Source organism: Chlamydotis macqueenii, chromosome 3 (assembly GCF_036417535.1).
Source record: "Chlamydotis macqueenii isolate bChlMac1 chromosome 3, bChlMac1.mat, whole genome shotgun sequence".
Classification (NCBI taxonomy): Eukaryota; Metazoa; Chordata; class Aves; order Otidiformes; family Otididae; genus Chlamydotis; species Chlamydotis macqueenii.
In genome coordinates this window covers 77,451,124-77,514,331 of record NC_141558.1, presented here as the reverse complement: position 1 = coordinate 77,514,331, position 63,208 = coordinate 77,451,124, and the positions used below count along the sequence as shown (strand labels likewise).

Here is a 63,208-nt window from a genome sequence, read left to right as displayed (position 1 = left end):
TCCTGAAGGGTGGTGCAAGTATTATTACTAAAACACCCAGCTGTGGGGAGGTTATCTGGGGAGAAAGGGTAGAATAACTTCTTAAGCTAGATTGAGGCATTACATCAGTTATGGCCCAACTTTTGCTTCTAAAACCAGACTTGTCTTCCGTGGGAGCACAGTAGGACAATTGTGAACGCGCTGCAAGGGTTCTGATGCTTATCTTCACATGTTTAGTGTTGATCTCCAGCACATCAGCTGTGAGCCAGGTAAGTTTGAGGAACCTGCTTCAAAGAAAGTAGAGACACTGTAAGAAAAAGTTCTGGGTTTTCTCCACAAAACTGGGATTACCTCTGAGCTATTTTTGTATGACATTCTTCAGAGGAGGCTGCAGGTGCTATAGAGCACAGGAAGCACAAGCCTTCTGTTGTAAAACAACACTAGCAGCCAGTTCAACAGTGGGATGACTCTTCAGATGAGCTCTTCATTTCCGTGTCTCTACTAAAGCTGCAGGCTATATTCTCATTTAGCATTGCAATTTAAACATTACCACAGTTGGACAGGAAGAATCACAGCAAATTATTATTGCCTTGAAGTTTATTTTTTTGGCAGATACTCATTCTTTCTTGAAAGAAGACACAGGAAACCTCATCAAGTAAGTGGGAGATGCGAAGCTGTCTTGACTGTGATTAGTTAAAGCCATTCTTGAAGGAAAATCCTTTTTTATTGTTTTTTGTTGTTGTTGTGTCTGTTTGTTTCTGTAGTTGGGAAGAGGCTTTATTATCCAAAGCTAACAAGTGTTACCCCTTCCAGAAAGTGATGCAGTTTGTGCATGGCTAGAATATGCATGTGCCTAACAGTCCAGCTGCTTCCTAAGCTGGACAAGTTTCTTAGAAGCCTGCTGGATTTCCTTCTGACTGTGCTTCACAATGAGCTGTCCTTATCTGACCATGTTCTAAGTCGATATTTATATCTTCAATTAAATAATGTCTTTCAGAAGACATAACAATAATCTCTTGAACTTTGTAGAAAGGATTTCAGCAGATATGTTGCAGTTTAAAAAAGAAAAGGCTAAGTACTGGCAGTGCTTAGGCATAGTTACTGATTTGTGAGGCTGGCTAATACCTGCTTCATATCAGGTGTTCTCAAAATTCGGTCTCTAGGATGCTGATTTCCAGTCTTTTCTCCATAAACTGCTTCTGCCTGTAACAATGCTTAGGCCATTAAAGGCCATGAATGATGCCTCACACGAGCCCAGAAGTGCTGGGCCGTAGCTCTGCAGGTTGGAGTTTATCAGCTTTGTAGAAGAGGCAGTGAATGTGTGTCCTAGTGAGCTGATTTTGGAAAACGGGAAGGTGTAATTAGAAGCCACCTTTTTCTGTGCCCAGGTGACTTTGGGTTTTCATGTCTGTTTTATCACTGTAATAGCAATTTCTTACTGTTTCGACTCACTTTGTATTCTATCTGTACTTGTGTGGGCATCCTGAAAAAAAATATCTTGTAAAAGCCATGTGAAAAAGAGTCTCAGATGAGACTGACTCAATTGAGTAAAATATTGTTGGCATTATTGGACGTAGAAACTGGAAAAGAAATGCTTTGCCCAAGTAAGAAGAGTAAACCTACTGAGAGAGAATGGGATCTCTGGGTGATAGTTCTCCAGAGAATTAGTTCTCCATCTAGGTGTTCCTTAATGGAGAAATTGACTTTTACTCTAGGAAATTATTTTGCAAGTTTTTTCTTCAACTGACTTATAGGAGTAAAATTGAACTTTAGCTTCATAATCCTGCTTTCAAAAGTTATGTAGCATGTACTAAACCCAGCTTCTTGGTGAGCAGCATGGCTTAGGGACGTCAGGGGCTAACCCTGATTCTTAGAGCACTGGGAAAATTGCTGAGAAAAATCACAGGGAAGTATTCAAGGCTTCAGAAGTTTTCTGTGCTGGGCTGAACCAGAAACTTCCCAATTTCTTTTTTTCAGAATCCGGCAATCCTAAGGTTTCTCAGATGCTGATCACTAGTTTGGGTAAGGTGGAAGAGGGACTGCAAATGACTGCAAAGTTACTTAGTCTTTTGGAAATTAATTTGTCCAGCTGCTGCCAAAGGAAACAAATTAAAATATAACAGTGCAGTTTCTAAGCCTGTACATACTGTTTTCTCCATTAATTCCTGGAAGGTAACTTGATTTCTTCAGAATAATTCATCAGCTAATTCTGAACATCCCTACAGGCGTTAGCCAAAACCTACATCCTGTGCTGAATGAAGAGGCATTGTCCCGCTAGGGTGATAATGACTCACCCTTGGATGATTAACTGGCTCCAGGGGACTTGAATTTGTGTATCTTGTGCTCCCGGAGAACAAGTGAAATTCACTTAGGGACCTAATGCTAAAAGTCTAAAACTCACTTAGAAGCTAATGACTAAAACCTAAAAATCCCATGCTTTCTCATCTTGTCACTGCTCCACAGATGCATCAAAAGGGTAGAGGAGCCCTGGGAAACTCAGAAGCTCGGCAAAGTTACCCAAACCAAAGTCTTGCTAGGGGAGATATGGAGGTCCATCGGGTTTTAGGGAGCAGAGAGAGCCCTGTGCGCAGTGTAGTTTTCCTCTGACCTACTCCATCTGCTCAGCCTTGACCTGTGAGACTCACGAGGGTTGAAATGTCCATGTACATGAAGAGGACACAGAGCATTATGGAGCCTTCTTGAAGTCTGCAGCTTGGTTAATTGCACTTAGGACATTCCTAGTTTTGATTCCAAAGTCAGAAAATGCTGTGTAGGCTTCTTGAGTTTGCTAGTTACCTCTGAAAATTAATATCATTAATGTGATGGCAAATAATGAAGATGATGGAAAAAAAATTTGCTCCAGATAACTAATGCCTTTAAGAGCTTTAATTTTTTTAAATGACCACAATATTTGAACTTCGCTCTTGCCTTCAGGTGCTTCTGCAGTGTTTTGCCTACTGTCCAGTTATTGTTCTCTAGACAGAGGGAATCTTAATCTGCAGAGTGCTGCCTTCCAGGAATGCTTGAAGGGATGCTGCAGATCAAAATCTGTTTGATTAAATCATCAGTGTTGTGATGATATCTTGTACCATGGCATTGAGAATAGTGTATTGTGCATTTCTCTCTTTGCAGGTTTCACGCAGCACCTAAATTCAAGGGCTTGTGGTTTCTGGGCTTGTGACATGTTCCATTGTCAAACTTAATAACTTTTTCAGTCCACTTTCAAGTAGTGCCTGGAAAGAATGCATTTGAGGAGCTTTAATACATAAGGACGACATTTGTTCAGAGCATTTCCTAACCAGCATCATACTATTGCTAGAGGGCACAGAACTATGTTGCTTAATCAATTTCTAAACAGCACCATAAATTGTGCTTCTAATCTTAAGCAGGCAGGGGTTTTATTGCAGTACACTCCTCTCTCCATGCAGGTGGGCATGATTCAGGTGCTCACTTGGCAGTGGAGGTAAGTCTGAACTCTCACCTTTGGTGCCACCACTGGCAGCTCCCATGACAAGGGCTGCAGGTGACGATGGCTGAAAAGAGATCTTGTTTCTAGTAAGCAGATCTTTTTTAGCAACTATCTTTCTTTACTACCTAGACTTTTATTATGCAGTTCACCTGAAGAAAAAAGTGATTGCACTGGGTAGTTTACCCTCTGACTAAAGGTTAAAGAAGAAGTAATTAGTCAAAAAAAAAAAGATGAGTTGCTGAGATTTATGGAAGGTTATTAGTGTTTCCTTGTTTTTATTAGCAGAGCTTGCTGTGAAGACCAAATCATGTGATCTGCCACCAAGTAAGAGCTTCACAGCAAACTGTATTGACGTAATAATTTTCCCAAGCTACAGTTAATATTTGAGCCTGAAACTTTGGAACAAGACAGAAGGAGTAAGGCAGGCTAATAGGGATGCTGATGTACCACTCAGAAACAACAGTTTCATCTGTTGTCTGATGCTATCAGTTGTAGATTGGAGTGAGGTGACTACAATAAACACGGAAGAGGAAGGGCTATTTCACTGTCGGCAAAGGCTCAGGCCAAGTAGGACATGCTGACCTGCAATGGGGGTGGAAAGAGAAAACTTGCAAACCAGTTTTGGGGAAGGCCTGATTGATATTATTTTTTTATATTTATTTTTCCTGCCACTTCGATTTCTTTAAAGTTGGAAATCTTGCCTGTTGAATTAGGCTGAGATCCACTGGAGCCCAGTTAAACAAACTCATGTAAAATAAACACTGTAATGATTTGCTGCCGTAGAATTGCTGCAGGGGTCCTGGACTTGCTCGGGCAGAAATTAAAAGATATTGCTGATGTTCTTCACTGGTAAAGCCAAAGCAGCTGCTGGCTGTTTTTTTCTGCTAGACCTTTGCAAAATAAATAGTGTGTTAAGAGTTTCCAGAACAGGCTACCTTGGGGAAAGCTCCGAGGAAGCACACTCTCAAGCATTCCTTTTATAGTTTTCTCTTTTTTAAAAGTCTGCTTTACATATTTATTTTCCCAGTGATCACATTGATGAATACATAAAGTTGTCATTCTTAGAGGTTATGCAAATCACTCCTGCAAACTTGGATCAACAGCCATTCCCATATTACCATGGTTACATCCTTATCACAGTTTAACCTTGCATTTCTTTACTAAACAAATCCCATTCCAGCATAACTTCTAGTTTAGGAAAACAAACAAGTTTTATTTTCCTTTTCAAGGATCAAACGAGGTTACTATGGTCTTTTCAGGAAACAGGCCAATGTTTGCATAGCAATAATGCAATTCATTTATGGCAGGCAAACTTTTTCGATCTGTGTTTTCCTTCTTCCCTTCTGCAAAGCTGAAGCACCTTTGTGGGATTAACCTAGCTCCTAGCACCTGCACCGAGCCAGCACGAAGGGTTGCTTGGAAATAACAAGCAATAGAGGAAGTGTTTTCCCAAATAAGCCCAAATAAATACATAAATTACCCCTGCACATGTGGAATATCACAGGGCAGCGAGGGTTTGCTACGCGGCAGGACTGAATTTGTTGCTGTGTGCAAGAAGGTACTTGCTGGGGAAGGGGCTAGTGGGACTCCTTTGGGGGGTATGGAAGTGACACATTTGGAGAAGAAATCTTCTTGGAAAAAGTGCTGATGCTGGTATCACCTTACTGCCATGGTACAATTACAAGCTATTAATTTTCCCCGCAGTCGGTTGCATAATTGCGCTGCAGGGCCTTTTGAATGCTGCATTTAAATTAGTCTGCAATTGGAAATAATGAAGGTTAAAACCCTCTCACATCATTTTATGATCAAATTAGTTCCTTTGACCCAGAAAGCAGCTGTGGTAGCAACAAGCGCTGCCTTAGGAACAAGACGGCAGGTTTGAGGTATTATCCAGAGCTGGCTTTAGAAAGGGACCTCCAAAATCAAAAGGGTCTGGCACCCTGGGGCAGAGGCTGGGCAGCAGCCTGGGTGCAAGCGGAAGGGCAGCACCGGCAGGGCAGAGGAAGAGCTACGAACACAGTGGGGAGCAAGGCAACTCTGCTGAGAGTTGCAATACCAAAATTAGGCGGTCTCACGAGGGGAAAGCCATCGGATGCTGGGGGTATGCAGGGGGACACACTGCGTATCCCACCCTGCTCTTACTCACCTTGAATGTCTGTTCATAACTAATACTGGGGAGGCCTTGGGCTAAACCAAGGCAGCATTCTTCTATGTTTACTCTTAATTCGTAGCTGAGAAGAGGATAATTAGAGCTTTCCCTTAGCTGTGGGCACTTGGGGGACTCTGCTTTTATACCCCTAGGCTGTTTCAAAGTTGTCGTCAGCTTCAGGACCTCAGCTAACTTCTGCCCTCCCTGTCCAGCCCACAGCTGGCCTTGGACGCACTGGCTGACCTCTGGGGAGTTCAGCTTGTGCCTCTTCAGCCTGAGCATCAAGAAGGAGCTGGTAGGATTTTTTTTTTTTTAAATTTCGTTCCTTATTGGCAGGGATCTAGGTGCTGCAAAGGGCTGTTACGGACAGGGCTGTGGTGTCCCAACCTTGCCATGCCACTTACCTGTCTGGTCAGGGAGGGTCCTTCCCTCTGGCACAGAGCATGCCCTGGCATAGTGAATACAGAAGGCTTTGAACTGCAAAGCACATAGCATTACTCTGGTCTTCACCCTTCCAGGGTGGCTAAGAAAAGGGTGGGTGTAGGGAAGCATGATCTGAGGGCTCCTGGCTGCCCTGCACAGTGGAGCAGCACTGAGCGAGGCTGTGGCAGCCTCACCATGGTTGCCTGTTCTGACAGCGAACACGGCTGTGTGACATACGTGACTGCCAGCTTGTATATCCGCTTCCTTGATGATGACTTTCTCCTGCACAATCCCAGCACTCCGGGCTCTGTCACATGCAGTGTGCCCTGGGCTGCTCACACAGAGCTGCCACCACCTGCACAGTCCCATTGGTCCTAAGATCCAGGTCTGAATGATTTTCAAGCTTTCCCCTGGCTCTGCTCCAGCAAACTTGCGGACTTTCTCAGCCTCTCTTTCCTCATGCTGCCTTGCCCTGAGCCTCCCTCTGCTCCTCAAGAGCCCTCTCCTCTATGGCTGCAGCCATCTGCAGCCTCTCCGGGTCTCCGTGCTTCATCAGCTCCCATGTGGAGCTCATCTCAGTGCTCTCAGATCTTGCTAACGTGCAGCCTCATCTGTGCTCCAGAAGGAGAGAAGGGACTGTGCTTCCCCTGGGATCCTGCTCCAAAACCCAGTGAGGGGGTGCAGATCACCTCTGGCCAGCATGGGGACACATTTGCCCTCCAGTTGCAGCATTTGCCTGATCATTAGGGAAGTGCAGGACATAGCGGAGAGGGTGAAGACTTGCAGCTCTAAACCCACTCTGACCTTTTCTCCTCTTCCCCAGACTGCATCACCATTCACACACTGAGCCCCCACATTCAGCTTGGGGGGCTCCCTAGACCAAAGTCTCCTGGGCTGAAAGCTGACACTGGGGCAAGCTGTGCAAGCTAAAGCCCTTGTTTTGCTTTAGCTGATGGAACACCCTTTCTCCAGCCTCCCTTACGTTGAATGATGGGATTCAGGCGTACCATGTGTCCAGGATGCAGCAGGGAAGACTACTGGTAGGACTCACAGAGACATCAGCTCCTGCAGAGGGTGACCAGCAATTCAACATACACCCATGGCTCCTGAGAGCCTTCAGGAAGCTGATCAGGGCACTGGAGAGATGTATTTATGGTGGGAGATTAAAATCAGTACTTGCAGCTGCCAATGAGATGCTCAGGTGTGCGCCCAGCCTGGCAGGGAGCAGGGGAGATCAGAGTGGTGCTGGTACCCAAGTGCATAGGCAGGAGATAGGAACAACTTTTTTCAGACTATTATTTATTTCTGATGGGGTGTCACCTTGAGCTCTAGGAGCTGTATTAGGTTCACAATGTTGTGCTTGATATAAAGAGCTAAAAAAAAACCTCTCCAAGCATGGAAATAAACATCAGGGAACTGAGTCGAGGGGTGGAGATGGCAGCAGTGGCCAGGGAGTCCTCTGGCCAGGAGGTGCTGCAAGGCCACTAACATGGCTGGGCAAAGCCATGGGGGAGTGGCAGCCACGGGATGGCGGCGGCCATCCTTGTTGCTGTCCTCTACAGCTCCATCACACCAGGCACAGCAGAGGAAGCCTTGACACCGTTGTTTCTGTGGTGTCAGCAGTGCGCGCAGACGTGTGGGGCAGGCCCCTCTGACCGCTGCAGGGGACTGAGGCAGGGCATCGCCGCTGTACCTTCCTCTGAGTAGTGGGGCCGTGCTCTGAGTCATGGACCACTCACCCAGCCTGCTGCCAGTCTGTGTGGCAGCAAAACACTCGGAGAAAGGCTGCACTGCAACCACGCTCCCTCCTCCGAGTAGAGCCAGAAATATTCCCTTGGAGGACCAGCACGACCTCGGGAGCCGCCTGTGGCAAAGGGAGACCACGGGCTGTGATGAGAACGCAGCCACTCATCCCTGGAGTGGGACTCCCCCAGGTCCGGGGTGCTCCTTTGCCCACCGGACAGAAGCACCCTGTAGCCTTTGTCATCAGCCCTCGCCGTCCAGCTGCGATCTCGCTGCCATTGGCCTAACACCCAACGGTTAACGATGAATTTTCCAGCTCTGTTAGGAACAACGGAACAGCCCAGCTCTCTTCCACGAAGACTTCGATCTTCAGGCGCCTCTCATGCAGCGGGGGATGGGAGGCACGGCACGGCACGGCACGGCACGGCACGGCACGGCGGCCCGTTAGCCGCAGCCCCACGCCGGACGGCTGCGAACGAAAGGGCTCGGGCGCGCCGCCTGGCTCCGGTGACCCGGACCGCCCGGCAGGGGGCGCCTCCGGCCAGCGCCTCCGCCAGTCACGGCTCGTCCCTCCCATCTGAGCCCCGCCCCTCTTTGTTGCGGCCGCCAATGGGAGCGCGCCGAGGGCGGGCGGGCCGCTGGTAGCGTGGTAACGCGGCGGCATGGAGTGTGGAGCGGGGCGCCCCCCCAGCGCGGCTGGGGCCGGGCCGGGGCCCCCGGGAGGAGCGGGCGCTCGCCGCTAGGAAGGGGGCCGTCCTCGCGCACAGCCTCCGCCGCCCGCACGTAACGCACACATACACATATATATTATATATATATTTATTTATATATAGAAAGGGCCCGGGCGGCAGCGAGACCGCGGGGCGCTTCCCGGCAGCGGTCCCCGCGGAGCCCCCCGGGCTCGGGCATGGCCGCGGGGCTATGACGGGCACGGCGGCGGCGGGCGGCGGCCCCGGGAGCAGCCGCCGGGCGACGGCGGGGGGCCGGTCGCGGAGCGCCCAGCCGCGGGCGGCGGGCGGCGGCGGGAGCGGCGGCAGCGGCGGCGGCTCGGAGGAGGAGGAGCAGCAGCGGGACGGCGGGTCCCTCTTCCTGGTGAACAAGAGCGGCTTCCCGATGGACGGGCAGACCTGGGAGCGGATGTGGGGCCACGTGGAGCGGGTGCACCCCGACGGCGGTGCCGTGGCGGCGGCCATCCGGAGCGCCGCCCGCCTGGCCCGGGTAAGGCGAAGCCCTCCCCTCCCCTTAAAAAGCCGAGAGGATGCCACAAAGCCCGAAGCCGGACCACGGGCGGCTGCCGTGTTTTCTGGGCGTCGAGGGGATGGGGAGGCACAAGGACTGGGCAGAAGGGGGGTTCGGGCCTCGGCCCCGAGGATGCTCTCGGACTCTGCCCCCCTGCCAGCGGCAGCGAGGGGCAAGCGGGAGCGTCTGCCGTGTGAAAATGCACAAAACGGGGCGTGGGGGCGTGTGCCGCGGGGTGCTCGGGAGCTGGAGTTGCTGTCTTGGGAAAGAAGTAGGAATAACATTTTTTTTTTTTAATCTTTGGGAGGAAAAAGCAGAAAACAAGAAATTAAAAGAAATCTTCAGGGACTGAATTGAAGTGCTTTGTGCAGTTTAAAGCACATTTTGCTGAGCTCTTTGGAACACAGGCATTTCCTAAAACACAGCCTTGCTCCTGAAATGTAACAAGGGATTTAAAACTCAGACATTTCATTTCCAGTACATGGAACGATTCCAAATGCTTTTGTCTTGGACATTCCTTGGTACAAGCTCCGAACAGCTCTGCCTGACCCGAATCTTTTCTTTTTCCTCCAGCCAGCAAATAAAATGTTTTTGTCTGCTGATGTTCCAAGGCTTCTTGCCACTGCGCTGCATTACTGATCACAATGTCTTTAACACTGTCGGCTTTGGCAGACTTTGAGCTTGATTCCCTCCTCCCATCAAGCAGCATTAATCTGAGCTGACCGCTGAAGTTGGCGTTGATTTGTACCCCTCTGCACACTGGGGTGAGATGGTTGGGCTGGTGTCGTCACGGTCGTGGTTGTCAGTGATATGTACACTCATTCTTTACCTGAGGTAGATAGGAAAAATTCAGTGCATGGATAAGTTGAAAGCATATGGAGTAGGGCTGTCTTGCGAGGGTGCTTGTCAAGTAAGATGCAAACTGAAAAGGACTTCTGTCTGTCTTCTGTGATGTTTAGTTCAGCGTAAGTGCAAAAGGAGCAATCTCTGTTCTCTCCATTCCCCTGCTTGCCTTGTGCTGGCACTAGCCTTTGTTTGGATGGGGGAGCAGATCCAGCTAAAGAATAATCTGTTTTTCCTGGGCTTGTTTGCGGTTCATCTCATACTTGCACAAGCGCTTGAGGTGGAAATGAAGGGGCGGGGCAGGGAGAGGACAAAACTTCTAGTTTTAGCAGCATGCCCAGCTTACACTAGTCTAAATGGCCTGCAGATCTGTTTGGTGTTATGAGATGGCAAAGCACATGCTGGACTTTATTTCCTCCCCTTGCTTCCCAGCTCCAAAGCATGTGACTTTTACTGGTGATACCCATAGTGACTGACACAGATCTGGTGAGAGACATGCCAGTGGCTCCAAGGTGCCAGCATGCTGCCTTGCTGGAGTACCCTGGAGAGCACAGAATCATAGAAGAGTTTGGGTTGGAAGGGACCTTCAAAGGTCATCTTGTCCAACAACCCTGCAAGGAGCAGGGACATCTTCAACCAGATCAGGTTCCTCAGAGCCAGCATCACCCCTGGCTTCTTCATTGATGCCAAAGCATGAGGCTGACTCAGTGCGGCATGTGCTGAAGCTGGGTAGGAGGAAAAATGTTCTGAAATCTGCTTGGATAAATAATTTAATGTCAGTTATTTGGTTCCTGATCAGTGGAGGGTGCTGTAGAAGAGTTGTATTGAGTTCCTCCAGCACTATCGGGCAGCAAACTCCCTACTATAGTGATTCATTTCCTCAAGGGCAAGAGGGCCTAGTGTCCCCTGTGACTAATTAGCTCTTGCTGGCTAAGCCTGAGACCTCTGGAGTGAGAGGGTAGTTTAAGGACCACCTGGTCCTTATTAAGGCCAACGAACCTCAGGTGAGCAAATGAAGGGTAGGAGTAGGTTTCTTTGCTACAAGGTGGTACTGTGTTGCTAAAGTGATGGTAAGTTCTGGGCCAGAGTAGAAATGTGAGGGGAGAGTTGTTCCTTAAGTGATAGTACAGCTTTTTTAGTTGGCTTGTGCTACTGGGTATGTGGCACCCTGTAAAAGACTAGGTAGTGTTGACTGGGAGTGATGAGAGAAACTTGTGCCTCTGAGATGATTATTTGTAATCTGCTTGCATTGATAGCTGGTGGAGGCTGAGCAAGTGGTGTGAGCAGCTGCTCCATTTTTGCATCTGATCTGTTCTTAATCCCTAGTGATGGGAGAGAGTTTTCATCCCCTCCCCAAGAAGCTCCACTTGATTGCTCTAATCATCTTGGTATTAGTCTCAGCGATCATACATGGAGGGTGGTGAGTAGTTTCTTGCTGTATCAGCAAGGTGGTCCTTACTGGAAAGAATGCAAACTGCAGGGGTGCAGGGCTGCATCTCTCCCAGGAGGAGGAGTCCTCATGAAAAGCCAGCTTGTCTGCAAGGGGGGCAATTTCAGAACCTGAGGGGTCCCTTGGTTGCACGCCCTCCTGCCCTGGCTTTTGGCTTGAGCTCTGGGAAGGGTGTGGGCTCCCGGTTTGGAAGGTCTGTGCAATCCTTTATGTTGTGATCTTGGAGATACTTGCAGATCTTAATGAATTAAACCCCTCAACAACTTGGGGAGGGCTCTAGCCTTGCAGCTGCATCTGTGCTAAGTAACAGCATCCTTGCAAGGTGAGTTAGCAGAAAATGACTTTCTGGTCACAGTGGAGTCAGGCAAGACAAGTTTCACACAGGATGTCTGCGGTGAATTGAGACTACAGCGTTTTCAGCCACAGGATGACGGACTCCAGCTCTGCCACAAGGTTTTGCACTGCAGCAGCTCTGCTGTCTCTGGAACTGCTGCTGCTTGAAGATACTGGTACTAGGTCAAGGCCCTTTCTTCTGCCTGGTCTCTGAATCTCACTCGCTTTATAAATTCATGGTCTGCAGTGCTGTGTCCGCATTTTCCCTCAGCGGCTCTGGCCTCCTGCTGCAAACCCTCGCTGGCTCCTGGCTGCTGCACTGGGATGTGCACTGGTAGCTGGAGGGCTGCAGCCTCAACCACAACAATGTCATGCTTTCCTTTACTTGTGGTATTGTGCAACCCTGGCTTCTGCTCTGTGCTGGCTGGACACCCAGGATCAGTGCTTCTGCAGCTGGGGCAGGAATTTAGGGGGAAAAAATGAGTTTTGTTTGGAGGGAGTGGGAGCCGTGGGTGGCTCTCTGCTGCCTGGCCTGGCTGGTGGCATGGTGCCGTGGACTGTCCACCCAACACTGGGAAGAGGTGAGCAGTGCACTGTTTTTGTGCAGGGGAAGACCAATGGCCGCTTCTCCCTTGTTGCCTGAGATCTGGAGGGACTTGTGCCTTCTGGCTCGGCAACCCTGCCAAGGTAACTTTGACAGGTAATGGGATAGGTGTCAGCCCTTGGGAAAATCTTGGTTCTCTTTACCCAAGCATGCTGTGGTGGCTGACGCGCTTGTCCTCCACCTTGGAGACAGGAAAGCACCTCGCCTGGAGGTCCAAACTTGGCCGCTGTGGTGAGGGTGGCCACTGTGGGTTACAGCAAGAGCTGCGTCCCTCTGCTCTGGTGTGGTCCCTGTGGGATTCTGTCCCACCCCACAGCTGGGCAAGGGCAGGGACTTCAGTTTTATAGAGGGCTGGGCAAGGGGTGCTGTCCCCTTGGCAGCTCTGCAGCAGCCAGGCCTCTCGCTGGCTGGGCCTCCCCTTGCCTTGACATCTCGTGTTGCGTGTGTGCAATGTGTGCACCTAGGGTTTCTTTACCTTTGAAGAAAAGGAATACTTATATTGGAGCAGGAATGACTATGCCTGGAAAGGTTTGACAGGCCTGCCTTAATTCCCTCTTTCAGCCGCTTGCTGCTCCTGAAACTCGAACCCTATCAGGTGCGTTGAGTGCAGGCCTGCCATAGGGAGGGACAGGTGAATAATTCATCCAGACCAAAGGGGCTGGGGATGGAAGTAACTTGTGAAACCGAAAAATTACCTCTAATGAAGAGGTTAGGTGTTGAAATTGTGATTAAGAAGTGTTAATGAACCTTGCTCATAACTCTGATTTATTCCGAGAGAAAACTCGTGTATGCGTGGTTGTCTCCTGTGTGGTGCTGGGGATGGCAGCGGTGTGCTGGAGGTCTGGCCATCTGTCTCCTTGCCCCTTAAAATACGTTTCTATCTGTCAGTAATGTAGGAGTCTCTATTTTGGGTTTTTTCCCTTCTCTGAGGTGTATTTATATTGTACTGTACTAACTAGATTCGTGGAGTAAATGCTGGGTTTTGGTTGTCTTGGGATTATCGATGCTCGCTCTCTGAAAGCAAACATGCAATCCCTTCATTGGAAGTGGGAACTGGAGAGGGAAGTCTGTGTGGCAGAGATGGCCCCATACCACCTGAAATTGCTTCACTTATCTGTAATTGCTGACTTGAAGTGTCTTTAAAGCAGTGATATTTCATTTTATAATCTTCAAACTATTGTAATGATACTACAGGCCCGCAGACGCCTCATGCTTTCCTTTGCACCTTGTGTCATGGCTGCCCAAGTTGTTCGTTCCTGAACTTGGGTTCATTGCATTTATATTTAAATAAACTGTTTCCTTGATTATGTTTGTGAGAATTGTACTCACTTGTTTTTTTTTTTTTTTTTAGACACACTGCCCATTTTAACACATGGTGACCCTGTATTTTACAGTCTCACCCCTAAATAAGGCAGCTTGGGATAGTGCCCTGCCCCCTTTCCTGTGTGGTTACAGGCTCAGGAGCCACGTAGCTGTGGGGATTAAATATGGATTGAGGGCCCAGTTTCTTAAAGTGCTTAGGCACAAGCAGATGTCTTATGGGATTTTGAAAAATCCCATTATGGTGCCAGTCTATATCTTTAAGTGTCTTAATATCATTAAATATCTGGGTCCCAGGTGGTCTTCTAGGTATCCCGTGCTCCCTGCCCAGCACGTGTGCTGCTGATACGCAGCAGATGGGAAATTACGCAGCACGAGATCCTTGTCTCCTTTTATCTTTCTTTTGTGGTAGAGGAAACCAAAAATGATACTCGGAAGTTGCTTCTCATGGGAGGTAGGACAGCAGGGGAAGTGCTGGGACTCTTCTCATCCAAACTACCCTGTGCTAGAGGGGAAAAATGGGAAGTGTTGGCATTCTATGCTGGACTACTTGACCACATAGGGCAGTGTTTGAGGGATGGTGGTGGCCGTGATGAGCAGCCTGCCATAGCGGAGGCCTGCCCTGGCATCTCCATGCTGGCAGGGATGGGGCCAGCTCCAGTGCATGGGCAGCCCCCGTTGTCAGCAGGATGACTTTACCTGATGCTTGAGTTCACATGGAGTTTGAGCCATCTGTGCTGCCATGTTGTGTTGCACTAAGCACATGCCACTGCCCAAGTAAATCACTTATCTGCTCTGCAGGGAGTGGTAACTGTCTAACCTCTTTATGTGTTTTTTTTTTTTTTGTGTCCAGCCCTCAGTGCCACCGGTGCCAAACTACAAGCTCTCGATGTCGATCCCAGAATGGCTCCAGGCAATACAGACCTACATGAAGATGCTGCAGTATCCTTCTCCAGCACACAGTCTTCAGAGAGAAGGCTGGCTTGTGCCTGTCATGAGTTAACAGGGCCTTTAGCGAAGCACTAGCTAGTTGTGAGTGCTTGGAATTATTCAGGGGTGAAAGGATGCCTCTGAGGATTTGTGATAGCACCTGCAGCACTGAACTTGTCACAGCAATCCTCTGGGAGATATAATTAACTTTAAATGATACTGAAGAATTTAACTGAAGTGACATTGATGGGAGTAGAAATGCTTATTTTTGAAGTCGGTTTATGAGGATATTATGATCAGATCATGATGCCTGGAGAAATCTGGATGCATCTCATTGTAAAGTGACTAATGGAGAGCGGTGGTGTTGTGAACCCTTTCTCCCTCTGCCCTGATATCCCCTGTGGACTCCCTGAGCACCACCTATGTGCTCAGCTTGCAGGGGATGCTTGTCATTGGCATGGGGGGCACAAGCAACTGTCCTGACTCTGAGGTGGGCAAGCTTGCCTGTGGCACAGGAACTGACCAAAGAAATTCCCCCTTCCAGATGTCCCTCGCTTAGGGGGGGCTCATCAGAGATGTACGCATCTGTCCAGCCTCCCTGTCGCTACCCCATGTCTAATACCTGACCATTTCCATTGCTGACAGATAATGTTGGAGGAGATGGTTGCTGGCCCACATGCTGCTCTTTTCTCTGTTTTTCTTTTTTTTAACCTCTCCCTTTTTGTGTGTGTACATTGTGTAGGGGAAAGCAGTGGGGATGAGAAGTGAATGTAAAGTCCTGGTAAGGATTAAGAAAGGATACGGGTGGCAGCTGGAAGAGCATCTAAAAATAGCAGGCGTGGTTAGCATGCTGGGGAGTAGTGGCTGGGATCAAGGTGGCAGCAGGGGTTGGAGCTGCAGCAGCTGTTGTGAGGAGGGAGGCTGAGGCCAGCCTGCACTGTGGGGGAATGGCACATTTCTCTTCTGCATATTGGCCCTTGGGCAGAGCTCCGAAAACTATATTCTCTTGGTTTTTTTTCTTTCCTCAGCAGACTTGAAATCCTGTACTCCACTATGAAGCAGGAGCAGGTCTCGGGCACAGAGTTTGGATCTGTGTTCAGAAAAGCTTTAACATGAGCTGGGGAACAGGGTCTGGGCTTCCTTTGTGGGCTAAAAGAGGCTGTTAGGCTTTGTTCAGAGCACTCTGAAAGGGTCTCATGAATTAGGATTTGAAGGCAGGAGGGACACAAAGCCTTGTTTCCAGAGAACTCTGAACTCTACTTGAAGTCAGTTCAGAGCATCCTGGTGTGAGGTGGAGTTTTTATTTAGACCGTGGTTATACAGTCAGCAGCTGTGCTATTTATGCCTCGCGAGGTACCCTTTCCCTCCATGGAGCGACCCATTTCTGCCCTGCTGTCACCACCACAGTTTTGCTGGTGTGAATGTTGTTGTGGCTGTACTGGGAACTAGGTGGGGAACAGATTTAACTGGAAAAATAACCTAGCAAAAGTAAGTGGATGGTGTGAGGGTTTTATTTTTGTTGTTGGGTGAGTTTGTGGGTTTTTTTTTTGTTTTTACTGGACAGATTGGTTTCCTGATCTGATTTGCTGCATTACTGCTTGAACAGCTATGCAGTTAATAGGAGCAAGGCAGAAGCTGCTTTTGGTGATGCTGCTGCTGCATGTAGCTTGCGCTCCTAGGCAAGTGCTGCTGAGGTTTGGTTTGTGATTAACTTTTCTTCTATGCTTATAGTGTTAACTAATGTTCTTGAGTTGCACTTAGCTGGTTATTTCCATTTCAAGTGCAATGTATTTTTTAGGGAATGATTTTTGTTTTGTAGATGTAAATGGATACACCTGGTTAACAGGTCATACATGAGCTGTGTGGCTGGCTGAGTTAAAAACTTATAAAAGAAATAAGTTCTTTCAAACCATGAATGATGTTGATTGGTTTGGCTAGACTATAAAAGCTTTCTCTTGCCAAGTGGGAGACTTTTTTTTTCTTTTTTCAGATTTGTAACATAGTAGCGAGGGGGACCTAGAGGAAAAGCGAATTCATAACCTTCAATCCCGAATTTAAGTGTCGTTTTAGACAAACGACTCTTTTCCTTGACTCTCCACCTAATTATGGTTAATGTCATGTAAAAGGACAAGTGAAAAAGTTGCTTTATTTAACATGCCAGAGTTTAATCTCTGAGAGTCAATGGCTTTTGCTCGTTTTATGTTTCAACAGGAAATCAGAACTGAAATCCACCTTTTGAGTATTGTTATTTCATTGTTTGACTGTTCAAGTTACTTTTCTTTAACAGAGAAAACTCAGATACAATCACACAGGAACACAGTTCTTTGAGATTAGAAAAACCAGACCTCTAAGTGGGTAAGTGTCTCTGGAAGTGGTCTAGTGCTCTTGTCCTACATCATGCCAGCTGATCACCTTGGTCATTTAAGCACTGTAGGACCACGACATGGGAGCAGTATCCTCCGTGCCACGGCTTCTCTGGCAGTGACAAAACTATGTGGGTCCCAGCTTGCTGCAGGGTGGCAAATGGACCCATTGAGAGCCAATGAGAGGAAGGGCTGGTCTTGCTCAGCAGCTGTGTGGGAGCTGCATAGCTGCAGGTCAAAGCTGAATGCATAGAGTTGAGAACTCCTCAGTTCTCACTTGTTGGTGTGGGGTTGGGAGGGCTGGGCTGCTTTTATGGAAACTATGTAAGTCCTGATATTCTGGTTGCACTGTAATGCCCTTTGCTGATGGTAGGAAGAGATCAACTGTGCAAAACGCTGCAGGAGTTTTGACTTCATCACAGGCGCAGTCCTTTTCCCTGGAGTATTGCAACGGACCATTTAAGTCATGGCCTTGCTTCTCCCATTGCTGCTCTTCTTGCTGTTCCTTCCACGTGATGGACTCGTGCTGGTTGGTGATGAGCTGTGCAATGCAAGTACGAACATGTGTGCAGGCAGCCTGGCGACAGAGAGCTAGGATCCCTTGCATGTAAGAACTGCATCATACTTAGGACAGCTCTTTAGTAGGACGCAGTAACTTGTCAGGTTAGGGCGGGAAGTGATGTTGACAACATTATGCTTTTATTTTAGGGTGAAATTTAGATAAGCAGAATATAATTACTCCTGTAGACTAGCCTGTCTCTAGCTCTCCCTGGCCGTCTGTCATTAATCTAATGGTCTGCCACCGTAAATTCCAGTTCCCATCCCAGCTCTGTGCTTCATGTTTTTGTCTTGCTGACAGCAATCTTTCCCTCTTCCATTCTCTATGTAGTGTTTCCTGCACTGGTGGAACTAATTTAGAATAAATCCTGTGCCTTGAATAACAGATGGGTTTACAGAAGCCTAAACCATTTTCAGGCTGGTCACTCATTTTTAAATTTGTCCCATTACTTTTTTCCACGGAAGTGGAGGATGAAAATGAATTGTGCTCAGCACGCACCACTTGAAAGGTTGGCATCCTCCTGGGCTGGATGAAAGCCTGGCTTACGAGGATAGTACTTTTTCTTGGAAGGGAACCAATATAGTGCTCACAGCTGGAGGTGAACCCATGGTTTTGGATCCTCTTCTAAGTGGTGCCATTTCCTCTGTTTAGCTGCCTTAGTGTTTGCTTGGGGACTCCTGTCTGACTTCTCTCCTTGTCCTGTTGCTGTTAGGTCTTCTGTGAATGTCTTGGTACGTGGTGGCAGGACTCCTGCAGAGGTAGGGAGAGTGTCTCTGGGGGCAGCTGCTGCCAGCTTGCCAGGTACAGATGCCTGCACCTGGTGTACGCTGGACTTGCACAGTGTTAAGTTCTAAGACCTGTGCTGCTTTGCTCCTTGACCTGATGGACGGGAGTGCTAGGAGTAGCGAAGCTGTTGGGAGCACACTTAGCTGCCCAGATGCTGTTATACTGCAGCGAGGCTCGAGTGCTTACCATGACTTGGTTTCTACAACTTTTGAGAAGGGAAATAATCACCCTGTAATGTTGAGGTGTCCCTAAAGGCTTTCCTTTCCTTCATCTGGGATCTGTGGCTGTTCATACCAGCTGAGTGTTGCAGTTGTCCTTGGTGACTCCATCAGAGCTAAAAAATTGCCCACACCTACAAGTTTTTTTATTTTCCTGGGAGGTGTGTTCCGCTTTACATGGCGACAACAGGCATCTTGTGCTGAGGCGACAAGCGCTGCCCTGAGCAAGCTTCTGTGGTGTGAAAGGCCTTCCTTGCTGCAAGACAAAGTTTGTATCTGCAAGTTGATCGGGCAAGATGTTGAGCACCTCCATTGCCACCTGCTCTTGGAAGTTGAGGCTGTTCCCAGAGCTGTGATTTATTGATATTTAACATATTTTTTATTTCATAATATGAGGGCTCAAAGCTAATGACAGTGTTATGAGATCTTTGGCAGCCTCTCTTCAAGAGAGCAGTGGCCAAACACAAAGAAGCTGAGCACTAGTTGGAAATTGAATATTCATAAATTCATGTGAAAGCATTGTAAAGCAGCTGGGGCATATTAATGAGTTTTTCTATTATGGAGGGAGGACTAGATATTAGAGATTTACTGTCAGCATCAGTGTGATGCATGTGAAAAAATGCCTGGCTGCACTTAGGAAGAAGCATAAATTCTCTACAGGAAGTCGTAATGTTAAGGGACACAGGCTTGCTATAATTCAGTATTTACAATCTCTCTTAAGAAAAGCTGTGAACTTGCTTCTAGACTGCCAGACACCCTGTGGATTTGTCTAGACTACAGATAACACCTTTGAAAATGTTAGATTTCTGTTGACGTAGCTGTGTGAGTCAGGGTGGTAGAGATGTGATCCCGCAAACTCCGTGTGGTGTTCCTGTTGAACTGGTAAACTGTGTCGAAAATGCATCTTACTGGGCCTGAGTTTGCTGTATTTGCACAAAATCCAGATTTACAGGTGTAGCTACATTCACCATAGGCGTGCTTTCCTAATAGAGTATGCAAGGTATCCTGACCTGGGATGGTGTTTTTCATGTAGGGTTTGTGATGTATCCTTTCGTATTAGGTAGGTAAAGGGGACCCCGTGGAGTTCAGCTTTACTAATGCATGGTATGTGTGTGATGTGTGTACACATGCGGTACAAGTGTTTCAGACACTGACTGAGCTGGTTTTCCTTTTCCCGTACAGGATTATGCTGGCAAAACCTACCTTACAGCTTTTGCTGGTACAACCATTCTGATAAAAAAATAGCTCTGTTAATTGAAAGAGTCATTCCTTAAAACTCCCAAGCCTAGATCATGTACAAGCTTTAGGAAAAAAAAAAAAAAAGTATTTCTGGATATCTAGTAATATCTGTAACTGTGTGAACTTTTATTACTGGCTTTACAAGGAGCAATAAGCTTCTCCTTGGATAGGTTCTGGGGACTTTGAGAAATTACAGCTCAGAAGCTGCTCGGTGAAGATGGAGAGCCATTCAGTGACTGCAGATATAATGGGTAATCAATTGCAATAAAAGAGTGTGATAGCAGCAGTCACGTGGGAACGATGCAACCAAATAACAGCGAAGTGGAGGGGGTGGGGAATAACACTGCTTCAACACACTATGTTATTAAGAAACCCTGATGGGGCTGTAAAGAAAAATGGGTTCATACCATTTCCAGACAATAGACTGCAAAAGGATTTTGAACATCTGCTTCTGTCTCGCATGAAGAGAGAATGTTACAGCTACGGTGCTATGTTCAGCATGTGGTAGAAGTGCTTTTGCCATCGAAACAAACTTGTTTTGAGAAGATTCATAAGAATCTCCTGTTTTATCTCCTTTTACTCCTGTTGATGCTTTTCACTTCTCTCTTTGCTTCATTGGGAAGAATAAAACTATCAGGAGCCTTGGAAAAACTTGGGAGAGGGAGATTTTACACACCTCGTGCAAGTACCGAGGCCTAGAGGAGGAGAACTTAGTGGAAAATGTGCCGGAGAGTCTCACTAATTCAAAGTTTTTATTGAAGTCTGTAGGAGTCTTTCTGGTGAAGGTATGGGCAACCTCTCCTCCTAAGCATGGTCATCTCTGAAGTGACTCCAGTGTGATGGGTGCCAGCTGGTGAGATCCTCCTGTTGGGGCATCCTAAAAGGTTTGAAGATTTTTCTAACGTGTATATGAGATCAGATGTCTTAGGGAGAAATCTAGGAGCAAAAGGAATTCATGGTCCCCCTGAGATTGCAGCAATCTCTGCCATTTTAAACAGAAAGCATCCAAAAGCTGCAAACCCGTCTCCTCTATGGACCTTCTCTTAGTGCAGGAAGCAAGGGAGATGATCCAGGTGGGCTTCTGAAAACATTGAAAGAAATTTGAGTCAATTTCCAATGAAATGTCACCATCTGCCAAGGACTAGATCTCAAGGGAGGAGTGTGTAGCCCGTTAGAGCAGAAATGTTCACTGTGCTCTGGAAGAGATCTGTGTGGCGGACTTTAGACAGTGCTGTAAATGCCATGAAGAGGGAAGCTGCATGATGCTTATTTTTAGCTGTAGCAGTCTCCCCCAAGTTACTGGGAGAGATGGGCTGCCCCTTTGCTCACTGGGTTCTGTGGAGAGGGTGGCTTTGGGCTAGTTCCCAGCTAATCATGATATGAGATGGAAAAGTACTGCCTTAGAGTGTCATATATGTGGAGTCTGTTCAGATAACTGGAAAGATTTAAAGAAAATCCCAGAAACAAACCCTGCTCAGGGAGGGAATTGAAATGCTTGATGCTATTTTTTTAATTCTTCCCCCTCTTCCTTAAAGACTCATTCACAAGTTCTACACATGGAGCTGATTCTCCTGGAAACCATGCTAAGGCACATGGAGACCAAGGAGGTGATTGACAATTTCACTAAGGGCAAATCGTGCCTGACCAATTTGGTGGCCTTCTACAACACTGTTACAGCGTTGGTGGATAAGGGAAGAGCAACTGATGTCATCTACCTGGACTTGTGCAAAGCATTTGACATTGTCCCGCACAACATCCTTGTCTTTGAATTGGAGACATGGATTTGATGGATGGACCATTCTGTGGATAAGGATTTGGCTGGATGGTCACATTCAGAGTTGCTGTCAACAACTCAATGTCTAAGTGGAGATCAGTGACAAGTGGTGTTCCTCAGGGGTCAGTATTGGGTCCAGTGCTGTTTAACATCTTTGTTGGCGACATGGACAGTGGGACTGAGTACACCCTCAGCAAGTTCACTGAAGACACTAAGCCATGTGGTGCAGTCAACACGCTGGAGGGAAGGGATGCCATTCACAGGGACCTGACAGGCTTTAGAGGTGGGGCCATGCAAACCTAATGAAGTTCAACAAGGCCAAGTACAAGGTCCTGCACGTGGATTGGGGCAACCCCAAGTATCAATACAGGCTGGGGGCTGAAGGGATTGAGAGCAGCCCTGCCAAGAAGGACTGAGGGTAGTGGTGGATAAAAAGTTGGGTGTGAGCTGACAGTGTGCACTCATAACTCAGAATGCCAACCATATCCTGGGCTGCATAAAAAGAATCATGGCCAGCAGGTCAAGGGATATGATTCTGCCCCTCTACTCCACTCTAGTGAGACCCCACCTGCAGTACTCAGCTCTGGAGCCCCCAACACGAGAAGGATGTGGACCTGTTGGAGCAGGTCCAGAGGAGGGCCACAAAGATGATCAGAGGGCTGGAGCACCTCTTCTATGAGGACAGACCGAGAGAGCTTCGGTTGTTCAGCCTGGAGAAGAGGAGAGACCTGACTTAAAGGAGGCTTGTAGGAAAGATGGAGACAAACTCTTTAGCAGGGCCTGTTGCAATAGGACAAAGGGTAATGTTTTTAAGCTAAAAGAGGGTAGATTCAAACTGGATAGAAGGAAGAAATTTTTGACAATGAGGGTGGTGGAACACTGGAACAGGTTGCCCAGAGAAGTGGTTTTCCTGGTTTTCCAGGAAACATTCAAGGTTAGGTTGGACGGGGCTCTGAGCAGCCTGATCTGGTTGAAGATGTCCCTGCTCCTTGCAGGGGGGTTGGACTAGATGACCCTTAAAGGTCCCTTTCAGCCCCAACTATTAAACAATTCTAAGTTTAATGGTGCAGCCTTTCTGGTCATGATTAACATCTGAGACAGCATGGTAAGCATTCAGGAGGGACAGCAAATAGGGAAAGAACAAATCAAAGAGCACTTGTAATTAGTTGTTTTAAAATGAGGTGGATGTTCTCTTAGAGAACTGACAAACAGCCTCCAACCATTAATACTTCTGTTAGAGGGTGTAGGGAGGGTGGATGTTCTTACTGGAAACTGGAGCAGGCAAAGATACCAGCCGTATTAAAAAATAAGGCAAAAGTTGAGTCTAGGAACTATTTGAGTTTATCTGCAGTTTCAGGAAAAATGCTAGGGTAAATAATCAAGTGTCTGGAATGTAACAAGGTGGTAAGTGATAGGCAACATGAATTTAGTTTGTCGTGGTTTAATTCTGATAATTTCCTTCTATGCGAGCGCAAGAGCTTTTGTAATCAGGGAAAAGTTGTGGCTGTGATAATTCTTTGCTTTAATATGGCTTTTGGCAGCCTCCAGATAAGACAGAGACCTGGAGTCTAAATGAAACTGTTTTGACAAAAGGACCCAACCTGGTGAAAAGAACACTTAGAAAGTGGTGCTTAACCAATAGCTTGCTCTTGCGTAGCAGAGTTTTTCAGCTGAGGTGTGCAATCTCTGTCCCAGGTCAATGTTTTTTCATTAATGATATAGATAAGACTAATTGTTGGCTAATAGATGTGCTTTGTGGTCCAGGCTGGACAAGGTGCCAAGGCATTGCAAAGTGGAATTGGGATTCAGAGTGATCTCGAAGGGTAAGAGAGCTGGCCTGGAACAAACAAGAGGTGAATTTTTAAGGGCAGATACAGAGAAGGGATTTGGGAATAGCCAGCTGTGGGAATGCACAGTGGAGAACAAAAGGCTAGTCTTGCACAGATGGAGCTGATCTTAAAAAAGCACTGAGTTGATGCAAAAATATACTGAAAGTTGAGTTCAGAAGAAAATTGATCTGTTGGTATTGGTGTGGTGGGCTCAGCTGAAGGACCAGGAGATGTGAGTCAGCTGAGGAGAACCCAAAAGGAAAGCAACAAACATTGCCCAAGGTCTGGAAAACATGATCTAAGGGAAGATCTGGGATGAAAGAAAAGGGAGGATTAAAGAGAAAAGAAAAAGAAATACATACCTGCGTCTGCTTTCTCAGATTTATGGAGGAGAGGGTCGATTACAGCCTGTTGTGTATACAAATGAGTGCTCACTGTGGATAGTAGAAATAGCTTCTGATTTAAATTGCAAAATAAAAAGGAAAGATTTAGTTTAAGCATTAGGAGACCTTCTTAGCGCAAAGTTAAGTATAGGACAGATTAACTGTTGGGTTCCCGAGCCTTTGAGAACCTAGTTAAAAGTAGGTTGGAAAATTATCTGTGAGGAGTGATTTAGATTTGGCTTATGCCACCTAGGGCAGAGCAGTGGCTTGGGGATTCTCCAGAGGCTTTGCTTCCAATGCAAATATGAAATTTAAGGCCATACTTCATCTCAAGCTTGTTAAAAGTGGAAGAAAGACTCTCTTAGTGGTTATTGAACTGGGTCATCCACATAAACGCTGTGGTCTGTGTTGGAAACTTGGAGGAAAAAGGAAACTGTTTGCGGAGTATTCCCCAGGACTCTGGGATGGGTGTGCGTGAGGGTGTGACCTGCCCTGTGGGTGCGGGTGGATGCCTGTTCGCCGACCATTGGTGATGCCTCTTGACCAATGTTTCCCTTGCACAGATCCTCACCACTGTCATGGTTTGGAGGCTGTAGCAGTCTCTGAGCTGACAGGTCTCAGGTGGCTGCTGAACACCTGCTGCAGCCTCTGGACCCAGGTACTTTGAGCAGGCGGTGGGACAGGAGGGATTCTGAGCTTCTCAGCCCAGCTATCTGATGATGCTGTGCAAAGGGAAGGGAGGGCTGCCGCTAGCCTCAAAAGGGACAGCTGAGATCCCCATGCACTAACAGTGTGTTTTTAAGCAAGCAAAATGCCTCTCCCGTTTTATTTAAATCTGACTTAATAACGATATCGTACCCTGGAGAGTTGTGCTTCAGAAGCAGCAAGCATGTGGCTTGCAGAGTGCATGTTAAATACAACGTGGTATTTAAATAGTGTGAGTGTTGCTGCGACATGTAAGTGGGTAGTAATTTGACTGCTCGTTTAGGCCAATTACTTCGAAGACTTCCTCCCTGGCTGTGGAGTCATTGCTGTTATCTGCATGCTGACAACATTTTGAAGTCATGACAGCAATGACCTTATAAAAGCAGGTGTTAGGAGACCTGGTGCTGCACGTGGTGACGAGGCAACTCCAGTGCAGTTACTCTGTTTGCCTGCCAGCAGTAGGGTCAGCGTAGGTGTAGGTCTGAGGAGGAGATGCTGGCCCCGTCCCTCGGACCATGTTCCAGGTATACACAGCACTAAATGGCTTGAAGCTAAATAGCTTTACAGCTTGAGCTTTTTCTTGCCTCTGATACACACATTCATAATCAACTGTGACCTCCCCCTCTACCCCCTGTGCAGTTAGAAGATAGGAAATTCAGTGGATCATCTCATTTGTGGGTACCTCCCATGCATCGTCCTCATACAATACTTCTCCAGACGGAGACGAGGCTTTGCGGTGGCTACTACTGTGACCAGCACTGAGGAGCCACTGTGGGGGATGAAGGGGCCCCATTGTGTGCCCTCGCTGGAGCTGCTCCCCACTTCCAGGAGCGGGGTTTCTGTGGCCGATTGTGAGCACGTAGGAGGCAGGCTAACTCTAATCTGTCTTCTGTACTGCAGGCAGAGTGTAAAGGGTAGTTGTTTACAAATGAAAAGATAATTTCTAACTTGGATAAATGGGACATGGAATGGCTGTGACAGGCTGCAATAGCGGTGGAAGCTGTATTGCCATTTGCACTCAATACAAGGTTTAAAATGCATGAGGTGGGTGAATTATAAAGTGGGAAAACAGACTAATGGTTTCAGATGCATATTTTCATTGTCTTGTTCAATGCAAATATTTTTATTATTGAATGTCATGTTTCCTTAGAGTAGGGATCTGTTTACAAAGCTCTTCTCAGGGAAAGGATATGGATAGAGAAGACTTCAAAATAGAAGTTATCCTTTGGTTTGGTTTTTAGCTTTTTCTTTTCTTTTTTTTTTTTTTTTTTTTTTTTTATTTCATTGAATATGACTCTCCTGGACTGTTTTATATTCTTCCAGTATTTTATTATTTTTTTAAAACTCCCCAGGATTTCAGGATCTGCTTGTGGAAGGGAATAGAATATCTAGTTGGTTGATGGTGTGGTGTCAGTCTGGCATGACAACTTTCTCAGCTGAGCTCAGATTAGGTGCTTGTTTCTCTTTACAGTGTTGTCCCTGTCAGATAACTCTACTCTGAAGATAGAGTCCAGATAGTAACTAAGCTTTGTGAACTTGCAAGATCCTCAGCACACAATCTTGCAGGAAATCCTATTTTTTTTTTTTTTACCACTTTTCCAGTCTGCAGGAGGTGGGGAGCAGCAGCAAGATGATAGCTTAGCTTGCAGTGGTGTGAAGTATCTGTGTTGGTAGAGCTTTCTGCAGAGCAGAGTTCAGTAGAAAGGCATTACGTTCTTGTCTGCACCTATAGCTATGGGCTCACAGAGGAATTTGTAGCTTTCAGGAGGCCATCATGTAGACATCCTCTCTCCTGTATTTTTTCCAGAGGAGCCAGGGCTATTTTGAAAATAAGCTATATTTGGTCCTGCTGTGAGAGTTTGCATGATTGCCAGCTTTTGCAGCTCAGTGGGGCTTTGTGTTACAATCTGAAATGATCCTCGTGTTGTTGCTGGGAAAGGCAGAGAAGATTGCATTCCTTCAGTCCATCTTCAGAGGCTGGAAGGTGGTAGGATGCCAAACACCCTCTTCCCCGTCTTTCCCCCTACAGAAGTCAACAGGACTCTGGCAAGTTGCTGAAGAAGAGAATCAAATTCACCAGCTAAGAACAGAGCTGGAGGCACCTGGCTCTCAATGTACGAGAGGACCCTTTGTTTCCTGTCAACTGTTTGAACTGAAGGGACTGAAAACCTTTTTGTTTCTGTCCTAGGTTAATGGAGACAGCAAAAGAAATGACCAGGGAGTCCTTACCTATCAAATGCCTTGAAGCAGTTATCCTAGGGATGTATCCTTTCACATGCCTGTAGCTTTTTCCACTGCGGTGCCATTTAATATATTGCCCTTCCTGGATGGTGTTTGAGACGGTCACAACCAAAGGTGAGTGCCAGCAGCTCGGGGAACTGCTGTGTTGTTGATCAACAAGTTGCCAAATTGCCTAGGCTTGTCAGTAAGGAGCTGGGATGCCTTGTGTCCACTTCACAAGTGTCATGCTCCGGCCGTGCTGACTTTGCCTGCTGCCCTGGTAATCGGCATAATGTCAGGATCTGACCCAAAGTGCCCAGATAAGTATCTGCCTACACAATCCCTGTTTTCTTTGTGAGTATTTATCTGCTAGTTATTGTCAGAGCTTGGTAACACCTGAGGAACGCAGGTTCTGTCCTATGTTTGTCTAATGTTTACACGGCAAAGTCATGTTAGTTTTTGTTTCTCAGCCCACAGCTATGCTTTGTGCAGAAGCATATGTGTATTATAGTTAAAACATTTAAGCTTTACCTTAACATAATGCTTGCCTCCTGTTCAGTCTCAGGAAAAAAAACAAAGAATATTTTAATTTAGAGACTGACTTGCTTTGAGACCCTCTTGCGCTCTCACTGATAAACTAACCTCCCATCACCCTAAAATGCTAGAGGAGGGCAAGGCAGGATTACAGGAATAATTGTATGCTGGATATATCTTACAACAACTGATCAAGTTTGACTGAAAAGAAAACAAAAACCTAACCCAACGTAAACCCCGAAGCAAACCAGCTTCTGGCGTCTCTGCGGTGTTTTGCTTGCTGCTGCTGCCCCCTCTCGTGGGAGAAGCATCTGGCAGTGCCCGACAGGTAGTGCCCGGTGTTGGCTCACTAGAAGGGACGGCTGCCGTGGGGCTTGGGAAGGGGACATGGGCTGAGCAAGTGTCATGTGTGGTGTGGGAGACTCGATGCCGGATGTGGCCCCTGCTGTACTTGGAGGTCTGCGGTGTGCACTGGGTGCTGCTCACGGCTGCTGGTTGCTCAGCTCCCCGTGTGCCAGGGATCAGCTTCGGGTATGAGTCTGAAGGGTGGCTCTGGCTGATGGGGCTTTTCCTGCAAAATGCTGGCAGGATCTGTGTGCAGTTAGAGGGATGGGGGTCCTGGGGACTTGATACCAGCAGGAGACTCAAACTGGTGCCTTCCCAGAAACAGAAATTGTGTCAGTGGATCTGTTGTGCTTGCACTTGTGTCAGGGTTATGTCCCAAACTATTTGGGGGCCAAAGGGATGGGGGAAACAATCCCCAGGTGGAGTTGATTCTGCTCTGCAGTACTGTTAACTGTCAGTGTGGCTTCTAGTGCCATATTTCTAGGACTGAACTGATTATTCCACGTACCACGTGAGCAGGGGGTGATTAGTGGCATACAGGTGACCATGATAACCTGAAAGTATTCTTGATGATCTAAAAGTTTTGACCATTTTGTTTTCATTTGGAAAGCGGTTTTTTCTGTTCGCCTCAAACCTGACTTTTGTTCAATTTTTTTTTTTTTTTTTTTTTTTTTGCAATTGAGGAAGCAAAATAGTTGAAAGCTATGGTTTGTACTCTTTGGTGCCATCTGAAGTTTCTTCGGACTTTTAAGATTTCGATGAATCTTTCTGTCTCTAATATTACTTTAAAAAATGTTTATGGAAAACTTTTTTCAAATTGAGATTGCCTTGTGAGAAGGCTTAGGCAGGGGACAGGCCTATCTTCCTATGACTTCTGCTTGCTGTCTTGGAAGTCTCCTGTGTGAGAATGGAGGCTATCTGTAGGGGTGGTGGTCCAGTAACAGATGCATTAAAGTTTAAAAGATCCATGTAATATAAATTCTAAGTATTTTGCTTGAGGTGTGGGTACACAAAGAGTATAGCAGTGGTGAGTGGATGGGCTGTCTGAATATGTGTGCTTTGGAAGTGGCCAGTACAAAGTCTGTGTCCATGCAGAGCCTTGTGGTGCTGTGCTGTGTGTGCACCATGTGGATTTTTGGGAGGCATCTTTGTAACAGCACGTGGGGAAGTTTGCTGCTTTTTCTCAGCTGTGAGATTTTGATCTTCAGCATTGCCCTCTGGATGTGGACACAGTGAAGCCAGCAGCTGTGAGTCGCTTTCCAAGGTCAGGCACTTACCAGATAAGAGATGCCCTGACCCTCTCTAGACTGTCAAACCAATGTCTTCACATATACCTGAGCTGAGCATCCCTGCGTGTGTATGTTAACCTCTGGTTCCCGTCTCTGTCTCTGGAAATAAGGTACTGCTTGTAATTTGTGTGCTGGCAGGCTTTGCTGTGTTGCTTGGATACTGAAAAGAGCGAAGCCCACTACAGCAGACCCTCAGTGTGAGCCTTCATTCAATGGCTGACTCGCGCAGAGCAGCTTAGCGAGATGTCATTTTAATTGAGGTGTTTGCTGGCTCGTGCAATTGCCTTTTACTATGTGACTTCTTACAGAATGTTTCTGTAAGCCCTCTTGGTACAGATTTAAGTTTTGCATGATTACCTTTGCACTAGATCTTGAAGCATTTTTATAGGGCAATGAGTTAAAATACTGAACTACCCTGTCTGCACACATCAAGGAAGCAGCTGCTGTGAGATGACTGAAAGCTCGTACAGATCTTCCAGTATTATTTTGCAGCAGTCTGCACGGCTCTTCTTCCCTCTGTAGCTGTCTGAACTGGCTTGTATCTCTCTGCTTACACGGTTTGCTCCTCAGTACCTAACCAGAGGCATTCTTCCTGCTGTCTTCCCCAGGTCATTTCTCAGTTCAGCTGTAAATCAGCTGAGTAATGCTGCATTCATCCCACTCTTTCTGAGCAAGCATCAAAATTACTTGTGCTCAGGAAAGGGAGTAGTAAACCAGAAAGTGACAAGGGAATTTTATCTGTGCTGTATTCACTTTATTAAAATGGAAAAAGCAAAATGTCAGAGGGGAAGAGGGAAGCGGCACAGCGCATCCATCCTCAGGGAGTCTCGCAGAGCTTGTCTGTGTGGGGTGAACATAACTCACTCATGTTGCCATCAGTGTGCCTCTGCCAGTTCATGTGAGGTGACAGTCAGACCCGTGCAGTGTATTAGACCTCCACCCTGTCCAACAATATAATTAAATGAGGAAGAGAAGAGCAGAAGTGCCTCAGGAGGGAGAAATGATCTAATAGGTTCTGCAGTATGCCTTCTGTGTGTGTAGTCCATAGATGATGTTTATCACTGCTGGAGACCTGGGCTCATCCTGCTCCTCCTGCCTAACAGAGACATCCCTGGGAGCCAGTGTTTTCAGTAGTGGGCAGAGTTTCTGGCTGCAGTCATTGCAGGATATTCATGTCCCTGCAGTGCCCCTCTTTGCCTCTTCTGCACTCCTGCTCGTCCACAGCTCGACCTGCTCACTAGCTGACATATGGGCAAGGAGGATCCTGCTGAATATCTACAGCCCCTCTAGTCACTGGGAAGAGCTGGGAGAGAGATTTAAATCACTTTTGTTGTCACAATCTAATCTTAAGCTAGTCACCTCAGACTGCAGCTGAACATTAGAGAACACAATGAGTGGTGCCTGGCCTGGCAGTCCCGCTTTGGGAGGCTGAGCCAGCTGCTCGAGCTGTTCCTTTGTGGGCACTGGAGCTGCTGGGGGGAAGCTGGTCTCTCTGTGCAGATGATATCCAGATGTGGGCTTGGTAGTACTCTGCCTCACAGTAAGCAAACTTGGGATCTTGGCATTCCTGGAGCCTGTGGGAAATGCAGTCTGACTCCAGGCTGTGGTTGGAAACTTCTGAATGTTTACTGCTGGTGGTTGGAGGCTCTCTGACATCGCAAGCAGTTGCTTGGTTGCTCAGAAAAATAGCTCTTCTGTTTTTACTGAAGCCTTATCTGACAGTTTTTAAGTGTGAGGTTTATTTTCCTCCTGCTCTACCTCCTCACTCTGAGCTAGCGGCTTCAGCATTGCTAGCATAAATAGAGCTGTTCCACCTGCTCACGCTTCCCCAGCCCTTGCGAGAAGCAGAAAAGGAGGGGACCAGACACCCTGTGGTTTTCTGTGCTCATCTCGACCAGACTTCAGCAAAAAAACACCCTTTCTGGGCTCTAAGACATGAAGCACTGCAATGTTGTCTTGTCTGAATTGAGGAAGAGAGAATTTCAAAGAAATAACAAACTGATTAGCAGAAGCAGTGCAATGGGCACTCATTTGCTCAAGACCAAGTTCATCTGGCTCTCCCTCTTTTTGTCTTTGGTTTGCAAAGTGGACTTGTGGCAGAGACACCAGAAGGTGTCAGGCATGATGCTAGATCTTCCTGCAGACGAGTAGAAGCGCTTGTAAGTGTGGACACTGGGACAGCTGAGTGCTTAGACCCGCTTGGGCATCAGTGTTGGTGGGCTGGTCTGGTGAAACAGTTGATGCTGGCACTTCTCTGAAACTGGAGCATGTCTTGGTTTGTTTCAAGCTGCTGTGGGCTCTGCAGGGCCTCACTGCACTGACTTACATTTGGACTTCTTTTCCTTTTGGGCTCTGAGGAGGAGGGTCTCCCCATGTCCCCTGCCCCAGGGGGTCTCTGTGGGTCTAGGACCCTGTTGGTGCTGCAGGGAGACACCACAGTGCAGGGACGGCACTCATCTCCTCACCTGCTGCTAGCGCACCCCTTGCATAGTCACTCTCCGTCAGCTTGGTCTGCCCCCCCACCTTCCCCCGCCCCCCCAGCTAAACTCCGGTTGAAGCTGGTTTAGATGCAGGTGGGCTGAGGTCCTTGCAGTGTGTCCCCTTGCCTCCTGTTCAGCTGGCTGTGGTTCTTAGTGGTGGTGAGAAAACTGTTGGGGAACAAGTAACCCAAGCTCCCCTAGCCATGGGGAGGCAGCTGCTGTCTGGTGGGTGCTATCAGTTGCTAAGACCTATTTCCAGAAATACTTGAAGACCAGAGCCACAGTGCTGCCACATGGAAAGATCCTGCTCTGATTATTTGTTAATAATTTAAACACACAAAAAAAAAATCAAGAGAGAATATTTTTTTCTAAAAGTTACTGCTGGCAAATAAACAAGGTGAAGGTCTTCAAGTGTCTCTTCTGGCTGGGAACTGCCCTGTGCTCTGCAGTAGGGGCAATCGTGTACAGAATGGTCTGTTCTGAGGGGAAAGATGCTGGGACTTCTTTGTGGGACTTTTTGATATTAGAGTTCACAGGGAGGTGAAAAAAACCCAAACAACCAAACCACAGAAGGGCATTGGTTGAATCATTGTGTGAGTGTGCAGATTTAAAGAAAACCCATCCAGGTGCTTTCTGCTCCAGAGTTTTCAAACGGAGGGGTTGACTCAGCTAACACCTTAACTAATTCTCTCTGTTTCTTTTGAGCTAAGAATGCTACTCCTCATAAGTTTTGTGTCCAAAGTCTTGCTTGTGTTTGAGTCTGGGATCTGAGTGTCTCCCAAGTATCCAAGCTAGGTTGTGTGTGAGCCTGGGAGGTGAAGGTGATGGGACTATGGGAAACATAACAGGCTGTGGCTCAGAGGATGGTATGCTTGTGTTGACTTGCAGATCCGTAGGAGCTGCAGGCTGGCATGGGAAATCTGTCCCTTTCTGCAGGCTGCTAGCAGTACTGGTGTGCTCAAGGAAGCCTACTTTTTAATAGAGCTATGCTGGTTTACCCCAATGGTCTGTCACCGCCAAGGCATGTTGTATGCTTTGGGCCCAATTATTCTCACATTCCTTTGACCCATATCTGATTATTTCAAAATCAGCATCCTGCAGTAAGAGAGAAGAATTCATCAGCTGCTTTATACACACAGCCTTGACCAGCAGGCATTAGTGTCTCTGTGGGGTGACAATAGAGGTTGAAGGACTAGTATGAAGCTGCAGAAGAGCTGAGAGTCAGGGTGGGCAAGGTTTGGAGTCTCCAAGGGATAGGGATATACCACACCAAGCCGTTCCCGTGAGACCCTGGTGGAGCTCCAGGTATTGTTTTTGTGTGTTTCCTGGGTATGGGGGAAGAGAAAGGATATTAGGGCAAAAGGTGGTCAGCCAGAAGATTAGTGTCCCTCTTGTGTGATATCCAAGGAGACCAGCATCCCTCAATGCTGTTTTTTTTTCCTGCTTTGATTACACAAAGACCCGGAATCAGGAGGCCACTGAGCTGTCGTTACAGCTGCTTTTGCCCTCTCCTGCTCTGCGCTGCTTCTGTATTGTGGCACCTAATTTACTCCCTGACTCTCCATCCTGCAGTTACAGTCCTGGCTCAAAAGTGTGATTACAGCTGCAGAATTGCTGTGTCATTACCTTTTGTTTGCCACAATACAGCTCTCCTTGTGCAGAGCAGAAAGGAAAAGAAATAATAACGATGCATGGACAGAGAAGATCTAACATACTTTTCCAGCCCTTTTGCTGTGTATTTCATCTCGGGTGGGGACTCTCACTGACTAGTCACTCAGCAGAAGCAACCTGTACCTAAAGGTTAATTTCCACAGTGGTTGTTGCTGGGTTATTTGATGGTGGGTAATTTCCATCCTCAAAAGATTCTTTTACTCCTACCTAGGATTTAATGAGATTAAACTGCAACTTCTCTGAGATCCTGTTGCAGAAGTGTGTATGTGTGGCAGGTGGCCACCAAAGCTTTGTGTGGATGTGATAGGCTCTCAGGGAGCAGAGAGAAAACCCTTTCATAATGATGGGGAAAAATAGTGATGATGTGTGAAAGCTTCATAGGTGTTAATAAAAGATACTGCTTTTTCAGTTACACAGAATGATAAATACAATGGGCTTCTGCAAGAATCTCTCTGTAGGACACAAATTATTGTAACGTGACTTTGATGTATGCAGGATGCTCCTTTTAAGGCCTGGAGCAAGGTGACCTTTCAAATGAGGTGACTGTGGGCTGTGTTTTCCAGTTGATATAACAGCGCTGGGCCCCATTCTGATCTTGCAGTGTATTTATAATCTTTAATTCTCCTGACAGTGTGGGATTTTTCTTGGAGAAGCTAGTTCTAATTCAGCAGTGATCTTGCAAGACCACTGAAGGCAATAGAGCTATTTCTGTCCCGTGTCAGTGTAGTTGATATTGGGGTGAGCTCTGACAGTTGCTGCAGGGTGTTTGTGGGTGGGGGAGCAGATGAGCAGAGGTGGGTGCACACAGCCTTGGCTGGATGAGGGGTTGTATGTGTGATGGGGAGGTCTGCGCTCTGCGTTTCACGCTCGTCCAGACTTACTGTCATACAGATACTGAAGTGCACCAGGAGCTGGGCCCATAGTAGTGTCCGTTCCTATACCCTCTAACGCGTTTTCTCCGGACTGCTAAAGCCGATGACATCTAGCGCTGAACACAATTAAATATGTTTGACATTGAACTGAAAAGCTTCCCTGTGGCTGTTCTGAAAGATTTTTGCCAGTGTGTTTTTCTTGCATTTTTCTATACAGAGGTTTAACTCCTTGCTCTCGACCTCAGATTCTGGGCAGTTCATGAATCTCCTACTAGCTGGTTTCTGTGTTCACCTGGAGGGCAAAAGTTTGAATATGTGAAATTCAGTAAAGTGTCAGGTGGGTGAAATATCCCCTTGAGAAAATGCTTTAGAGACAGATGAGAGCCACTGGATGCTTTTCCTGCGTCCCTGTGGAGAGGTGAAATGTAGGGTGCAGGAGGGGCTCAGCATCCTGGGGACTTGCACTGGTGGTGAGGTGGGATGTCAGGCTGGGCTGAACCAGGACCAAGCCCAAATTGTGTTTTATGATATACAAAGTATAAAGACATTTTGTGTAAAAAGTACAAAGACTTTTTGTCTTCTCAGTTTCCTAGCAGCTGTTAAGCTGCTATGCTATGCAGGCAGGAAAGGAAGGCCGGCTGCAGTAACATCCCAGGGCATCTCAGCTGTGCAGTGGCTCTTGTTTCACTGCTGTTAAAGACCTCCTCTGTGGGCATGGGGGAGGAGGAGGAGGGCATGCTGGAGATGTCCAGAGCAGGACCCTGGTCTGTACCAGTTCCCTCAGCTCCAGCAGGGACTGACCCCGCTTCTCCGTTCCTCAGGCTGCCCTGGCACTATTCTGACAGTGCTGCCCCTGGGGCTGGTGTATTTTGTAGTTGCACCGCCCTGACTGACTGCCTTGGCCATGTCTGCCCCTTGGGATGGCTCCAGGGTTACAGCAGGTGCCTCTGGCTGGAGTAACCCCAGGCTGGAGCGTCTTGCTGCAACCTTTTCTGGTCATCCCTCCTCCGTTCCCCAGGCATGGGTGGAGTGCTCAGCTGTAGAGGGGACGGGTGCCTGCTGTCCCGGGTGTCAGGCGTGGAGCCAGAGTGAGTTTCAGCTGTCTGGGGATTAGCAGCAGGGAGCCGCGTGCAACGTAGGTGCTGACGCAAACGCCCGTGCGTGAGGGAGTCTCAGTCTCTCCTCCCACTGGCACAGGCCAGCAGCTTCCTGAGGAGATGACCGGGACCTGCACGTGGTTCCCCTGTGAGATCACCTACTACACCGTTAGGGAGCTTGGCTCCGGCCTTCTCACGTGGTGCACTTGAAGTGGCCAGCCTGTGATTCAGGAGACGTGTTTTGATTTTTATAAAAGTGTTTGTTCCTGACCATGTTTCTGTGCTTATCGAATTAATTATCTGCCTGGGACCCTTACTTTGTCTCAGCAATGTGTTACAAGGGTAACAGGTAAAAACACTCTTGTATGAGGAGTGGCCGTACTGAGGGCCAGTTTACAGATGGAAAGGCAGACTGTCACCCTGGAGGGGAATAAATCCATATATTTTATACTAGTTGAAGATGTGGAAAAATGAGGATCGGTAACATGAGTCGTACCAAGCTCCAGCATGAAATGGAGGGAAACCCTGTTCCGTTTTGGGAACATGGGAGTTTGATGTTGGTATCAAATGGGGGAGTTCCCACAGATCTGGGGAGGGCAATCTCTCTTGTGGCATGCTGAGCCAAACACTGTTGTGTTTTTTCCTTCCCCCAAAGCATGGTTAAGAGTCAGGCCCTTCCCTGCCTGAACCATTGCATCTTATTCTCCAAGCAGTGAAATGGGCTTTGGCAGCATTGACTGTTTCTGGGGCACAGTGAGAATAAATTTGTGTTTGCAAGAAAGCATTTGTCCTGACAGTTAAAAAACCTGCTAAAGATGTCTTACAGGTGTAATTGTGCGTGCTCCCTTCCCAGCGCCGTTGTTGCCTTGATGCAGTGCACACCAGATACTTAACGAATGGGCAGCCCTCTGTGGAACGATTCCCCATCAGCTTTAAAACCCACTTCTCAGGGAACTATTTTCATCATGTGGTGCTCGGGATTTACTGCAACGGCCGGTACGGCTCACTGGGCATGAGCAGACGATCAGATCTGATGGACAAACCTCTAACCTACCGAACTCTGAGCGACCTCATATTTGAATTTGAAGACTCCTATAAAAAGTACTTGCATTCAGTCAAAAAAGTAAAAATCGGATTATACGTTCCGCATGAGCCGCACAGCTTTCAGCCCATTGAGTGGAAACAGCTGGTCCTCAATGTATCCAAAATGATGCGCACAGAAGTCAGGAAGGAGCTGGAGAAATTTGCCAGAGATATGAGGATGAAGGTAGGTCCGCGTACCTGGGTGATAGACTCTGAGGTGGATGTGCCTAGTCCCATCCTGCAGAGGTTGGTCTTGCTCCATGTCAGCAGACTGACCCTGGCCTGAGATTAAGGTGGTATCAAGTGGGCTGGGGGTGTGCTTACATCTGTCTCAGTGGTTCTCCCACGGGATTTGGCATGTTTTCAAGCCCTTTTTTAGTTCAAAGATCTCCCCTTCAGCCTGGGAAACACTTGAACCCATACTCATCCCAGGAGCTATTGCCCAGTTTGCTTTTCTTACCAATTCTGGAAGAAGGTGGCTGGGAGGAACCAGTGTGCCTGGGACTGGAGCTGGTGGGGTGGGTGGCCTGGTCATAGGTAGGGATCTGTGCTCTTTGACCCTGAGCTGCAAGAGGTGCCATGAAACAGCTGTGTCAGTGGTTGCTTCTCCTCGCAGGGCATGCTGGTGGGCTTGCCCTGTGCCACCTGAAGCCCACCACCCTCTGCTAAATCACAAAGTACGTTATGTGACAGACTGGTGCTTCCCTGCTGGCTGGTTGAACTGAAGAGCCCAGAGGGAAATGACAGGGAAGCCTGCCAGGGAACTGGAGGGTTTGGCTGCCCTTGGGGATGAGGGGTGTCCCTGACCGTGCCTCCGGGGCTGGTGTCACCGAGGAGCTGGTTGTGCTCGTGGTAGAAGGGGATTTGGTGCCTTTCCAGCCTGCTGCTGGCAGCAGGAGCAGAGCAGGTGTGTTGCTAAATATGGGGCTGGCTCTTGTGGAGAGGCATGCAGCATCGCGTCCAAGTTATTCTGGGTTCCCATCCCCTGCCCTGCGGAGGAATGGCTCTGACGTAGCAGCCACGTGCCTTTTTGGCTGAGGCACCTGCCCCTTGCCCTGACCTTGAGGTGAGTGTTGCCAGTGGCATCGTAGCCCCTATGTCCTGCTGCCACCTCTCCGGCCCCGCCAAGGAGTTTTGAGGGGCAACTTGTACCATACTGTCACCATAAGCAGATGTGCTTGATTACAGATGTAATGAAGTTTTTTTCCTTGTCTTGTCTATTTCTGTACTTTTAATACCATCTAGAGAGCAAACAGCTGAAGCAGGCTGTAGTTGAAGAAGTCCATATGGGTGGATGACTTACTGAACTTAGCACTTGCTTTTGATAGAGGGACCAGCTCTGTGTGTGTGCTGAGCTGTGGCACTGGGTCCAGTTCTTGTAAGTGCCTCAAGGCCAAGACCACAGCCCTGAACCCTTGAAGGCTGAAGGCCCTACATCTTGACTCTTCCCTTGGGTTAATGCAGAATTTGAGCCACTTGATTCAGAGGGCTCTTGTTGTGAGGGGGATGACTTGGGAGGATCAGGTCTTAAAAACAGCCCAGAGTGTGAGTGTTGTGCTGATGGACTTCTGAGGTTGGAAGGCCTAGGGGATGCGGGCAAGTTGGAGACCTACTGAAATGTCCTGCTGTCACAGAGAGTTCGACTGGCTGCTGGGGAGATGATCGCCTCAGCGGAGGGGAAAGCTGGAGAGGGCAGTTTGACTGTGTGAATTTCCTTCAGCTGAGGCTCAATGCCATTTTTCTTATCCCTTGCTGTTGCCAACTCTGAAGAAAGCTGTGGATGAGAGCTTATTTTTCACTGTTTAGCTGGAAACTGACTTGGTGACACCAAATAATTTTTGCAGGGGGCCCCTGAACAGCTATCACATGGTAACAGCTTTGAGTTCCTTTTAACCTGGGCAGAGTTTGAGTAAGCCCCAAGAGACTGAAGGCTCTTTGTGTGCCGTCTCTGCTACTGTGTAAGGACCTTTATTTTTATTTTTTTATTTTCAGTGAATCATTGCCTTTATTGAATGCCTTTTCCTTCCCTCCCCCATCTCTTGCAGATTCTGAAACCCTCAAGTGCCCATTCTCCGATGAAAGAGAGATCACGGGGTAAGTCGTTGTCCCCTCGCCGAAGGCAAGCCAGCCCTCAGAGACGTGCATGCAGAAGAGACAAATCGTGAGTATTCCTGCTGCTGTGACTGGTGGGTCAGATGTTGAGGGTGATGGCTTATTTTGCTGTACAAAACCTATAGGCACACACTGGCATATACAGGGAAACTGCATCAGGTATCTTGGTTGCCCGAGAGGCTCCAGAAGCTGCCGGTACTGCTGATGTCCTGGCATTGCTGCGCTTACTGCTGCCTGATGGCCCCTCTGTGTGGTGTCCCTGGAGGCCCTGATGGCGTTTGCTTCGTTCATTTCTATGGGGTGTTGGGTGACTGTGAAAGTGGAAGTGTGGGTTTTGCCTTTTCTTTTTTCAGTCTTGATACAGTCCACTTCCTGGAGAAATGAACCTAGCCTGGCAGGCAGGGGACCTGTGCAAGAGGGAAATTAGTTTGATCGCATTTAAGGCTGTTCAGACACAGGTATTAAAAACAGAAGGATGTATCTGCTAGCGGTGGTAGGGTGCCCTGCTGTCATGGTTATTGAGACAGAAGTTAATTTCCTGTGTTGAGCCTTTGTACGGAGCTGTTCCGATGGAGTGGTTCTTGCTGAGGACTGCCTGACTTACAGGGAGGGTGAAAAAGTAAACTTTTGCTTTTCTTGCCAAAGCAGAAACATGACTTGCATTGTATTCTTTGATTATAATTGGCTTTAAAAAAAACAGACCACTTCGCTCGTGTGTTGTAGCTAATAGTTTTTCTTTAACTGCTCAGGGAAGGATGGACTAACTGTATGCGATACCTCTAAATGGATACAACTGAGCTTCCAGATCACAGGCCTTTTACAGCCACTGGCAGCTCAGACTCCCATACCTTAGATGTGGAAGAGTTGAGTTTTAGCTGTACTGCTTCATGCCAGAAAGCTGACAACTGTGAAAACCTATACGTAACCCAGATTAGTCACATATTTATGATCATCACTTTTTAAATAGGCTCCCAGACTACTGTCTCAGCACTTATTTATTTATTTTAAAGCAGCTAACAAAGACATTAGACTAACCTTCTAAAGATAACTCCAAGATACTTTAGCAGCAGATGATTTCACAGTAGGCTTTTATTTTTACATGTGAATTCACACTCAGTCCACAATGCTGTACTTTGGACTTCATCACCGAGAGCTCCTTGTTTACTGCATGGATAATTATAGTTGTAATGGGCTTGGCTACTCCAGGCTTCTTCACCTCTTAGATTCACTTTGAGGGATGGTTTCCTTTTTGGTTTTCTGATAGTGCTTCTGTAGTGGCTGGAGTGGATCACATATGTCTGGAGAGAAGAGTGTGGCTTGCTGGACTTGGAGACTTGCCAGTTGGGTTGGAGAGTGCTGCTGGGCAGGTGGCTGCTCTGTAGAGGCTGGTTCCTCCCTGGCAGCTTTGCTTTTCCAGGACAGAAAGACAAACGAAGTACTGGTGGTCTTACAGTGGCTTCAGCGCCTGTTACCTGCTCAGTGGGTCTGCTGTGTTGCTCTATATCTAAAGCAAATTAAATCTTATTCTAAAATAAACCCTGGGTCACCACGATACAAGATCCAGGACCCAGCTATAGCATGATGCAGGGAGCAGGAGACAGAGAGCAGACTCCACATGAGACCACCTCTGCTCTGGCGGAAGGCATTGAAGAGTTTCAGAGCAGGTGCGAGCACTTTCAGCATGTGTTTTGTGGCTGTGTGACAGCCCTGCGGGTCCTGCACAGTCCCCTCGCAAACCTGACCAGTACACTTGGAAGGAAAAGGGGAGTGAAGGAGCTTTTAGCAGGTCCGGGGCCCTTGAGCAGACTCAGGAGGCTGCTCTCTGTTAGAAAAGTGATCCCAGGGAAAAAAAAAACCTGGGTTCTTGATGTTAAAATGCTGCTTCTGTGCAGTGGTGCTGGTGACTTGAAGGCTGACTGTGCTTTTTGCCCCAGTGGGAGTGATGCTGCAGAGTGTGCTGCTGTAGGGAATTCCCTGCTGGTGATAAAACCCTTTCATTTCCAAAATAGAGATCTGCTGGTTTCTGCAATGGAAGAGATCTGAAGGGGGAATGGCATCCCCTCATCAGGGATGAGCTGAATGACACATACCAGCATGTACAGCGGTTGATGCGGGGTGAGAAATACAAGAGGGGAAATTCAGTATTTTATTCTGCATAATGATGCATCTCTGAGAACCTAGTTGCAGTGAGAGGCCTTTGTTACGCACAGAAGAGGACAGACTTTTAGGCTTGCTAGGCTTTAGGCTGGCATCCTAGCTAAAGAACGGCCGTGCTTATCAACACTGTGTTTTGTTTCTTTGTGGATCTCCCACATGCTGTAATTACAGCTTTTTTGAGCTTCCAGGGGAGGGGGAGAGGGAGAGAAGTGTTTTGCTCCAGTGTGAGCTGGCAGGGGCTGAATAACACATTCATTTGACAGGCTTCACCTGCTGATGACAAGCTGTTATTACAGCCTGGTTTTTGTCAACAATAAAATTATACAGGCCTGCTGGGAGAAATCTCCCGGTGAAAAATACGTGAACTGGAATGTCTTTGGATTGTTTCTGAAGGACAAAGGCTGAAGTGGTGCTTAAGGATAGAAATGGACTTTACAGCCTCAGCCCTTTAACAACTTATCCTGGTTCCTTCCTAGTTTGTTAGGTAAATGCCAGTGGTGGCCACGAGCAAGCCCATGATAGTGTTTTAGCCTGGAAATGCAGTTGCAAGGCAGACTGGGTATATTACAGGACGCGAGTGGCAGTGCAATAAGCACTATGTGCCCATCTAGGAGATTTGTAGGCAAATTGCAGCTCATTAACTGAGCTATGAAACAGTCCACGTGCTGCCAGCCTGCAGGTGATGTGATCCTGCTAAGGGTGGCCAGCAGACAGGATGAATAAAGAGCGCATACAGTGGTGTGAATCTGTCTGGTAACTCTGAAGCTGTGCTCTGTCCACTTGTCTCTCCTCTGAAGTCTCAAACCAGGAAGGTGCAGTAAATTGCAAGCCACTGTGCTGGAACAGGCGAAGCAGTGTTTCACCCTCAACGGAAGTGCTTGGAGCTGGAGGGGTTTGGGAAAGTTGGTATGAGCTTGGAAGGCAGCATCATGTGGCAGCCTGAAGCAATTTCTGCTCCTTTTTCACCAGATTTCACCAGATCTATTTCCTTTTAATTTCATACTGAGGCTTAACATGTGCATGCTGGGTGAGTGTCACAGCAACACATCCCTTGCTTCAAAGGGGATATTTGACACCAGGTCATTTGCCAGTCAAGGAGAACAGGGACTGTGGTCCCTCCACTCCAACAAATCCTTGTCTTTTTCTGAAACCTTATGGAGGACGGTCTGTAGCTACAAGCTAGAGAATTGTCATGGAGTGGAAATGGGCACGTTGCTATGAGTGTGCAGTGACTCCCCAGCTCTCTTGAATAATTGGGGAAGGTAGAGCCTAATCCAGGCATGCTTTAATTAAAACCACATTCTGCCTCTAATTAAAAGAAGGGAGGGAAAAGGGATGGGAAGGGAAGAGGATCCCTCAATTTGAGGGAACGAGGAAGGAGGGAGACTGGAAATTTCATACAGTGCATCCCTTGCTGGTCTCTGACTCCTGTGCACAGCTTGTAGCGTGTTTTCTGGCTACTCAAATCCCATCTGCTCTGAAGGAATGAAGTGGAAAAATCCAAACTATCTTACAATGATTTATTCACGTGCAATCCTTCTCTGGAAGTGACAGAGAGCAGTGAAGACACCTTCCCTTCTGTGAAGTACTTAAACTGAGAAAAATATGAGGGAGGGTGCAGGGCAGTACTGCAAAAAGGATGATGGGGTTATTAATAGAGGAGCTTGGATGAGTGGTAAAAAACAGATTGCAGTCCATGTGTGACTAGGCAGAAGAGCATTAGTTGTCCATAGATATGGCCCCAACTCTCAAATGCTCTGCAAATTCTCAGCAGAGATCTGGTGTTAGCAGCTCTGCACTTTAAAAAAAAAAAAAAAAAAAAAAAAAATTCACTTACTGAATCAAACAGTTAAAAATATTTCTGAGGCTCTGCCACACATGTGTATGCATGTATATCTGTAACCTATACATCCCCATCTCTTAGGGCTGCAGCAGTACAGCTTTTAGATTGGTGCACGCACCTAGCAGCCCAGCAGCGTGCCACAGACTGTGCCCGGCTTCCCTGGCCTGACAGCCTGCGTGCTGCCTCTCTTGTGGCCATGCTGGCTACCCAGAGGGACTTCAGCAGAAATGGGCAGGCACCATGTAACAAGGAGGTAAGCGTCAGCAAAATCATGGGTCACATCTGCTGCCTAATGAGCGAAGAGCTGGAAACCAGGTCTGAGGAGCAGTAGGAAAGCACTGGAGCCCTTACTAGCTTCACGTTGCTCTACTCAGGCTTTGGCTGTGTTTTTGCAGTGAAGTGATGTGCTGTAGAGTCTACTAGGAGAAATGTGTATTTTAAACAATGTCTGTCTTCAGAAAAGCAAACATTCGGCTTAGTGTGAAAATAGCTAAGAGCCTGGAATGAAGCTCTCAGATCAGACACTTCCATAGACTGTAAATCAGCAGGATTGTTTTGGTTTGAGGAGCTTTTCCATTGCTTGTGAAATAGGAGAGACTGCTCCATCTCAAGGTTTCATTTGGTTCCAGTTGCTGATATACTTAAATGACCTAACAGCACAGGTGTGTGTGTGTGATTACTCAAGTGAATGGCTGGACTGTATCAGAATATAAGATGCCTGGAGACAGAAGTGAGTTCATTTTGTGTTGTATATTTGGTGGGCTGCAGCCCTTCACACAGATGTAGCCAAGAGGAAAGGGCAAGTTCAGGGAGACAACAAGCGGTGGCCATGTGAGAGGCCTTGCCTGTTTGCTCTCAGCAGTTTCCACTTTATTCTAAAAGCCAGAGTCCTGCTCTGGGGTAGATCACGGGTGGGATGTGTCTAGTCTTAGCTACTCATTCAGGCCCTCTCAAGTCAGAGGAGAGGGGTGCTCCCAGGCTCAGATCACGGATCCCTGGAGGGGACGCTTTGTGCTTGGCTTCAGAGGCAACTCGCATTAGTAGCTCGGTCACCAGTTTATGTGACAAATTCAGCAGGATTGTGCTTCTGATGAGAAAATCAGATCTAGTCAGTCCTATTTTGAAGTAAACCATTCCTGATTTGACAACTGCTGTCTCTGCTCCTGCACGGCAGTGCGGGATTGCTGGCGAGCAGCGCCCTCTTCCCTCCTTTCCTTGCAGGCCTGCAGTGGTGGACAAGAAAGGAGACCTGGCTACGCTCAACGATGTAGGCTACCAGCTCCGCATCTAACAAAGCCATATGCCGGACAGAGGGCTTCCGTGGTGCTTCCTGCTGCACTTTACCTGCACTCCGTTGGATGGAAAAAGGAATGGGACTATTTATTAACTTGTGGACTCTTACAATAAAAGTTTTACCTAGAAAATAAAATGGGGGAAGTTGCTTTTTGGTGGCAGTATTTATTTTATTTCAATTTATAGAAAAGGCACCAGCAAAGAGAACCTAAAATTGTTTGCCAGGATGTCAGATTTTTTTGCCTCCATCATGTAGCAGGTGACTCCAGTGGTGGGAGTTTCTTCAAATATATTTTCCCTGTACAAATATTAATTGAATTTGGGCATTGTGCTGGGTAGTAGCGTTGGGAAAACTAAGAAATCATATTCTTAGTGTTAAGATGTGCTGGGGTGCAGTGCAGTTAAAAAAAATACTCAGTATTAATATTTAATTCAGCAATAAAAACAAGCAGTGCAGAAGCGGTGTGAATTTTTAAAGTATCAACGTTACCTCACTAAACTTAACAGATATGCAAAACTGTCAGTATTATTGTTTTGTAACTAATTTGTACTGTTTCCCAGCATTTCTGGTAGCATTAAAACAGCACTGGATGTTTTACTGCCACCTGTACTATTATTTTGTGCATGTTGCTGAAAGATGTTACGGAATAGTAATATGCAGGTGTATTCTTAAATACTGACATCTTATTAGGCAAAATATGAGATTGTGTTTTTTTAAAAAATAATAATTGATGAGTAATGAATTTTTAAACTTTCAGGTTTTTTTTAAATACTTTGTCACAAGCTTTTAGTCTTTCTGGACTACACTGTTGAAGCACAAAATGTAGAGATTGCTATTTTGTAGAGACAAGCGTTCACTTACTAGTCAATTTGTTTCTCATATGTGTTTCTGGAATAACAGAAAAAATGTCAGAATTGCTAACCTGAGTCTATATGCTTTTCTTTCAACATTTGTGTGTAACTTTGAACCTTGTCTTTGAAAGGCCGAGCAGTCTCAGATGGTGATGCCTTGACATCTTATATTAAGATCAGACATCGCAGGCTGAAGTTAACCTTCTGCCATGCTGCTGTAGGGAGTTTTTCCTGTATGTGTTGTAGAAACAACTGCTTAGTCAGACATAAATAAGGAAGCTTGTATTGGAACAACTTCAGCAATACATTAAATCGTATGTCTGAAATAACTGAAAATCAAGCTTCTCTGCTTCCTCCCTGCCCAGTCCTTTTGTTCCAAGACTTAGCTAAGGACCTGTGATGGACGACAGCGTTCTCAAGTGGCGTGGTAAGACTTTCATTGGGGTCCACCATGTGCATTAGTGAAGTTCTCTGGAAGCATTCAAGTGCTGCATTCCTGAAAATATTTCATTAGGTGCCTAAACAGAAACTGGATTATTGTACAAGTCCAGCCTCTACCCTTTGTGCTGTGCTTATAGATGATACTGCCATGGGCCTTGTATACCTCCCCTCCTGGGCACTTCCTTTTTTGCGATCTTGATGAAGACAGGACATTGTAACACAGTGACAATAATGCTTACTCAAATTAAATCATTTAAGCTCCTAGAACACTTATACCAACCAGCCATTGAATGAATACATGAGGAGATGATTGCTTGTACACAGACGTCATTGCTCAAAAAATTCAATGAATCTCACCTACCTAGGACAGGAAGACAGCACCGAGACCCAGCAACCTTCTACAAACAGTGAAAAGCTTTCTACTATTTAGATTTCAGAAGATCTAAAAAGAATACTTTTCAAATTTATTACACTTCTTCATAGAAGACTACCCTATCAATTACAGGGAGGTCTTTCCCATCCCTCTGTCTGCAAACTTTTCCACTTCTATGTTCACAATAGGAATTTTTTTTTTTGGTTCAGAAGTGAAATTGAAGAGAGGGAAATACTCTTTTGGTAGAAATTCTTGTGTAATTTGACATCAGCTGCAGAGTTTTAGTTTTAAACCTTGTGCTGCTCAGTGTCTTATAACCTAAGCAACTTTTTCATGTATTCCTTACATTTCTCATGGGGTAAAATGATGTGGAAAAACTTACTTGGATCAGCTGTATCCTATAGCACAAGGTTATCTGATATGTTGAAAGTTTGTTTTTTTGTTTTTTTTTGTTTTTTTTTCCCCCTATGAAACCATGGTTTACTGAACTCAAGTAATGGTGGTTGGTATATAGTTTTTACCATTGTCCAGCACAATTTGAGTTATTTTCCCTTAACCTGTGACTTATACTGAAACTTCTTAATGCTGTATAAGTGTGTGACAAATTGCTTTTTGTTCTTATTTGAAGTTCAGCTGAAATATTCTCTTGAAACTAGCTTATGATGGCATTTGTCTTAAGTGTGGTTCTAGTGACTCTTGTTCTAACTTACTGCAAAGTGGTCAAATAGTTAGAAAACATGCATGACTTTTTTTTTTTATGAATCACTTGTATGTTTATACACAGCATGAAACTTCAATAAAGTATCATGGTAGTCTTTTTTTTTAAACGACTTAGGGTTATTTTTTGTCCTGTCCAGGTTTCTGTTTCAGAAAAGATCTAAGTCATTTCTAGAATCAAGACAGAGCAAATGGGAACAAACTAAAGCAGCTTTATTGAACATCTACCTATCTATATAAAAAAATTCCTATTTATTATTCTACAAAGGAATCACTGAACATATAGCCCTCCATCTGACCATTAATGGGTTATACAAAGAAAGACTGAACCAAGTCTCTAAACTCTGGAAATATATTGTTATGGAACAACAAACACCCCTGAACTAGCAGCACATCATGTCAGGCACTTGCTGCTTTTTCTTTTTCCTTTAGTAGTGCCTTGGCCCTGCCTCATGTCATTGTCATCAAAACTGGGGGGGGGTGTGGAATGTGAGGTGACAGTTTCCCCTTTTGTAAAGGAAAGCAAATTATTACAGTCCTTTAATAACAATATACACTGATTGAAGTAGAACAAATATCTTACTGTGTTAATGGTTTCATGTGGTTACCAGGGAAGTGGGGTATGTTTTTCAGAAGGCCATCTTTACCACCTTGAGGAACTGGGCCATTTTAAAATGTCACAGCAACACACAGTATCTGAATACAAGCCAGATGGAAACCATTGATCACCAAGTCCCAAGCATTTGCTTTTAAATTAATACAAAAAACTTAAGATTCAAACCAGCACTGTAAATAATTAGGAGTTTGGCCTGGCCTAAATAAGTGCTGTTCTGCGTAAAAGAGAATGGAACTGATGTGACACCTCTGTTTTTGGAGGAGAAGAGGTTTTAGACAAGCCTGACAAGTGATGCTCAAGGTTAAGGCTTATTCTAAATAGCAGAACAGCTATATTGCCCACCTTTCCCTGTTCAGCTGCCTGCAGACACCGAGGATCTCACACTTCTGTCTGCAATGGAGACAACACAACACTCCCCCAGGCTACCAAAGCTCCTTTAATGCAGACTACAAGGGTTGCTACACCTGAACAAAGTTTTTTAGCTGTAACCTGTATGTACCCAGAGATTTATTGCATTTAGTTAAGTATGTTTGCACCTATAGCTCCAGCTTTGAGAATATTCAGATACTTCAAATCAAACAGCATCCAGTATCAAACAGGTAGTTATCTTCAGCACTAACTTGACTGTTAACAAGAAGTAGAGGAAAGATTGTCAGTCACAGTTACTTATGAGATAAAGAGCTCCCCTCCAAATTCTAAGCTGGATGTTTTGGTAGGTAGTCATATTTTGTAAGGTAACACTGAAGTACTATTTCAGTTCAACTGGTTTTGTGCTTACTACCACTGCACTTCCTGCATTATTCTCAAAGCACAAAGTAGTTGCCGTTGTAATTTTGCACTCAGGAAAAGGAAACTCAAATGAAAATTTAAAAAAAATGAGGTTGGAGAAGAACAAACAAGGGTTTCTGGGAGACAAATACACCTGAATGTGATTTCAGGAACACTGCTGCAGGTTTTCCAGCACTACACTGAAAGAGAATTCTGACTTTTAAGTCAGTTTTAGGTACACACCCATATGTAGTTTGACCAAGTTACAAGATTGTTTCTAGCCTCCCTAGCTCCCTGCAAGTTTCCTATTCGTGCAGTCTTTGTTTTTTTATTTTATAAATAATATTTTACACAGAATGTTCACCAGTGCATCATGAGTGTAAATATAAAATCTTAATCATTAATACCTCAGGATCTGTCATTTCAGTATACCACCTCTTGACGTTTTTATTAACTAAATGGAAAAGAACCCAAACCAATAACTTCCTCCAGTTCAATATACGTGAAGCCCTCAACATGTCAAGGACTGATTTTATTTTTTCTTCCTAGAGTAGATCAATTAAGTTTCCTCTCCTTTTTCATGCTCATTAAACTTTGTTTTATTTCAGATACTTTTAGAAAGATTCCAATGAATGCTACCTATATTTAAGCTTTTAGGAGTTGCACAAGTAACTTTTTAGAACATAGATATTTGCCTTACAAAGGAAGAAGATAGCTTTGCAGTAAGTCCAATCTTGCAGCCTCTGTGCTGACTACACTCTAGGTAACTGAGGAAATTCCTTTGCAGAAGTATTTACATAGAAGTGTCTAGAGAGCAACTCTGTAGTAAAATGTTATTTCAGCTCATAAAACATGACATGTACACAAACTTACTCCCCTTTATATGAAGAAGCACACAGTTCTCAGAATAATCAGTTTTACTATGATTTATAATAAAAACCATTTACAGCATCTCCGTGAAAAATAATGCCATCTTGAGACTGGCACAGATGTTTTCCATTATCAAAGAGGAAGCTAGTGTAAAATCTTTTCTTTTTGCCTTAAAGACTTAATGAAGTAACTTAAACTTTTTTTTTTTTTTTAAAAAGTCTCTTTAAAAAGTCTACTTTACACAACACTAACAAATCAGTATGCAGGCAAACTTATTTCAACCGGACCAGCAGTGCTTGAATTAACCTTTTAAAAAAAAAAAAAAAAAAAAAAAAAAAAAAAAAAAAATCACATGAGGAAAGTGAAGGTAACTTTACCTATACAAAAAGTCCTTTGGGTATTACCGTTCAATAAGCCTGAACTCTGCCAGCAGTGGCAGGTGGTCAGAAGAGTTATTTTCATTGGGAAGACCATTAACTGTCCAAAGATCTTTCTCTGTTAGAAGTGCCAGCCTGCCAAGAAGTTTCAGACCTCCATGAAGAGAATCCTCTGCTTCTGGTTAAAAAAGAAAAGAAAAATTTAAAAACTGGATATGTTCATCAGTGTGGGCTAAAAATCACACATTCGTACATACACAGGAGAAAAACAGTATGGCAGAAATAATCTGAAGTCATTATTGTTCCATGCAAAATAACCAGTAAGATAGTTCAGAAATTCTTGTTTACTATTACACTCTCACAGTAGAACTTATAATCAGTAGAGCTAAAAATACTCAGAAAGACACAACCCCTCCATTTCGCAGAGGGATAAATTGAAGGAGAAAAGGAGAGGCATTTATTTGTTCATTGTAACTCCCCTGAAAAAGCCTCACACAGTCTAGTCCTATACTCTAGCACAATAGCATTGCTAAACATAGCTGACACTTGCAAAATTAAGCATCTTTTGTGAGTTACTGGTTCAGATAACATTTTATTTCTGTATCCTCAAGCACAGAGGTCTCCAGCAGGCAAGTCATACATGAACTCTTGCTCATAAGGATGAAAAGCTGCCTGGCATTTCCCTTCCTAACTGTCCATCATAAGAAAGGGATCTTCCTCCATTATTTCCTGCTACCTAGTCCTATCATCACCTAAAAAACAAACAACACCTCTCGCCCCAAAACAACCACCACACATCACAAAAAAAAAAAAATCACCCACCACACACACACACAAAAAGCACCGCATTGCTCATGGAAGAGCAGAAGATGACTCACAGCTGTGCTGTTATTACACCTTATTATTACACTATATTTAAAAAATTTTTGTCCTCATTAAAGAAAACCAAACCAGAAAACTATCATCAGCAAAGAGTAACAAGCTTTTTCCAACTCAAGTAAAGAAATTCCATTAAGAATGAGATCCTTCCATGATGTGTCAAACTTTTAGAGTTCTTGAGCTATCTACTTGAGTGAAATGACTATCTGGCAGCCCTGGCTATTGCTTTCAGAGCACAGAGATGATTCGGAGCAGGCCGAGTGCTTTCAGGAGCAGCACAAACAGCAACTGTAACTTTGATAAAAATACTTTCTGTATGAAAGTGATCAGCAATTTCAGGACTTGCTGGCTGAACGTGGTACTGGCTTACCAGTAGGAGTATTTTAAAGTATTGTCCAGCAACTCAAACTCCTCTGATAGTTCAACACCTTCCCTCCTCATTTCACATACTGAAAACAATGTTAATTTATAGAAATGAGTTGCAATCTACTGTGGGAGCAGAAGTGAAGGTCTGAGTTCTGCAGAGCCATTCATCTGATAGCACTGCACTGCACCTTTGACGATAGCATTTGACGATGGCATAAGACACAGAACTAACGATGACACAGAAAGCGCATTGCTCAGAAGTGTCCAGGGTAAGAGCACAAATGCAGTACAGGACAGCACTGCGTTGAGAAATACACCCGCACAGGTACCGTGTCTTTCTTGCACCATCTGGTGAGTTTTAGCTGCAACTGCAACCAAGAGAGTGACGACTGGGCATGTGCAAGTGACTGCTCTCAGAGCAAAAGCCACTAAGGTCCATTTACTTGACAGATCAAGACTACCTGAAAAGTAACATTCTAAGAAACAGTTCCTTTAGCAGTTTTAATGCACATCATGAATTGCCACTCACCATTTTGTTGATTAGATGATTGGAAATACTGCCTTTTTGTAGGTCTGGCCACTGAGGTCCTGCATGAATTACTGACGGCAGGTACTACTTACATTGCTGCTTTTCGGTAGCCTCAGTTTGTCTCCATGCTGAGAAAGCCACTACAGGAATGTTCAGTTAGGTGAAAAAGTTTGCCCTCTGTGGCACACTACAAGTCCTACTGTAGTGAGTTGACAAGGCCAGCCACTTTTCTCAGGTAACGGCTAACATATAAGGTACCACCACAAACCTCTGAGGTACTTCATATGGATTAAATTATCACTACATTTCCCTTAGAATAGCATCCGAATGTTCCCATTTAGCATTTCTGAAAAATAATTTAAAGTTGGATTCTTTACCTGGCTGGGTAGCAGTATCATCGTTTGCTGCAGAATAAAAAATATAATCCACAGTGACAGCACTTCGGGAGTGACAAGTTGTTACTTCTGGTATCCCAGTTTCAGGAAAGTAATGAGAGTAAACTGAAGACAATTTAAAATGGTGCTGCAATTTTGAAGACAACCTAAACAGGAATCAAAGAAAATAATTTTATTTTCTTGCCTTTCCTAGAAAGAACGAGCAATGAAAAAATACCAAATAGTTCCTAGTTAGAAACAAAATGAATTATCTGGATACACAAACTAGCATTTCTCTCATGCAATCAGTCCCAGAGCGTTTTGCGTTAGTAGCCTAAACCTCTGCAGGCAAAATGCAGGCAGCTTTTTCAAGTAAAAGGCAGATACTTAAGAGCCTATCAAAACTGGCTTAACTGACGCTTTCAATATACAGTTTTCACCTTCATCTACACTTTAACATTCCTCATTGAGCAATCTCTCCCTGACACAGGGGTAGAAGTGTCCATGACAGCAGCTTATATGAAAGCAACAAACTATGAACTCATCTAACCAAGCCCTTCAGCATATAGAGAAATTAGGATTTTTATTTTTTTTTTTCTCCCCTAAACTAAAGCTATCAAGTGTTTTCAAGTTAGGCTATGCCTAATGTTCCTTCATCCACTCAGGCTCCCATTTTATCTCTCCCCATCATCTGTCAGTCTGTTCCTCTTCAGTTCAGCTCATCTTGTCTCACCCATTCTATCAATCTTGAAAGCGAATTGCAAATCTGCACCTTTCAGCACAAGAACCCCTCTCTCCCTCCCAGATATTTGCTCCCATCAGCTCTGCAAATCATCTATCCCTCAGCTGTACCTGCCTCATGTCACAGCTACATTTTAAGCTTGAGCTGCAGTGCGTTCTGGTTAAAAACCAATCAATTTAAAAACAAAAAAGTCAGCATGTCACCTGCTTGATTTAGAGGAGAGAGAGACAAGCATGCCAGCTGGTACAACACAGAAGACTAGTAATTTTTACTCTTGTTACATGACATCCTTTTTAAGATGAGGATAAAAAACCCCGCAAACAGCATTCAACGCATGGCATACTATGAATTTATACCATAGAATAGGGCTTCCTGTCTTGTTATCGACTTTTTTTCTCAGAAATGCCATTACTTAGCTTTTTGATCACCCAACTATCACCAAGTGTTTTAATATAACTATCTGCAGTGATACTAAGATCTCACTTCTGGTAAGAAATGGTTGACTTGGAGCCTGACAGCACACATACACAGTTAGGGCAATTTCCTTCTTCTATGCCTTACTTTATATGCCTTTACCAGTTTGGTAAATATAAATATATTCTTCCTTTCAAAAAGCAGTTACATTTTCCTTCTCAGCAGTCTAGTGGTGGCTTCCTCCTTCAGTTTAACAACCAAATGTTTTCATTCGAGTAAGAGTTGTACTACCAGATCCATAATACTCCAAGTTTCTGGGACTCAAAGAACTTAAATTCTCCCTCAGAACTCTTGACAAGGAAGATTTTATGATCTTTCCAATTCCTTTCCCTCCTTTATCCCCATTTCACATTGTATTATAGCATTTTGTTAGCATCCATAAACGAGTATCTCAAAAACTGTAAAGATAAAAGTGCCAATACTTAAGCAGCTGGACAACACTAGTTTTTTTGTTGATCTTTTTTTCCTCTCTTAAAAACATGGTTTCTACAATTGGACTGCAGTTCACAGCTTTCCTATGACATCACTATACAGCAAAATGTCCTGTTTACGTCAAGAAGTGACAAAAAAATGTCAAAAGCATTCCTTTATAAGCAGACAGCAAGTACCTTCTAAACAGCACTGATACCTCGCCTCTGCATTCTGAAATACTATCTGCAAGTTCCCACAAGAACACATACTCATTCATTATTTCCAGGTCTAGTCTTTTTCTGTCTGATCAGCCTTTTCACGTTTAAATGGAAAATGACTTTTTGCCAGATGGGCAGACTGGGTTGGGGGAGCAACTTGTATCCCTGTCTGGAATCAGATACAAGTTTGGTCTAAAAACAAAACACCCCTCCCCTCCCAAAACTAGGGACCAGTCAGGTGCTTCCATTTTTTTCCCCCAACATACTTTTCAGGTGCAATTACAATCTCCTGAGTGTTGTCCAGTTTTGCTGCTTCCAATTTTTCTCCTGCAAAATAAAAATACGTTCAATTTACATTTAAAAATAGGATGTAAGGGAGACTAATACTGAAGAGCTACAGAGAAGAAAAGCTACAGAAAAAAATCTTTAAATACACTTATTTTTTGCAGCAGGCAATATACGATTCACAAAGTTGGATTAAGTTCTTCTGTTCCGTTAGTAAGATCCCCTCCAAAGATTCTTTCAAATTATGTCCCATTCATCTAAAACTGTTTTTTTCCGTTAAAGAAAGAATGGTGGATGAAAGCTGTAATAATACTCAGCGAGGAATCACTTGCTTTTTGCATTCATTCCATGAAGTGCTTGCACTGTAATACATAAACACTGAAGCAGAACGTAGGTTCATGCTACATGCATGTGCTGCATTCCTCCATCTCTTTTCCCAGTTACAGCACAACTGGCTTGCATGATGCAAACACAGCAGTTTAAATATTACGCACCAGCTCCTGAATGGCAATTTCTAACTATTATCTTCTAAAGATTCAAATTTGCAAAGGCTTATGTGAACAAATAACTTTACACTCTAATGAGCTCAACAATGAAGTTTTGCAAGCTCAAGACTCACTGTTTTTCCCTTACTAGAACAGAACACCCATTTTTCAGTGCTACCTGAATGATATTTTGAAAGGACCACAAAAATTCATCAACCCCGAAACTGACCTGCATTTTCTTCTTTTTGTTGCTGTTTTACTTCATACACACAGTTTTGTGAAATACCTAATTTTTTTGGCCAAATTGGAATAGATAAGATTCTTTGTCCCCTCGGAAACTGTTCTTGTCCAGAGACCTAAGACAGACAACATGAGCTTTTTTTTCAGACAGAAATCTGATTTTTAAAAAAATAATTAAATGAGCAGGCATTTTTTTTTTGGTAAAGTGTGAGGTTTTAAGCAGTAAAACAAACAAACAAACAAAAAAAACCCCAACAGTCCCCTAGAATAAATATTTTATAATGGCTCGTCCAATCTATGTAAAAATAACAACACTCTTACATACATCCCCTTTGTTCACTCTTATCAAGTTTGTTTCAACTACCCAATTTTTCAATATAGTTCTTGTGACACTAAGCTGAGAGACCAAGACTACCAAGAACACTTTCAGCAACATAATGGGACTGAGTAGATACAGCTCCCTAGCAGACACTTACTTTATCTTCATGATGCTTATTCTTCTAGGAGCAAGTAAAGTGAAAGCAAGGCTTGAAACAACAACTACCCACTGCAACAAACACCAGTGGGGCTATTTTTTGTGTTTTCTCATTGTATGTACTCCAGTTACTTTCTATTAAATAGCATCTGACACATCCAATAGCTACATACAACAGCTTACGACAAAAACCATCTAATGTGAAACAGTTTCAGTTCAGCAACTAAATACATTTTTGCTTTTACAATTGTTCTAGCCACTGTAATTCAAAGTTTATCTAAAATAAAAGTCATCTTTCCATACAGCACACAGGATGTATTTGATTAAGTATGTACCCTACTTAAAGACTGGGACACTTAAATCCAGTGATGCAATCATCCTGTGGATAACTGCCTTTCAAGAACAATTAATTTGTTTGCAAGTTTTTAATTTCAGAATGCTAGAAGCAGATACAGTATTCTGTAAGGAACAGCTAACATAGCCAAGCTTATTTTACTAACTCCACAGTAACTTCTCTTTGCAGACTGCATAAAGGGCACTAAGATATGGCAATGGAAATAATCACAAGCCCAGCTATGGCATGCTAGCACCACTCAATTAATTATTTCTCTTTAAGCAGCATTAACTTTTTTTTTTTTTTTGAGAGAAGTGAAAAAAGCATAGCCTACCTTCCCTATAGCAAGTCCTTCATAATTTAACTTTCCTTCCTTTATAAATCTGTACAATGGCGAACCAGGAACAGAATTGAAGTCACCACAGATGATAACTGGACAGAAGGTACCATCCTTCTGAGGGGCAACACTAGCAATCTCTGCCAGGAGCATTGCAAGTTGGGTCAGTTTGATGTCCCCTCGCCTTGGGTTGTACAGCAGATGTGTATTGGCTATACAGATTGCAGCATTAGTTTTACAGTGAAATCTAGGCTGCAAAAGCAACACCAGTCCAACGTTGTCCCTGTCCAAGAGTGGAATATCATGGCGAAAAAATTCTACGGGTTTTGATGAGATCAGGCTAAATTTTGAAGTTTTGAAGCAAATAGCACAGCCATCAGGTTTTCTCCCTGTCCTCATTTTGTACTCACAGTGATATCCTGCAAGAAAGGTAATTAAAAATATTAAATATCATTGTATAAACAGATTTAAAAAAAAAAATTAGAAAAGCCTCATGCTACTTTACTCACATGGCAGTGATCACCCAGTCTGAAGTACCAAAGACTATGTAAAGTTTACATGGAAAAGTGAACACGTAAGACTTTCTGTTCTGTCTAGCTTCAGTTTAGATGTTACAGGAAACCTGGTCTAGTACCTTTTTTGATGTGTAAGCATCTACATAGTTTAAGATAGCAGGCATGTTCTTCTCTCCTCACATGGAAAAAAACCCAAACCAAAACAACAGAAAAACCCCACAAGTCACACAGAAGTGGACTTGTGTATTGAAGTTTTTCCTGGATGTTACCACAATAGTTTAGGAATAATTCTAGTGAAGCATTTCAATCAAAAGCAATAATCACTGTAAGTCATAAGTCACTCTCTAAATTATTCATAGAACAAAGCTCTCAAACATATTTACACAAGTATATGATTATCCAGTTAGCAGCAAGAGGCAAACTTTCAACAGGGGAACTGAGACACTTATCAAATGGCAGTATCAGAGTTCAAACAAGTCCACTTGAAAATAGTAAATTTCTTTATTTTATGTAGAGGTGAAACACAGATTTTAATGAGAACCTAAGAAAAACCTAATGATCTTGAAACAGTATCTAGCTTTTGTCACTTGAAAATGCTCCTCCACCCTCCCCTTGCCATGTGAATGCAAGAAGCACAGCCCCATGTAGTGGAGTGAGTCGATCTCTGAGCTCACACTAGTGCTTCAACAGGGGATTCTCACTCCTCTCTCCTAGCTCCAGGCCATGAGCTCCTGCCACTTGTTGTGGCACTTCCTGTTAACTCAGCAAACCAACAGAAAACTAATCCAGGAAAATAAAGTCTGCATAGGAGCTAGGGAGGGCAAGGGGAAGAGCTACAGCAAGCTCCAGATTCTCATGTATAGCAGCAGGAAGCTCAGTTGTCCACATGAGCCTGGCCATAAAGTGGTGTTTCACACTTCAAGTGGATTTACGTCAGTACGGCCATTACTTTACCTTCTTTACCAACACTCAGTTCTGAGAGCTAGACTGTCTCCAACTAACCAAGAAATAAAACAGTATTGGTCCCATGCTGCTTCTTGAACTGGCTCCTCCTGGCATCAGACAAATAGCAGTGCCAGGAAGAGAGCAGCGCCCTTGGACTGGAAGGAGCTGTAGGGCACAAAACATTTAGATAATTTTAAAACACCATGGAATCACACCCTTAGCAACATGTTCCTTCCATGAATTTACAGGGGAGAGAGATAAGACAGTGCTATTTAGGTTGATGGACAGTACTAGTATAAAAACTAATGAATACAAACTGACCATGGTTTAAAATTTAGTGCTGATACGTGGAAGGTTTCAAGCCAGGAAAACATACTCTAGAAAAGCTATCCAACAGGAATACTAGTAGAAAACACTACAGTAGTTTCAAGAGAGCACTTGATGAATTTTTAAAGGAAGGTACACAACATTGCTGCATGTGATGGCAAGAGACTCAATTCTATAATCTAACAGAGGGTATTTTTTTTAGGAAAATAGCACTGAGGTGGGAGAGAAGACAATGAGTCATAAGAGTTTCATCATACCCAGGGATTCCAAACTTGACTTGATCTCTGCTCTATAGTGGTCTTCTTGGACTTCTTGTAAACAGAGTACCTAAGGCAAAAGTTTACAATCAAAAGATATTATTAAGTATATCAAAATATTACTGTACTGTCACTGTACTGTACTGTCAGTGAGCAGCTGTTTGTCACGACTCAACTCATGCAATACAAGGCATCCCTTCTGTACTCCAGTGTTGCATTGCATGGCTCTGCAGACTTTAGCAAGTACCCTAAACTGAAGTGCCCTTTGCTAGAGGGTCTGGTTTCACCTCCAACCTGTCCATCTGGAGAACTGTCTGTTACCACTAATAGCACCAGGCAGACCCTCACCAGAGTCCCTCTGCCCAATGCTCCTCCCAGAAAGCCCACTAATGTAACTCACTATAAAGATGTGCACATACAGTATGTATAAGTGTATTCGGAAGAAAGGAAGAACTTGAAGTGGACTTCAGTCTCCAGCTTCCTGACTATGTACTAACATAAATGCATTTTTCAAATGGTACAAGGCAGTTTTTCTGTGGCTTCCCTAATACAACTACTTTAATTTTTTCAGTACCGCTTTCTGACATGAACAGGTTGGGTTCTATCACCAAACTTTTAATGGCCTGAACAACGACTCAAGCAAAAAGTTTACTGACTTGACTTCCTGATTGAGATTAACAGTAATTGGTAAGTGTCCTCAAAACCAAACAAAAATCCCCACAACCAACCAAGAAGGTATTTTTTCAGACCCCAGTATAAGCAGAAGTTCAGTCATGCCTCAGTAGAGAAAAGCAAGCTTGTTCAGAAGTCAAATGGTGCAGAGTACCAGATGAAGAGAGAAATGAACACCTGAGAGGAAAACTTTTGAATCAGTCACACATGAATGCTACTAACACCTGAATCTTTCTCTTAGCCTTGAACATTAACCTCAAGAAAATGCAGATCCACATAGCAGTTTCATCACTCCAGTCCTGATACAATAAAAAAGTAGAACATTTTAATCTGTCTTCCAAATAAAGGACTCGGATATGATTGCAAGTTTTCTCTCACCTCGTCTAACTAATGGCCCTGAAGGCTTAGCATCCAGATTTTAGAAAAAGACTTCTGATTCACTGAGTATACAGACACTTGGTGTAACTAGCACCCAAACAAATATGAAGTCTAAGTCACACACCTGGAAACTAGAAAATGCCAGTCCTGGAGGTTGCCTTAATTTGACCCTCCAGTGTGCATGCATGCTATTTTTCCTCCACAAAAGCCTAGTGTGCAAGATTAAGCATTTGCAAATAACAATCAGCTATTCAATCTTGCACGTCCTTTGCACTAAATAACTTATGGCACAATTAAAGAGAGCAGCTCCAGCTCTGGATCTTCCTGAACTGTACAGTCCCAGAAGCTGAAACTATCCTGGAGAAAGGTGCCCTGTTCTCCTACTCTGAGCTGCTGTTACAAACATGACAGTAAACTAGGTGGACCTTCGGCCCATGCAAGTATAGCTGTTACTATATTCAATGCCTTATTTACAGCACTCTACTCAAGTTCATTTTAGGCACAGACTGAGAAAGATTTATGTGAAGAAAGAAGGCTTAGGAATTATAAAAAAATTGCAACGTATCAGCAGAACATCAAAGTCATGTCAAAAAGACCATTCCAGGAAGTTACGGACAAAAAAGGCACTATGAGTGATACGTACAGCAGAGTTTGCCTTTGGTGTAAGTTCAGGCCACACAGAATACACTAATTGCATAAGCATAAATCAAAACTACTGCTAAGCATGACATAACTAAAAGCTCAGCTGGATTCACCAGACAGTCCACTTATCAAAATAAAGAACATCAAGAATTTGCTAGTTCAGTTTATCAGTTCTTAAGAACTATCCACATGCACATCATCTACTCACATCTGCATCCAGCTGTTTGATTTCTTGTAGGATGTTGGGAAATCTGTACGTCCAGATTAGCAAGCGTTGCCTGCAGTGTTTGTACAGGTGGAAGTTATCTTCTAACAAATTCTGTGAGAGGATATTGTAGGACATGACTGTAAAATCAAATTTTGCCTCACTTTCTGTACTGCTTTGGTCAGTTTCTTTATTTTCAAAGACTTTCATTGTTCTACTGTGCTGACAGAAATACTCCCAGTGTCTTTTGACAGTTCCTGTTAAAAGCAAATGAAGCAGAAAAAGTTATGTAACACACCATGACTTCTTACTGCTCTTTGAAATCATCCTACTGACAACTTTCAAATTGCTTAAGCAATACTAAATGCTTATTTGATTAGCAGTGATTTAGACCCTCTGTTTGAGATGAACTTCATATAAGCATCAGTAAAAAACAAACAAACCCAAACCAAACCCCAGAAACACAGCACAAAACCATTATATGCCTTGGATTCCAAACTGCCTTGAAATTAGGAAACCGGCATGTACTAAGGAGATCATTGCAGTCAGACTATACCACCCTGCTCCCTGTAGAAAGGCTGTCAAACTGGTAAGCCAAATCCAGTCTGTCGACATAGTCTTACGCTGCCTTCTGCCACAGGTTATGTCAGTCTGGGTCACACTCTTTAGAGCAGCGTATGGGCATTCTGTTGATCTCTCTAGCCTTGATTAACAAAGGGTTAGGAATGGAGGCTCACCTCCAGACTGTGTACAGTCTGACAAACTCAGCCATGAGTTGCTGAGGGTCCATTACAGGGGTCCCAAAACAGATAATGAACCTGACTTCCCACACTGAGGTTGAGAAATTAAAAAATTAATAAGCCTCAATTACCAAGAACTTCCGAAAAGGCTTACTTTGCCTTTCTGCCATTCCCTGTTTCATACTTACTAGTAGTATCATTATATGCAAGTTTATAAGCATATATCTGCCTATCATTAAGCATCTAGTTATTTTTCAGATTTCTCCACTTACAAAGCTTATGAACAAAGATGCCTTTCATCCTTTATGTCCCAACTCAACTGAACCTTGGCATGATCTCAGATATCTGTGCTATCAACCAGTGGCAGACTGCAGCTATAGCAGTTAGTATCTGCTCCATTTGGGTAGTAAATTTCATCACCGCGCCTACATTTATTTAGGACTTTATCTAGTATTTGCAATTAAGCCAGCAAGGCTTTAAGTACTGTTTCTACAGTGGGAGAGAGGTCGCATTGCTCCTCAGCAAATAACTTTAATTACTGTTACCTTACAATATGTGAACAAAAGATAACTAGGAAGGATCACAATGCTAAGCACACTCTCAGACAAAGGTATGTCAAAATACACTTGCTAAGGGGATTAAGAGAGGACTCAGCAATAAAGGCGCAAAGCAAACCCTCTTCTTTCAACTCCTGGAGATGGATATGATGTTTCTAAGCCTTATGGCTAAATGTGTCCAAAAATCCCTTTGGGATGCTGATGGCATCTGTTGCCCTTTTCAGTCATAATACAAGTTCCAGTTTATTTTGTTAAGGAAATGATCTATGCAAGAAGGGATTAATTTTGACTGTGCCTCTCTCTGTTTCACAGTAGACAAAACTGTAAATATCCACAATACTCAGTAAAACATTTGGGTGCTGTGTAGATTGTATCTGTAATAAGCTAATGTAGGCACTTTGAAGTTTGATGAAAGTCTGTTACTCTGTTGAGTAGACATCTTTGTACTTCTTATTGTATTAATCTCAATAAGTGCATTTGCTGTTTGCTCTGCCAGTCATGGTTTGACACAAAACTTGCTAACATGCCAGTGGCAGAACACAGTTCTAAAAGCACAATCACACTGGAAGCAAACAGTCTCAGTCCATTAATTCTCAGTTATCTAGGTCACAGATAACTCAACTGGCTCAGAAAGAAGTCAATTCAGGTCCAGCAGAGCCTATTAGCTCAGGTACAGGACAAGGAACGAAGCTATACAACTGCCAGCCCAGCTCAGTCCTACAGCAAGTTCGCTAAGTATTTTTGCTTTCAAAGTGTTCCCAAGTTAACAGACCTGAGCTGGTGACAGACACCCAAGAGCTGTCTGAACCAAGCTCAGGATGCCCCAGTTGGGTGATCCCTCGCATAATTGACTGTGTTCTACCGCCAAGCACAGGGAATCTAGTTCTGGCAGACTGTTTGACAGCACAAAATACAAGTTTAAAGACTTAAACAGCATTACAAAGCCATAACATTTTTAAGACTGACGTCTTTTTGAGAGAGGTGCCAAGAAAAGCCCTAACTCAAAAGGTGCAGGCAATATTGCTTATAACTTGTTAGATGAGTTTTGCATTACAAATAAACAAAGATAATGAGCAAAGAGCATCTTTTACCTTTCTTGCTGCTACGTTTTTCTTCATTCTGTTCTACAGAAAGACACAATGCTTCCTTCTGATTAGAGAAGTTTGCTTCTTGTTCAGGAGCTGAAGTATCATGCTGGCCACTGAGTCTTCTCTTTTTTGTCAACGGTTCTTCTCCTTCAGATTTCATACTGGCATTAGGTAGGTGAAAGCAAGAACTTGGAGTGAAGTTATCAAGCTGCCAGTTAGAGTTCTGAAATTGTCTCCAAGGTCCAAAAAATGGAGAAGGTCTCCAGTTTGTGGAGAAATCAACTGGAACAGGAAGTGGAAATGAGGCCCAGGGATAGTATCCAGCCCATCTCATACAGTTGGAAACCGGTCTGCTCGAGGTGAGGATCTGAGAACCATTCCAGTGGGCGATACAGTCTCTGCCCACCCTCTGCACATGACGGGGCAGCATGGAGTGCCTACCAAAGAAAGTACAGGTTTCATTACTTACACATAACTACATTCACCTGTAGAAAACTGTGGATGCAAGTCATCCTGGTCAGAACTTATACAAAATATTCTTTCTCTACAAGTTAACACATACAGGATAGTAAAACATTTTCAGCTATGTACTAAATATTTAAATCTTTATCTAAATGATAAGCAGAATGGGAATTTACAAAATTATCTTGTATCTTTTTCCTCCCTTTCAGATTTACAAACGCCATTTAATTTCCAAACTCTATCATCTGTAGAACTATTTACAATTTATTTTCTGCCTGGTTGAGTTCAACACTGGAACAGATTGCCCAGAGAGGTGGTGGATGCCCCATCCCTGGAAACATTCAAGGCCAGGTTGGACCGGGCTCTGAGCCACCTAATCTAGTTGAAGATGTCCCTGCTTCTTGCAGGGGTGTTAGACTAGATGACCTTCCAACTCAAACTATTCTGTGATTCTATGATTTTTCAAATGCTCAGTGGAAAGACATTTATAAAAGACCAGTCAGAAATTTGTTTAAAAAGCCACTGACCTGACTCAAACCACTATGCCAACAAGACAGGGAGGCAGAGGTACTAACTCTCATGCTATCTCTGGCACCAGCTTATACAGTAAATGTACATGCTTTTTTGTTTCCCAAGTGGGAAAACTGCAGCTTAGTGATCAAAGGCATGAAAATAAGAGGTTTTTCTTCTTTTTTTTTTCCCAGGGAAAAAAAAAAAAAAAATCTGAGTTTCAACAAAAATGCAGGAAGGAAGGCTCAGTGACATCAATCCGTCCCAGCTTCCTCACTGCTTAAACAAGAAGGCATATTTTGAGCTTGCAAGCAAAAGACATCAAAGTTTGGTATGCCTAAAGTTGAACTAGAGTGAGAACCTCTTAGCTGCCATTCATCCTAGCAAATAAGCCTAAATATAACTTTCAGCAAAATTATCTTGTCCAAACCTCCAGTTTCCACCACGACACACCAGAAGTAGCTCGACAGACAGAGAAGCAAAACACACCCCAGGGCACCACGGCATCACGGTGCAGCCGAGAGGAAGAGGCGCCTCTCCTTTGCAAAGCCCTCCCGAAACACCTGTTTTCCGGAAAATTACTGAGAAAGGCTCCCTTCCTAAAAGCCCAGCCCCCAGGCGAGTACTTCCTCACAACCACCTCCAGCCGGCAAAGGAAAGCCTTAAGCCCGCCCTGTGTTTTGTTTACCGCGGCCCTGCTCTGGCTCATGGCGGGTATTTAAAACAAGCGACTGTCAGTCACGTCCCGGCCGGGCCGGGGGCTCTGCTCCCGCGGCTGTGGCCAGGCTGCTCCCCGCCCTTCACCCCTCAGCCGGCAGTTCCAACGCCGCCCCGGCCGCGGGGAGCCCCCGCACAGGCCGCCTCGGCCTCCGCTGGCCCCAAGGCGGCTGCCCGGCCGGGCCCAGCCGCAACCCAGCGCCCCCCTACCCCCGCTGTTTACCTCCCGGCGGGCCCGGGTGCGGGCCCAGCCCAAGGGGGTCCCGCTATCGGTTCCGCGCAGCCCGGGCACCCCCCCCAGAGGGGGTCATCCCAGGGTAGCGCCAGCTCCGCCCGCCGCCGCCGCCGCTTACCCTGCACGGGCGGCGGCCGCGCCCCGCCCGCTCGCTCGCTTCTGGGACTTGTAGTCCAAGAGGCGGTGCCGCGGCCCAGAGCCATATTTGATTCGGGAGGACGGCGCCGAAGCCAGGCCGCCATCTTGGGCCAGGGCGGGATGACGGCCCTGGAGGCCTCCCGGGTGCAGGCGGCGTGACTCGGCCGTGGGGCGGGAGCCGTCCCGCAACTGGTTGTAGGCTGCCTGGTTTCAGACTTTTGATTATTTTCAATGGCTGTAACACCGCACTAAGAGAGTAGTTCCCACATGCGGTCTTCTCCGTGCATCCCCATGGCATCAATGGGTCTCAAGGAAGAGCTGCC

General features: G+C 45.1%; 2 protein-coding genes across 3 annotated transcripts; one reads left to right on the top strand and one right to left on the bottom strand.

Annotated features, from left to right (window-relative positions):
* Positions 1-8,684: 8,684 nt before the first annotated feature.
* On the top strand, positions 8,685-45,820 carry VASH2 (vasohibin 2). Its single transcript, XM_086745097.1, has 7 exons — positions 8,685-8,981; positions 14,406-14,494; positions 16,781-16,837; positions 26,527-26,601; positions 35,732-36,113; positions 37,975-38,090; positions 43,263-45,820. The coding sequence occupies exons 1-7, from the start codon at positions 8,685-8,687 to the stop codon at positions 43,330-43,332; spliced, it is 1,086 nt and encodes a 361-aa protein (XP_086601223.1). The 3' UTR covers positions 43,333-45,820.
* A 1,865-nt stretch (positions 45,821-47,685) lies between these two features.
* ANGEL2 (angel homolog 2) lies at positions 47,686-62,864 on the bottom strand. 2 transcript variants are annotated; one of them, XM_086745496.1, is made up of 9 exons: positions 62,736-62,864; positions 60,827-61,260; positions 58,442-58,695; positions 56,542-56,611; positions 54,495-54,916; positions 53,341-53,467; positions 52,608-52,668; positions 50,500-50,663; positions 47,686-48,526 (listed from the first exon to the last, which is right to left on the bottom strand). In XM_086745496.1, the coding sequence occupies exons 2-9, from the start codon at positions 61,251-61,253 to the stop codon at positions 48,372-48,374; spliced, it is 1,680 nt and encodes a 559-aa protein (XP_086601622.1). In that variant the 5' UTR covers positions 61,254-61,260; positions 62,736-62,864; the 3' UTR covers positions 47,686-48,371. The 2 variants fall into 2 exon arrangements, with proteins under 2 accessions (XP_086601622.1, XP_086601623.1); XM_086745497.1 differs by lacking the exon at positions 62,736-62,864 and adding an exon at positions 62,484-62,536.
* Positions 62,865-63,208: the final 344 nt, after the last annotated feature.

Coding starts and splice junctions, on each gene's coding strand:
- ANGEL2 (XM_086745496.1), bottom strand. CDS start 61,253: ATGCTGCCCCGTCATGTGCAGAGGGTGGGCAGAGACTGTATCGCCCAC. Junction 58,696..60,826: donor AAAACGTAGCAGCAAGAAAG/GTAAAAGATGCT, acceptor TGCTTTTAACAG/GAACTGTCAAAAGACACTGG. Junction 50,664..52,607: donor ATTGTAATTGCACCTGAAAA/GTATGTTGGGGG, acceptor ATTCCTGTTTAG/GTTGTCTTCAAAATTGCAGC.
- VASH2 (XM_086745097.1), top strand. CDS start 8,685: ATGACGGGCACGGCGGCGGCGGGCGGCGGCCCCGGGAGCAGCCGCCGG. Junction 16,838..26,526: donor AAAACCAGACCTCTAAGTGG/GTAAGTGTCTCT, acceptor TTTCTGTCCTAG/GTTAATGGAGACAGCAAAAG. Junction 36,114..37,974: donor CCAGAGATATGAGGATGAAG/GTAGGTCCGCGT, acceptor CATCTCTTGCAG/ATTCTGAAACCCTCAAGTGC.